This window comes from Thermobia domestica, chromosome 14 (genome assembly GCF_964235325.1).
Source record: "Thermobia domestica chromosome 14, izTheDome1.hap1.1, whole genome shotgun sequence".
Classification (NCBI taxonomy): domain Eukaryota; kingdom Metazoa; phylum Arthropoda; class Insecta; order Zygentoma; family Lepismatidae; genus Thermobia; species Thermobia domestica.
The window spans coordinates 3,478,309-3,547,109 of NC_137467.1; the positions used below are offsets into that span (position 1 = coordinate 3,478,309).

The following is a 68,801-nucleotide window of genomic DNA, read 5'->3' on the forward strand; positions in this document are numbered from 1 at the left end:
TTATTAACATGTTTTGTTTAACGTAATTATATATAATAATTAAATTCAAATTCATCCTAATATGGCCCATGACAAATACTTTGCCATTTTATATCTTTAAATGTTATATCGGTTAGTAATAATTTAACAACTTCGTTCTATTACAAGCGTGAACTATTTAGTCAGTGGAGAGGAGAGCGTGGATCATAGGTCAGAGTTGATGAAGATAAGATTTGGTGAGTGGTTGGTTACAGTGGGTCAGAGTGGGTCACAGTCGGTGGTGCATCATGATGGTCGTGGGACCAGTTTGTCGTAGGTCACAGTGTGTGTTGGATTACTAGGTTCTGAGTCAAGTTTTCATTGACCCACGTTATCTATGGTTTGATGGTTCATTTTCAACTGTGTAATACGTTTGTCAGCACAGATCAATTAGTTACCCTTAGCTTCTCAAAAGATAAAGTCCTCTAATTAACTTCACTGCCTTGAACTCCAAAACTGGGTCTCAAGTATCACTTTTCGTAAAGCAGCGATACCCAGTTTTGGGTGTCTCCACAACAACCGGTTGAGTACGAGATACATCTATGTGGATTTCATTTAAAATTTGTTAACTTGTGAAAGTCAGTTATTTAGGCTCCTGTAGCTGAATGTTTCCCAGTACCTGTAGCCCAGCCTAGCTCATACCTCATAGAAATGGCTTTACATGGTAGTAATTACTTTCCTGGTTTATTTTGCAAGTAACATTATGATATTTATTGCTGCCAAAGTTCGATTAAACTTATTTTATTTAACACCGAAACTTTCTAATAATTAGTCCAAGAAATGAAATTATGTATTTATTCTGTTAAAGCACTGAATTTATTTAATACTTATAATTTATTAACTGTAATTCCAAAACCACATCCTTCTAAGATGGCGTTCTCACTTATTATATCTTGACAGCCTAAAAGTACATGTTAATTTAAACAGAATGAACACGTTTAACAGAATAAATGTTCAGGTCTGTTTATCAATAAAATGGGTAGGATCATTGTCCTATATAGCATCTAGATATTATCGCTAAAGTTTTGTGCACACTATTTATAATTTAGTTTTGGTGTTCTTGAAAAGAACATTAATCGACACATTTTATGAATTTGTTGATTAAATTTAATTATTTGCACGTCTTTACGTACATTACGAGTAGTGACCAAGGGATATAAAAAAAAGTCTATCAAAAAGTTTTAGTGGTCAAAATTGTAACTTTAATATCTTAATGTGTCCAAGATGGATGTACAACATTTTGTTCACTATTCGACCTCATAACTTGGTGTTGTACAGTCAGCGACGAAACTTGTTTCCGTTTGGTGAAATTAGTTTTGTAAATAACTTTCAGAATGGAAGGACATTAAGCACACTTTTCAGTAAATTAAAAAAGAATGTACATTTTTGTACATTTCAGTCATCGTTATTACCAAAATCAACTACTTTTTAAATAATATTTGTATTTATTTTATTTTGTAATAAAGAGTACAAAGTATGTAATTTTAATAAATGGTAGAATTAAAATACAAACATTGTTTAAAAAGTTATTAACAAGGAACGCAGACAGCATGATAAGTCATCAATTGCCGTTGAGTTCATTTTTCTAGTCGCTGTCATAACCTAATTTTTGGGTAATTCAAATTCTGGTCACACTGTAATTTCTATGTATGGCAACACTGAAAGTTCTTCCGATTCGTATTTTCTAGTGTAGAATAACTTTATCTATTACGGAGGTAAGTTACATTTCATTCTCTCTTTTCACTTACGAAAAACGGGCAAAAGAAAAATTGTTAACTTTTGAAAAATATTTAGTAGTCTGTCCCCTTAAGTAAAAAAATTCTATCACCTCACCATCAACCATATCCAACAATATATAGTAACCACTTAACAACATGTGAACATACATTCCCGAACATCATAAATTAAATTAAAATTAGCATTAATTTTCAATGTTGTGCTCTTACATATTAGGTTGTCATAACAATGTCCAAATAATGAAATAATGTCTGTAACTATCGGCTATAAAGTAAATAACAATTCTTTCAAATTTTAACATTTATACAAACATGAAATCTGTAGTTTTACTGACTGTTATGTGTATAAAAGAGCTTTTCTTGTTCTTTTCTTATTACTAAAAGCTGTTAATACTTATTTTAGCTGGAAACCACTTTCGATAATGGGAATAACTTATGTGCTGCACGTCACGCTCAATAAATAACTTATTGCATAGTAAATTATCCACATTTATTTTTCATTGAAAACGTTTAAATAGTGGGAACTTGAACTTTCATAACTTCAGTGTTATTATAATCGCGAACATTTTTAGCTGGTAATTTCAATTTGTTTCTCTGTGTATTTTATAAAAATAAAAAACGTTCAGAACTCAAGCATAATACAAAGTTCCGTGACTGAAAGCAGTTTTAGCATTTTTACGATCACATTTTGCTTAAAAACAACACAAAACAACCAGCTGTTTGAGAAAACAAACTAAACAGAAAAAACGAATTTTTAACTTTGAAGTACAGTTTTCCTTTTTAAAAAAATATGTTTTTTTATGTTCTACGCGAAATGATACAAAAAGAAATAGCCTTTTAATATATTTCAACGTGCTAAACAAGGGAAAAAGATCTATATTGGTGATGATGGTACTGCTTGAGCGTCACTGGTTGATGAAGCGTTATGTAGTTATCGCCTTTCTATTTATCAGCTGCCTACTAATCCATGGAGTGCATTGTGCCGTAAGTTGCCTCTATTTAACTGTGTCACCATTTCTTTTATAGTAAACTCCTGGTGTTAGTTTTTGTGAAGAACATTTCAAAACCATTTTGAGTAATGTGTCTAAGCATGTAACGAAAAAGATCTTGTGTTGGAAAGGTAAATATTATCTAATAATTTAAGAGGTCTAATTACTGCGAAATTAAAATACCGCTAATTTTAAACTAGTTATGTGGTATCTTCAAATAGATAAAAGATAATCAAAATATGGAACAAGAGCACGCTAGACAATATTATTTTCCATGAGCTACACGAGTCACGTAGTAGTTTCCGTTTGCAGCCATTTAGAAACGCGAAAATACATGCCGATTTTCTAAATGGCTGGAAATCGAAAGCAGATAAGTGAGTCGTGATAACGGTATCTCATCTAGAATAATATTGTCTAGCGAGCTCTTGTTCCACTTTTTGGTTATCTTTTATCTATTTGAAGATATCACATAATTACTGTAACATTAGCGGTATTTTAATTTCACCATGATGGGGCCTCTTAACACTTTCCTGATGGGCTACGTTCACTGTGGAACTGATGCCCAGTAGGTCAAACTACAGGTATAGCAAAACTCTTTGCTTTTCATTTTTTATTATGAATAAACTACGAGCTATATTAAAAACATGTTTTTTATATATTGTAACAACTCTGTTCAAATTTTACCAACTAAATAACACGGGTACATTATTTTGGCACAGGGAAATCTGACTTGAGTACATATCGTGTTTACGTTTATGCTGTTCAGAATATAAATGAGCAATTTCAATGGTGATCAGATTTTTGACCTAGTCGCTGACGCTCTCGCCTTCAGTGCGAGCGGTAGAGGGTTCTATTCCCGGTAGGGGCACTATGTCCAAAAAGTCTAAAAAGCTTTTTCAGGCCAGACATCCTAAATAAGGTTTTCCTCATTCACACCAGGCAAATGCCGGGTGATACCTAACGTATAGATCGCTTCCTTCCATCCCCAATCTTTTCTTTCTTCCTTTTCCCAGGATAGTTTGTTTGTCGAGGGACGTCATTCCTCAAAACGTGACGGGCTAACAGATGCCGAAAGCCCAGAAATCTAAAATCCTAAAAAAAAAAAAAAAAAAAAAAAAAAAAAAAAAAAAAAAAAACTTCTTTCCAGATTTTCGAACTGAGGATTCTAATTCTGATAACTTTCTTAAAATCCAGTTATATATTTATACTAGCACGTCCTGCTCAAGCGCAGGACACTATTGTTACCTGAATGATTGAATATGACATAAAATTAAAAATATCTATGGCTAGCGAAGTAGTTTTAATAACACGTTAATAATATCTTGAATTATGAATTTCTCGATAATTACTAGAATTTAAGACGTCCTCGAATCTAAGAAGCACCCAGATTTCGCTCGGTTAAATTAAGGAAAAATTGTAATAGGTTCCGTTTTTACTATTACTAAAGCGCTCTTTGATATTGATTATTTTCGGTGAATTTTATATAACCCTCTCCCCTCCCCATGTTGCAGGGCACGGCATCAGAAGTATCATTATTCATCTCCGCGACCCCACGCTAATATCGGTCATTTTCGATTATTTCCAAATGTCTCTCCCCTCCTTTCAAACGTCTTTCCCCCTCCTTTAAATTACACGTCAAAGTAATATGACAAAAACCATCTCAGATTTGAACTTCATCTAGGTTGATGAAAATTTGATCGAGATCGGTCAGGCGGTTGTCAGGTGTTGATCGAATGTCATGTATGTTGAATTTTCTTTTTTTACATATTTTGTCATGTTTTGCTTTCATATATGTCCCTTTTTTACATATATATCAAAGTAATGTGATGAAAACATCCCAGGTCCGAACCTTATCTATGTTGAACGTTTGATCGATATCGGTCGGGTGGTTCAAGAGTCACTAAGTTTTATTCATTTTTATATATTTACCCTCCTACCCTAGCATCTCCTAAGTACTACCATCAAAATGAAATAATAAAAATTTTCCCAAGTTCGGAACTTCATCTATGTTGAAAATTTGATTGAGATCAATCAAGTAGTTCAAGAGTTATTAACTCATGAACATATTCAATTTAATTTTTACATTTATTGTTTTTTGTATATCTCCCGCTCCTCCCCATCCTCTGCGTTGTTCCGTCAAAGTGAAATGGTAATATCTATCCCAAGCACGTTAACGTCATCTATGTTGAAAATTTGATCAAAATTGGTCGTTAGGTTCAATAGCTATTAAGTTTTATTTATTTTTTATAATTCCCTCTCCTCCCCCTCCACTAAGTTCTACCGTCAACGGAGATATACAAAAATAAAGAGAACTTAACTCTTGAACCACCAAACCGAACTCGATTAAATTTTCAGCATAGATGAGGTTCAGACCTAAGACGGTTTTGTCATATCATTTTGACGATGCAACTTAGGAGAGGAAGGAGGGGGACAAACATTTATAAATATTCAAAAATGACCGATATTAGTGTCGAATCTATAGTTTTCGGGTCACTGAGGTGCAAAGTGACATTTCTGATGCTGATTAAATCCTAATTTAGCACCGTAAGTTGGAGGGAGGAGGGAGGGGAATCATATATATAAATGATTGAAAATGACCAATATCAGTGTTGAATCCATGGTCTTCGGAGTCGCTGAAATAAACAGTGATCTTTTCGATGCCGTTTAAATCGATACCTCTAAAACGAAAACGCCATAGAGATTAACAGACAACACACAAATAATTCATGCAAAATATTATATATATATATTATGAATTATTTGTGTGTTATCTGTTAATATCTATACTATAACTTATAATACAATTCTTGGTTCGAAATTTTGTCTGTAAAAAAAATCAACAAAACAACTTTTTCGGAGTTTGATTCAGTAGCAGGTCCATGAAAGGCAGAAAGGAGAATCCCTTCTTCCAAAAGTTCGATTTTTAACTTAGAGCTTTGAATTCGTTATGATATAGGAATCTCATTCTCAAAATGTTTCCTATAGTGTTAATTTTTAATAATATTATATTTTGTTGCAAATTTCATATATTGTTAATATTTATTCAATTTTTCCTAATTTTCATTTACTTCAATTCGTTAGTCATGTTGTTTGTTATTTAACCAGCTTACATGTGGAATTAATTGTACTAAAGTTCAAGTTTGTTGCCCATCGAAATGCAGATATTTAGAAAAAGTCTTCTAATTCCGTACATTTATATTATTTTAATATTGTTGTGTTCAATATATTCAATTTCGTTAATTGGGATAAATATTTTCAAAATTATTCACTCAGATACTTCCGATTATTATTATTAGAAATAGGCGAATTAAATTCATAATCTTGTATATATTTACTTTGCTATACATTTTAATGTAACGTTGCCATTGAAAGAGGCGTGTGAACCCCTAATTTGCTGTACGTCTGGGGTTGAGACTAGATAGTTTTTTGGTGATTTTAAATGGAAGTAATTCATACATGATTTCTGTTCCTGTAGAAATTTTGAAATTTTACTAATTTATGCAGGAATAAAGTATGTTAGACACCTGAAGTTTAATTAGTAAAATTTAGAGAAAATATTAAACTGAAATTGTGGAAGAAACTCTACTGAATAAAACAATTGGGAAGTGAGCAGATAGGCTATTATTTCATCAGTAACATAATTTGTTTAACGACTTGTTAATCACTAAATTATGCACAGTACCGTAAGCAGAAACATTATTTTGATTGAGGGTTTGTTCAAAATCAAGGTAAAACTAAATATAACACTTCGGAACTTTTAACAGTGCAGTTCAAATTACTTGAATTTTGAAATCATGGAAACGACAACGAACATAATTGGTGGCTAGTTTTCATTTTGTCCCTCCTTTCACTGACTGAAATGGTTGTATTTCCCACTGTTGCACTATTTTGCTAAATATCTAACTAATTTATATTTTGACAGAATGAAAGAGTCTTGGTGAACAAAAATGTAATTTTGTTTTTCTAATTCAATTATTTCAAATTTATAATATTAAAAAAAAAAATTCTTTAAACCAATTTTATTTCGATAGAAGAATACTTAACAGGCCTCATCCCAGCGAAATTAAAATACCGCTAATTTTACGGAAATTATGTGATATCTTCAAATAGATAAAAGATAATGGAAATGTGGAACAAGAGTGTCCTAGACAATATCATTTTACATGAGATACCGTTATCACGACTCACTTATCTGCTTTCGATTTCGAGTCATTTTGAAAATCGACATTTATTTTCGCGTTTCTAAACGGCTGGAAACGGAAAGCCACTAGGTGACTTGTGATAACGGTACCTCACTCAAAATAATATTGTCTAGGGCGCTCTAGTTCCACATTTCAATTATCTTTTATCTATTTGAAGATATCATATAATTAGTGTAAAATTAGCGGTATTTTAATTTCGACGGGATGAGGCCTCTTAATATTGTAAATATAATCACGGCAGAGTATAGTTAAACGAATACTTTTATTTTATTTTAGAATTGTTCTTTGCTGGTGCTTACAAAATCAATTCCCATAAATATTTACACTTGATTAACCGTCCTATTCTGATTTCTGATATGGATGCATGCTTAGTAGACCAGAAAAGATTGTTAGATTGTTTTTTGATAATATCTGTGTTTAATTACAAGTAGTAAAATGTGAATTATAGAATATGAATAGTATACAGTAGCATTACAGTACATTTTCCCTCTCTACTGTCTAATTTCCGACAACTTTTGCCATAAATAGGCAACTTAGGCGCTTTTCATGCTTTTAGAGGGCATTGCTTTGTATTCCTGGTCAAAAGAGTAACCAGATATATTGATTTTCCCATAATGCAACGCATTATAGACTAATATGTATAAAAAGCACAATTCATTCACTCTATACTCTCTTGTAATAGGTATAATGTACATGGAATTTTTATGTAGAAATTAAATGCATGAAAGTTATTTTAACAAAAAAACATTTATTTTTGAAATAAAACATAAAAATGTAATTTAAAATTAAAGAAATTGTGTGAAATATTATCGATTTACATTTGTACTTATTTAGACATGCAACAAAGTGATTATACAATATACATTATTTGAGTATTTACAAAATACTATATACAAAAATTTAATTATAATATTCAATTTAATACTTGCAAAATACTATATACAGGGTGTTTGAAAACAACACCGACAACGTTTGGGAGGTGATTCCTGACACCAAGATGAAAAGTGTAGACCAACCTGGGTACACAAATGATTACTTTCGGAGTTATGGGCTGCCGAAAACATGAAAAATTTAATTTTAAAGGTCCATAGCTCCAATACTATGGGACCTACCGTAGTCGGGTCAAGACTTCACTTAGAAACTAATGTGTGACCTATCCAAATATCCATGTTTCAGAATCCTGAAGTACTTTCGCAACAGCTTTTATAGAGGTAGTTGGTAAATAATTCAAATTATATTCCCGTAGCCAAACACCCTCTATAAAAATTGCTGCGTGAGTACATCGCTACATTCATATAATGCATTAAAGCATTCAGTAGGACCACAGTGAAAACTTTCTTTAGGTGAAATGTGATCGATAACGTCCTTACACTGAGTTTTTATAAACTTTTGTATTTTATTATTATTTCCGTTGCGGTCCAACTCATCCGCATCTCCCACACATCTCATATCTCAACAAAATTGAGAATTAGTCTCTTTAGGAATGCAGTTTTCGTGTATTTTTATATCAATACTGCATTGATGTATCATGACTAGAGGAAGCGTCAGGGGACTGATCCCATAGTGATGTGTAAGATTTCGGAGAACTGTGGAAGTCATCATCATCATCATAGGTATTCTGCCTTTATTGGCGGTCACTTGCCGTAGCTGAGAAGCTTCCATGGTCCACGGTCCTCCGCTAACTTCCTAGTCTTCGCGTATGATCTTTCTGTTTTTTTTATCATCCATTAATTGTAGTCTCCTTCGCCCCTCCCTCTCTTTCCCGCCACCATACCCTCTAGGACGTCCCTCATGATACAATCTCTTCTTAGGCAATGTCCCAACCAGTTCTCTTCCTCTTCCTAATAATATCTAAAAGTGTTCTTTTCTCACCAACCATTTCTAACACTCTCTCATTCGTTTTCCGCTCGACCCAACTAATTCTTTCCATTCTTCTCCACACCCACATTTCAAAGGCTTCCAGTCTATTTTCATCACCTTTACGTAATGTCCACGTTTCCGCCCCATATAGTACAACACTCCACACGAAGCATTTTATGAGTAGATATCGAAAACTATTAATTTGTTCTATTTTCTCCCCTCCTACTTTTATATTTGACACAGACTTCTTAGTTCCAATCACCATGGCTTTTGTCTTTCTAACATTTATTTTCATCCCATATTCTTCAAAGCCCTTTCTCATTTTTTCTAACATTTTATTGATTTTCTTTTCAGATTCTGCAACAAGCGCCATATCGTCTGCAAATCTTATGCATCTAATCATTCTACCACCTACCGAAATGCCATCATCATCATGTAAACTCTTTTTCACTATCTCTTCTAGATAGACGTTAAATAGTGTTGGCGAGAGACAGCATCGTTGTCGAACTCCCCTTCCAATTGCACTCTCTTCCGTCAGTTCTTCCTCTATCCTAACACTTGCTTGTTGGTTCCTATATAAGTTTATTATGAGTCATCTATCTTTTCATTCCAACCCTATCTTCGTTAGAACTCCCAACAACAATTCCCAATTCACGCGGTCATAAGCCTTCTCTAGATCAATAAATATATCATACACCTCTTTCCCTTTTTCTGTAAATCTTTCACCGATCGCCCTTAATAATCCAATTGCATCTCTTGTGTCCTTGCCTCTTCTGACTAATAGTACTCTCATGCAGCTACTGTGGAAGTAATAATAATGTGGAAGTAGTGTACGTTAAACTCATACTGTTTTAGACAAGGTATCAAAATCATCGACCTTATATTTGTTGAAAGGTCGTTCCAGTCCACTCCCGGAATGCTGGATTCTTTTTCTTTGGTATGTTCAAAATAACGCGACAGTACATCGCTTTTAAGCTTTGTCTGTTACAATGATCGAACCGAAAAGAAGGAATAACAGGAATCGTCTCTTGAGGTAAATGTATAGACTGATGAGTTAGTCTAGCAATACTCGCGATGGTGGACGAAGAAATAAAACACTGAATTCCGTGCGTTTTCTCTTCGATCAAATTTGAAAACTTGATAACTGCATCAGCGAGGATTTTAATATTGTTGTGGCAGTACATTACCACATCCTTGTACAGATCATACTTCTGGCCACTCGAAACATGTTCTTGATTCCAAGCAATTAGTTTCTGTCGATCTGATAAATTTATACTATCAGGATCAAAATACTCAACGTCAAGGATCTTACCTGCATAATATGGAAACAATATGAAAACATTCCTTCCGTCGGGGCAATACTACTGTTTTGGGTAGTTTTGACAGCGTAATACCCACATAGAGATAAGTATCTCGAAAAATAATCTTATTATCAAGCAATATTTCAACAACTTTCTGGTCCTGCACAATTAGTGCGGGAGATAGGCAATACTTTTCTATTAAATTCCTACATTTTAATTGAATACCATAGTTAGAACCATTGCGCAAAAGCACAATTATTTTTTCAAACTTCGGACCAGACATTGATGCGAAATTAATACTTATAGATGGTCGAAGAGTCAAATTCACGTTGTCCATGTTCACTTCCGTAAACAATTCATGGTTCACTCAGTTATGTCCTTGCAAGCATGACATATAACCCTGCAAACCACATAATTAACACATTGTTTTTGTTCTGCTTGATCATTGTAAAGAACTAACATCGTCTCCACGTCAAAAACAATATATGGAAATCTATCAACATGTAGATGTCTAGACTTCTGAACATAAAAAAATATGATCACTTTCTACGTTCTTATCATAGGATTTGCAGCGACGTTCATCACATTCATGTTCACATTTCCTAATTAAGACATAAATTATATGTAACTCTATCCATCACGATTCTGGAACTCACTAAATGGAATAATAAACACTTCTGACCACAGTATATACACTTATTTATTAAAAATTAAATACAGTGTTTTACACACTGTACTTAGTTTTTACAGTGCTCTGTACTTAGTTTAAAAACTAAATACAGACTTATTTAATAAATAAATGTATATACTCTGGTCAGAAGTGTTTATTATTCCAAATTATATGTCTTAAAGCATTCAGGACAAAACTTCTTCGCTTCACATTAACTCTTACCTCGTCCAATTACACTCGTATGATTCGTAAAGTCTTCAGCTGAACAAAACAATCTATGGCAATCGATACATTTCTGTTTAATATCATCCGCACTCACCTCATGACAATGTACGCAAGAACTACACTTAGCACTGCAGATGTGGTAATGCGCATTAATATATCCCTTTAAAAATACTTTTAACATTTTTTCTTGCTCGAAAGAGATGTGATGCAAGTCATCAGTTCATAGCGTCCTTCATCATGCATGATGAGGATTACTTTTTCTTCATTTACCCCTGGATAATTACAGTGTACTTTCGGTTCATAGGGTTTCTCTCATATACAACAATTTGTACTCAGGTGCCATGTGTTTTTGAAATTTTTCCACATCAAAAATACAACTACAGTGCTCTTGGATGTACCAAGTACACAACAGTACATAATTTTATTGTCTTCCTTAGTAAGCGTTCAGGCTTCTTAAAAAATTGTCACCTTTTATGCTGTCCTTGAATTCCAAGAATTATACTCTTGAAAAAACAATATATTTCTTTATCCATGGGAATAGTACCCTGTTCAAGAAAAAGGATAGTATAGTTAACCAATTAAAATAAATTTAGTAAAGAAAAAGAAAGAGGCTACAAAAGAGGTAGTATAATTAAGCAATCAAAACTAATTTAGCGAACAAAAAAAGAAAGAGGATGGAGAGGTTGGAAAGGAGAAAGAGGGAGATTAGGAAAGGTATAGTATAGATAAAAATAAGAAAGAAGAAACATAGTAAGAAGATAGTATAATTAAAAGAAAAAGAGTTTAGAAAAAGGATAGTATATTCAAACAAAAGATAAGAAACAAGAAAAAATAATAGTACTAAAATTAATCAGACAACCAACAAGAAACATGTCTGAAAAAGCAAAAAGAATATTTAATGAAAAGAAAGATTAAAATAGTTAAAAGAAAAGAACAAATACATAGAAAGATGATAGTACAATTAAAATGAAAGAAAAGGTTAGTAAAGATAATAGTATAGTTAAACAAAGAAAGATATTAAGAAAAATAGAATTTTAATAAACACGGAGAGGAAACGATAATAAAACAAAGTAGTATAGTTTAAAGAATAAACTTAAAGAAGAAAGTTTATAGGAATAAACAGGGGTTAACGTTAAGTTCCAAAGTTTTTAAAAAGTTTCAAAAATACATATGCTATATAATATTTTAATTTGGCATGTGCGTAGGTTACACAACATAATAATAAATGCGTCAACATAGTAGTGTAAAAGTAAATTTTGCACAATGATATTAATTTATCAAATAAAATAAAATGAATGAAATTCATTAAATAAGAAACTTTTTTGTTTCTTATCGTTGCTTCGTTGTTTCTCTCAATTAAATAATTAATGAAACGTTGCCTGGTAAATTTCTTGGGTCCTTTTATGAAGGAAAATTCACACGATGTGGATGTTTGGATGTCCTGAGAGAAAACAGAAAAAGTTTTCGTTTGATTAATATATTTATGACAAAGTTAACTTTCGTTTGTATTATTTTTATTTATCTCTATATTAATAAATATTAATAAAAATCGTTTAAAGATATTTTAACCACTTCTTATTATTTATTCTCTCGTAATAAATTATATGTAATATTAAAAGTAATTAATGTAAAATTAAATGTAATTTACTAAAAAAGTTGCGAAGCAGTAAAAATTCATTACATCGTCATTAGAAATTTCAATGAACTAACAAGTAAATTAGTTTTAACTTAAAAACAATTACATGATATAAAATAATACTCGAGAGGCATAAATATATTTTAGAATGATATTAGTAAGAAGTTTGTTTTATAAATTGATCGAAATAAAAATATATATTAAACGGATACATTTGAAAGTACTAAAAAATATTTCTCATTGAATTAAAATGTGTTTGATTAAAGTGAAACAGAGCTCTAAAACGTAATTATTAAGAATGTATACTTTACTCATGTGATCATTCTAATAAAATATTTAATGTTTTGTAGATTACTAAAATTATGTATGTGAATATTAGCTTTACAAGTATTAATTGCAAAGTAATGCTGTTGAGGCATTCAATATGAAAAGTTCACAATAGTAAAAGTAATGAAATTAAGTTATTTGCGATAACAAATTACCCAAAATGGTGTAGTGAGTAACGACCTATACTATACAATCAATAGAAAAACCATAATCAAGCCATTACGTATTTCGGTGACCTTATAAATACTAGGTACCTGTTCTGTACCACATGAACATAAAATGAATTTAGAAGAAATATTATATAAAATCCCTTTCCCTCCTTGGAGTTCAAGTGTACCCCTCAATATCAAATTATTCAAGTCCAAATTAGACAGAAAATTAGAATTATTAAATTAATATCATGTTTCTATGACCATATCTTCTCTCTCATGCTACAATTCTAAGTTGCATTAAAATATTATTCAGTGAATTCAATGTAATATTTTAAAAGCAACTTACCATATGATGTAGGTTCACTACAAACATAAAACTATGCTGTAGGTTCACTACAAACAAAAACTAACACTACACAATAAAATAAGCTGAAGTTTTTAAACTTGAAGATTATCATGCCACCGCTATAAAACAAGTTAATTCACTCACTATCGATAAATATGAAAAGAGTGAACTGTAAATGATCCCAGGATTTATGTTCCACACTGACCAATGAAATTTCAGAACATTAGCCAGCCTCTGTGTCGCTCATAAGAAGAATAAGAATACCTTCATCATTATATTTTACGAAAATATATTTTTTCTACACTAATAATAAATCGGTGAAACGAACATGATAATAATCTCTTTCTACATGTTCCAGTAGCAATAATTTCAACAATTCACTTTCTCTGCCTTGCAATCATACAATATAGGATTTAGGGTTTAGAGTTCTTTCCTTTTGGCATCTAAGGCTGTTTAGCCCTTCGCATTTTTGAGAGATGACGTCCGTCGGTGAGCACACAATCCGGGGAAAGGGAAAGAAGAAAGGATTGGAAAAGGAAGGAACTCTGAAGTTCCAATTTTGTAAGATAGTTTCCTTGTTGCATCGAACAATGTGTTCACATATTTCTAAATATATATTTAGCGAGTTAAACAAATGCATAGTTCAATATTTTGTTCACTATACTTGGCGCAGAGAGGGTGCTGAGTTCAACCTCTTTCCATTTTTTCGATACGGCTATATCGGTTCGTGCCTATTAATTTTATCTTTTCACTATGCTCGCGCGTAATAATAAAAAAAAACTTTTCCAACGAGGCCTTGATGGTCGAACCAAGTAATTGTAACATGTACCCATGTGTGTTTTAAACCATAATGTCATTCGGTATTCAGATGAAACGAAACGTCCTTAAGACTTTAGTATTGTTCTCTCAAAGGCAATACTGTTAAATGAGACGAGACAATACTTCTACAAACTTTCTCAAGATAAGACGAAATAGCTCGTTCTTACACTTTAATGTTGATGTGTTTCTATCGGATTCTTTTCAAAATGTTGCAATCGAGATAGGGCACTTTCAACACTTTCCGAGACGAAACTTATTCAAAATTTCAATACGAGACGCTAAATACAATTAAAGTACACACTCGACATACAAAGTACATAATAACAAAACTTACCTTGACGTCATTCTGACAAAGAAAATTAAATGTCCATAAATACGAGACAAAAGGTATCGAAATGTTCGCGCTTTGACCACAAAACGATACATATTCGCCGTAGCTGTCGTTTAAAATTCACATCATTGTCACACGAGACGAAACAAAACGAACATGCTTGTGTTGGCATACGTCCCAGTAAGAGTTTACAACACAATCATTCTCACACAAGACAAAACAATGTTTAATTTCAACAAAAAAAATCGAGACAAGACTTCTTCAAAATTTCAAATCGAGACGTTAAATTCAACTAAAGTACACAGTCGGCGTACGTAATAAAAATTACCTTGACGTCATTCTGACGGAGTCTCATGCACAAGTTCTAACTATACGGGATATCCAAAGTTCTAAGACCCAACAAAATGTTATCATAATGTTAGCACTTTTGTCCACGAGACGAGGCGGGACATATCTATGTTGGTATTACTACCAGTAATAGTTTATAACATGATCTTTACATACAAGACAAAATGAGATTTTACCATGATATAATTCTCATTTCCAATTCCGTAGTGTGTATGAGGGCTCCTGGTTTGACGTCTCAGTTGGGAAAAGGACCCCTCAATTTATAGAAATTCAAAATTAATTTATAGCCAATCCAAAACTTTTGTTTTGTCTTATGAACATTACCGCTTGCTAATATGAAGTAATATAAAGTTTTAAACAAAAATTTAAAATAATACGACAGAAGTAAATAAAGTCCAATTCCGCTTTCAATAAGTTTCAGTTCGATTCCCGGTAGGACAACTTATTCTTTGCATAAAAACTTAACATAATCTGAGCTATGAACATCTTAACAGTTCCCAAATCATTTCACAGTAGATCTCACTTCACATCCCAATCCAAGAACTCCTAAATTCCCACCACTAGAATCCATTCATTTTTTAAAAAAAAAATGTGAAATATATATTTTATTATAGCAAAGAACTGTAGCTGAAGGAGGAAGAAACTATTTCCGTGAGGTTCAATTCCTTGCGGAATGTCTATATTTGTGAGTGTTCCTTCCCTAAAGAACAATTCCTGGTTCATAATGGGTTACCAATGCTAACAATCATACAATTTTTCTGTTTTCGTTCACATGAACAATTTCCAAACCTTGTGTCTTTACCAAATTATTTTCAGAGCAGTTTGCCTAAAGCATTAAGTAAAGCATCTCCTAAAGGCTTGTTTTAAACAGTCAAACAAGTGTAGGCAACTGTTTTATGATTAGCAAGATGATAAGTTCCTTCTCTCATGAACAGGTTGCTGATTCAATCTCCGTCTGCGACGACTCTATTAAAGATTTTAATATTGACATAGAAGATACGGAGGACGCTGGGGTTCTCGGTGGCTCTGTGGTGGAGTACTTAAACCTAGTGCGTTTATTCCTTGTTCGATCCCCGACCAGGTAGGTTTGTGGTGGACAACATTGTGTCCGTTTGTTTTCCCGGAGTATTCCCATTTCCTCCAACATTATTATTCCACTAATCCTTCCATTATCGTTTACTTACGTTTGTCGTCGTCTTCCTTAGCCTAAAGGGAGTTATCATGGGACCTTAAACTAAAAGATGTCATTTTACAGATAATGCCGAATCAGAATGCCTCTTTTGTTGTCGCTTCTCCTTCCAGAACCACAATGAGGAAGAATGGAGATGTCTACACTGCAAGCAGTGGGTACATGACAGCTGCGGTGCTGAAGACACTCCTTCAATCAGTCTAACATGACAGACACTGAAAAATGATTGTCCGAATAGGGTCTCGTGTTAGGTGTCTCTAAGGATCTCGTATTAGGAACTATTTTAAGTACTGTATTCTTTTAAAATTTGTATAAAATAAGGAAAAAATATAAAGACAAATATGGTTTGTATTTTTAGGAATGTAAGGCACATTCAATACTGGACATGTCGGCATTTCTGGGTATGAATTTCATTCCACATATTGGAGATGGAGCTTATAAAGGGGGAAAGATGTTATATCCGGTACACTTTCTCTACATAAATTAATAAATAATCTAATCTACAGAACACAAACTATGAACTTCGTCAGATTAGCAGGGGACGACATACTTTTTAACGCCATACAAATTAGATTTTCCTATTTTCTCGAAAACTACGCATGAGAATTTATTCATTTTGTTGAGCTCTATATGTTCTATCGATTCATACACACACACACACACACACACACATATATATATATATATATATATATATATATATATATATATATATATATATATATATATATATACAGGTGTTTCTAAACAACACCGACAACGTTTGGGAGGTAATTCCTGACACCAAGATACGACAAAAAGTATAGACCAACCTGGGTGCAAAAATGCTTCCTTTCGGAGTTATAGACTGCCGAAAACATGAAAAAACTTAACTTTAGAAGTCCATAGTTCCAATACTATCGGGCCTACCGTAGTCGGGTCAAGACGGGCAAATGCGTGGGCTTGCGTAGTCGGGTCAAGACGGGCAAATGCATGGGCTTGCGTTTTTTAAAAGTTCAAAGTTCAATTTTTAATTGTGTACACTGTGAAAAAGCAACTTCCTTGACGTGGTGTAGCTATTTTGTGACACTTCTTTTTCAGTTAATTAAAGCGCATATTTTGCATATTTTTAGTGGCGGAAATGCCAGTCTCTCCTTATAATAGTAACAGTCTCGCATTCACAGGAAGTTCACCGGCTCCGGATCCCCCAGAACTTCCTAATTTGACATACTTTTGTATACTTTCTCAATAAAACTATCTTGGTTAACAAGGAAATGATTGATGTAACATGAACATTTAATCTTGCACTTCATCTGTACTCTCTCTCTCTCTCTCTGTCTATCTATAAAACAATCTAGTCCTACCATTTTTTTAAAAAAGAAATATAGGTGCAACTATTTTACAACTACTTATGGTCCTTTCGGGTGAAGAATAATACCTGTTCAATACTACATAGACTTAGTGGCTTGTATAAAGGTAAGCAAGAAAGTTCTGTCGCTTTTTCTCCCACCATCATCGAACATCGTTATCTCACCTAAGACATACCTGGAAGATCAAAAATAGACCCATCAACATCGACAACCTTCTGCCAACGTTATGGAAGGCCATTTATTCCATCGTGTTAGAACTTGGTGAACCCTGAAGCGAAGAAGGTATCAAGTGCATTTAGTACCTCTACTAGGGACTTGAACTGGCATCCTCCAAGGTGATTGTCTAAGGAATGGAACAGGTGATAATTTGACAGTGCAATTTCCAAACACACAGGAGGAGGACCTTCTTCTGGTGCAGTGCTGGTTTCGGCTGTTTTGGAACCGGCTCATGGGATGATAACCAATGATGACGGTGCCATGGAGCTTCGTATAGAACCCACTTCTCATCACATGTCAACACTCTGTCCAGAAATGGCTCCTTCTTCAGACGAGACAGCAAGGAAACATATGTGTCTCCTTGCTTTGCCTTCCGGTTCGGAATCAAATCATGTGGGACCCATCTTGTAGTGCTTCCCATTTTGATGGAGTTGCTGCCGAATGTTTTCTCCACTCACACTGAATTGTAGTCCCAGTTCCTCACATGTCTGGCCACTGTTCGCCTCAATTACTAAGCGAAGATATTCATTTCGTGCATGTGTTGGTCTTCCGGCACCTGGTGCGTCTTCGAGGGTTTCGCCACCGTCCTTAAACTTGGTAAACCATGGCTGCACTGTCCGCGTAGACGTGATACCCTCACCAAGGCCTGGAATATCTTCCGCCTCGCTTCAGCGGTATTTTAACCCTACAACGGTCGGGCGAAAAAAAAAGTTTCATGAACGGTCGGGCTGGGTCTGAGAGACCCAAGAAAATATAACTGCCTAATTAATTTGTGAACGATATTTTTTAAATAAAAACATTATTTTATGGAATTACAAGTATTTCTAAAACAGAAAAAAGGATTTGAGCTCGAAACTGGCGTTTTCGCTTATTTTTAAAAAATATTTGTAATATATTTTGTTAGTTAATTATATTGGCTTTTCTTTAAAAATATATATATAAAAGAATATGTGTTTTAAAGTTGTTATACATAAGTAATATTGTAAAGGATATTTATAAGTTTATTTGACATAATCTACGGCACCATCTATGTTGAAAGGTACTGAATGTCAGAGGTATTGTTGTAAAATTTCCGGAAATTTTGAACCTGCTGGTAAAAAAACGTTTTTTTCGGTTTTTTTCCGGAAAAATTGGAAAAAAATTAGAAAAAAAATCTTTCTATTAGGTTAGTTCTAGTAGTAATGGAACAGTTTTTTGTTTTCAAACGCGTGAAAAATGTAAGTTAAGAAATATCAATATTGTGAGTATTAAAAAAAAGAAAGAAAGAGAAAAAAGAAGTATTCGAAAATAAAACAGTTGTAATTATTCTTAAAAATTAATAGTCTTCACTCACTTTCTTTATGTGCCTTTTCGTCGTTTACTCCTGGTTGTGCATTAATTACAGACGTTTACAATTGCATACACATCTACTATCATGAAACGTTTATATTGCAACAAATAGGGCTCTAGAATGAAACGGATTTGTTGATCTTTGATCTTGTGAAATTTTGTTAATTTTAACCAAATTGTTTCTTAAAAGAAACAGCAGCAGGCAAATTTCACTAACCCTCATGCACTAAGACACAACGTCGCCGACATTCCAAAATTTCTGTGGTGCATATCAATGGCGTGACGTGTTAGCCTATATGTTTTTAGGGAAGTCTCGATATTTCATAGATTTGTTTTTAGTTAAAATCTTTTATGAACACTGAAATAAAGGGCTATGCTGTGATAAAGCAAAATATGCCGGTACCATAAGGATAAGTTGGGGCTGCTCTACCTAGCTCAGTCGGTAACATGGCTGACTTAAACGCAAGAGAAAGGGCTTCATACCCGGGTCCAAACTAAAAATCGTGTGAGTGCGCCCCACTCACAAGATTATGTGTGTGGGTGCCGGAGCCCCGGAGCACCCGCTAAGACATATAATTACTATTATTTAATGTTCAAATACAGATTTTAATATAAACTTTACGTACAAAATTTTGTATGTAAGCAAATACGTGTTTTCTAGTGCGACAAATTATCTATATGTATAAAAATGAAAGTGACTATATTTGTAACTTAACAACTCTTGAACCACCGGACTGATCTCGATAAAAATTTACAACATACATATTTTCTAGATGAGGTTCGGGTCTGAGATGGTTTTCACCATTTCACTTTGAAGTTGCAACTTGGAGGAAGGAAGTGCGGATATATATTGAAAATTACCGATCCTAGTGTCGAACTCATAGTTTTCTGGGTTGCTAAGGTGAACAGTGACATTTCCGATGAAGCTTAAATTCAAATTCAGCACTGTAACTTGGAGGAAAGATAGCGTAGATACATAAAATGATCAAAAAGACCAATATTAGTGACGAATCCATAGTTTTCGTGGTTGTTGAGATGAACAGTGACATTTTCGATGCCGTTTAAATCCAATGTTATTCCTTCAAATTGGGGGAACCGGGAGATATATAAAAAGTATTCAAAATGATCGATGCTAGTGTGAATCTCTAGTTCCCAGGGCCGCTGAAATGAACAGTGATTCTGACGCAGTTTAAATCCAAATTCAACGCCGAAATTTTAAGTTGAGGGAAGGTAGTGATATATAAAAAATGATCGAAAATGACTGATAGACTATTATTGTCGAATCCATAATTTACGCGGTCGATGAGATGAACAGTGACACTTCTAATGGCATTTAAATCCAAATTCAGCGCCGTGAAATGGGGGCAGAGAAGATATATATACAAATGATCGAAAGTAATCGATATTAGTGTTGAATCCATAGTTTTTTGGGTTGCTGTGATGAACAGTAACACTTCCGATGCCATTTAAATCCAAATTCAGGCCCGCAACTTGGGTAGGAAGAGATACCGGTATATAAAAATTACTGAAAATGTCCTATATTAGTGTCAAATCCATAGTTTTCGGGGTCGCTAAGATGAGCAGTGATATTCCGATGAAGTTTAAATCAAAATTCATCCCCGCAACTTGGGGGCGGGAAGATATATAAATATGATCGAAAATGACCGATATTAGTGTGGAATCCATAGTTTTGGGGGTCTCTGAAATGAACAGTAACACTTTCGATGCCGTTTAAATCAAAATTTATCCTCGTAAATTGGGGGCGGGGGAGAGGGGAGAAATATATATAAAAGTGATCGAAAATGACCGATATTAGTGTCGAATCCAAGGTTTGAGGGTTGTGAGATGAACATTAACAATTCCAATGCTGTTTAAATCCAAATTCAGCGCCGAAGCTTTGATGAAGGAGAAGGGGTGGATATATAAAAATGACCGAAAATGGCCGATATTAATGTCGAAACCATAGTTTTCGGGGTGGCTAAGATGAACAATGACACTTCTGATGCCGTTTAAATCCAAATTCAGCCCCTATTATCGTAAAGGGAGAGGGTGACATGTAAAAGTAATTGAAAATGACTAATACTAGTGTCGAATTCATAGTTTTTGAGGTCCCTAAGTTTATTGGAGACAGTTTTATTGTCCTTTATACCCAAAATGAAACGTATTCTCTCCGTGCGAAGAGCAGGTATTCTGCTAGTCTTTAATAATAACGAACGGAAGTTTCACATGTTAAATTCTTTAATATATTTGTGGCTGCTCATATTTACAGATTTCTGCGGTGTATGTTTGTATATGTAAATAAGATCTTGTCTCGTGTAGAGTTGTTCGAAAAATATACAAATAATAAAGAGGGATTTTTTATCAGGAATCAAACAACTAAAAAGAAAAATTAAAAGTTGTTGCTTTAAATATTTTTCCTGCTAGCGAAATACGCTGGATATATGCTGTAGATAAATTGCAGCAAATAAGATTAGCATCAGGGGAAGGAATAGTTTTTAAATTATATTCTCCGGGTTTTGTCAATATTTCCGAACAAAAGATTTCAAATGGGTTCAAAATTTTCCAGAAATTTTACACAGCATAAGGAAGATACGTATCTCCATAAAAATATGTATTTGATTTTAACATACTGGTATTAACTAAAATGATTCTGGTTCTGTTATTTTAACACTTCCCTGCCATAAAACGGTAACTTTATAAGATTACTTAAGATAATTTAAATGCGTCTATATTATTTAATCTAACTTTGATTATATTTCAGTATTTTTTGTAGCCATAACTCCATTCTATCACGATGCTAACTTTAAAGGAATGGTGTAAATATATTAATTGCCATAAAATGTCCCTATTCTAATACAAGAAACATAAGTACTCAATGATCTCAGCTGTAAAATAGTAAATATAAAATAGTTTTCATGTTAAAAGCTTAATGTAGTAAAATATTCGGAAATTTCAATTTTCCCAATTTTTCCGGTTTTTTCCAAGCTCGGGAAAGAACTGTTTTTTTACCCAAAATTTCCAGTTTTTTTTCAGGCCTTTACAACACTAGTCAGGGGTAAAGTTTTTTAGTTATCATTGTTGGCAAGATTGTTATCTAATGGCGGAGTGGGTGGAGTTTTCTCAGCAGCGGCAGTAGATAACAATTCTTTATCATCTTCTTCACCATACTCACTGTTACTATCATGATTACTAAATAATTCAAAATCAGGACCCGCATCGTAATCATCCAGTTCACTTTCGTCATCATATAAAATTCTATGAATTTTACTCACAGAAACTATTTCACGTTCCATTATGTTCAAAAGTTACTCAAAATATCATGTGAAATGTTCTTCGTATATACACACAAAAAATATCGAATAGGTAATCACAATTTAAAAAGTAAACTTCTTACAAGATTCTTGACACAAGCAAAAAAAAAGTTACGTGAACGGTCGGGCTGGGTCTGACAGACCCACGCGAGGTTCTGAGCTCTATTAAAAGCAAAGTAAGAATAAATCTATCTGGTTTGCGACACAAACGTTTCTTATAAGGTGTTTCAGGAAGGTATAAGAAGTTACAATTCAAACCGCTAATTTTAAGTTGGAGAAATTATTTAAAATATAAGTAGATGGGTCTCACAGACCCGGCCCGACCGTTCTAGGGTTAATCCAGTTTAAACTCGTACAGCATACACGTCTTTATGATGCTCTGCGGAAGTCCCATGTTAATTCTGTCCTTACGCAAGTTCATGGTGTGACTGAACCGACACAATCAGGTAGTATGTTTGATTTATCCACACCAACTGACCGTCGCGTTATCTCCATTCGCATTAAACTCATGGTGTGAGGGCCAGTTGAACACGGACCTCCAGAAAAGCGACAGAACTTTCTTGGTTCCCTTTATAGTATTGGACTCCCCATCCCCCCGTCGGAAGCTTGGACCCTTCGTAATAAAATTTCCAGGGTGCACGCCTGGACTGTAACAAAGGTGATTAGCTTTTTTCTTAGATAAGCATGTAATTCTGCAAAAGTTAAGATTGGATCTGTAGAATCGGTTGCGAAATTAATTGTACGTTTTACCTAAATAGAAAAAGAACTGAATACAATTGTGTAAAGGAATTATCTACAATTTGCCTGACATAACTCAGGTTAATTATAAAGAGAAAAATGGAATTCACGATCGGGATTGTGTGGCTAGAACTAAATTCAGTTTTGCATGCAGTTCAAATTTGGTTCTCTTTCCTTGATTAAAAACATCGTAAGAAGCATCTGATCATTTCAGAATTAAGAGTGTGTTAGACTGTGTTTATCAAGAACCTATTGTGTATCCGGTAACGCTCACTGTATTACAGCGAACTGCGCCTACAGCTATGGTCGCGGAAGACTCCTAATTTAGCCATGAAAACATCTGCAATAGTCATATCGGGAAATCCCCGTTGAACGAAAAAACGGGAAAGTGTACTCTTAAACGAAATATGTGTTTTCTTTATTATTAAAAGTTTGCAGAATTACCCGTTCTTCCTGCTGTTAGGTTAACGTTTATGCAATATACAGTATCATATTTGAAGGCCAGTGAAATAAATAAATAAAATCCCCTGCAGTGTTCGAATGGGAGAAAAGCAGAGACTGTATGTTTTATTAGGATTTTAACTCAACATACCGAAAATCTAAATACAGTGAGGGCATGTTGCCTATAAGATTGTGTTTCTGTTTACATAATGACTGAAAATCACTGGAGAGTTTCTCTTTAGTTACCGAGGGGGGGCATGGAGAGACTTTGATCCCTAGTCAACCTTTCTAAATACATAAATAAAAAATATCACCTTATGTTGTATTATAGAGAATTATACACGAAAATGACCAAAAATCGAGTTTTTATATTAGTAATTTCCTGCAGGAAAGCTCCCAGACCCCCTCTCGACTGAGGGGTATTCCAAATCTCCGGAAGAATTGCTCCCACAGCAGACAACCCCTAAATCCGCCCATGCTCAAAACACCACATTTATATGAATTAAGGCAAGAAGACACACACCCACACACATAAGAAAGAAACTATTCAACATGGCACATCAAAATATATAGTAAACTAAATTAATTTCTTTAAAGACATCTCATTTTGAAAAAGAAAAAAAGGTACGAAATGGGTGTTTATGTTGCCAGCTTAGAAATTACAAACAAATTTGAAATAAAAAATAATGTATTTTTACGTGAAAAGCTATTCGTCATTACTGTGCATAAAATAGATTTATTAAAGGTATTCAGCATCTATTCTCCCGTGACGGGATGTCTTGATCACTGAAAAAACAGTGGCGATATGCCTTCATTAATGAGAAATCAGAGGCAGTATGCCTTCATTAATGAAAAACCAGAGGTGGTATGCCTTCATTAATGAAAAACCAGAGGCGGTATACCTTCATTAATGAAAAATCAAAAACAGTATGACATAGCACCCTACCTTCTCAATTCGACCACTGAATTATTAACCTGTTAATATCAGTGAAACGAATATATAGAAATATATATATATATATATATATATATATATGCTTCTGTCAATATGTGTGTAATAAATTTAATAACAATGCAAGGCCTTCGGCGTTGTCCTTCTCAATATGAGTAAAGTCATACTGAATGGCAACACCTTTGTTGTATTTCCTTGTCACTTTCCAGCCCTGCTGCCATGTTCCTTCTTGTCTAAACGCAAGAAGTAAATGGGCTCAAAATATAATTGGGACTGTTAACAACCAGCTTAGCGATTCCGGAAACTAGTAATCGGATGTTAATATCGGTCATTTTCAACATGTTATTCTTCACGCCCCAATCTCTTAATGTTTATGACGTTGGTAGCTAAAGTTGGACTTGCACAACATCGAGACTGTCACTATCCATCTCAACGACCCAGAAAATTATAAATTTGACTATAATATTGGCCATTTGGGGCATGTTATATTGAAACATATTATAGACCATAGTTTTTAAAACATGATACATTTTAGAACGGAAACGTTATTTGAATTTCAGTATTTAAAAACTTTCGGCATATCCCTCGTACATATACCAAAAATTAATCCTAAATTAGTGCTGACTTTAGTGTTGTTACCAGCAAGCCAGTGTTCCACATTCTTTGTGAGTGGCTTTTGCATTGGGAATTTATGAATGGCTTATTATACTGTAGTATTGCTGTCAAAATTGCGGCATTTTGGACATTTGTGGCTTAATGAACTGTCACATGTTACTAAAATTGTGGTGATTATTTCTTTCTTCCTGTATTAATGAAAACAGTCTCTGTCGTTTTGATTTTGTTTAGGCCTAATTTAATAAATCTGTTTTCCCACATATGGCCAAATTTGATTTAAGATAGTCGAATTGCATCGAGAAGCCTAAATCTGCTGTTACTTTTTTTGTGTGTGTGTGTGCGTGTGTATGCGACACTTTGTCACGTAAAGAAAGTCTTTTTTCTACTTTACATACACCTACTTTTCATAACGGAGAAGTTCATTTTGGAAAATGTGGCAATAGTTGGTGTCACATCAGTGCTGACGATACAGCACAGAGAAAAAATTAGTTTTGTTTATCTTATCGTGATAATGAGGGAACAACTGTTTTATTTGAAGACCATTAGAGATTTTCATATATCTTTTGGCTTTCTGCTAAAAGCACTAATTATCTTTTCATGTGGTATTTTCAGCACTAATTTTTGAAATAGCCATGTGTGACAATTAGTGCTCATGTGGGCTGCGCTGTTTTAACGAAGATATCAAATTCAGTCACGTAATACAAAGTTCTCTATTTAGAAATCAACTGAAATAAATGCAGCTCTGTCAGTTAAACTTAGATAGCGATTTATGTTATTTTGAAAATAAATAAGTAACTTACTCTAATTTGTATTTTCTTCCTGTAGCAGTGATATTAGTTTTTTATTTCTTTTTTTCCGACAGGGCAAAAAATCTTGTGCGTCTAAGTCGTCGTCATTTTCAAGATCGTCTGGAGATCTAAAAGTGATTCCTTCTAGATCGAAGCACTTCAATTGGACTCAGTGTGGATCAGGTAAAGATCCCGTGAAAGTATATGAGTTCTCCTTGCTTCCTGAGGTTCCAAGTGTTCCTGGAGTTATTTACTTCAATGCTACAGTCAAGGTAGATCAGGACATCACTCCTCCAGTGCAGGTAAGTAGACTGCAATTATTATTATTATTTAAGTTCTTTTTATAGTTTTGATTCATTGAATTATGTTGAACATTTTTAAGAGCCTTTTTCATACGCTAATGAACACCAGGGGTAAAAGTGACGGGGAACGACGGGGTACGTCGTCCTCCACTTCGAAAAATATCTGCTTACTAAAAAATACAATGGACAAAGTTAGGCACGGAGGATGGGGTGGGGTCATGCGTCCCTCTACCTTTTCAGATCAACTTTTATCCCTGAGGAACACATGAAATCCTATGATGAATCGTCTCTGTGATCAAGAGGGATTTATGGTCCTGTGCAATAACTAGATTGTATAAGATGTTTAGATTGTTCATTAATCTCATGTGGTTTTTAAAGCTAATAAAGCCCATAAGCCCGATTTTTTAGCAGCTAGAATTTTTTTTAAATATACAAAATTATATGCTTTTCAGGCTCGCAACCAGAGGGGGGCTAGTGGGGCCTGGCCTTCCCTAAACTTTTCGTGGCCCCACCAGACCTCGACACAAAAAACACAATTTAGATATGTGTAAGAGAATTTTTAATGACTTGGCTCCCCCTAACATATCCATGGCCTCTCAAACCTATGTGGCTGGTTGCGGGTCTGATGCTTTTAATAATATAATTTTGAATAACAGGAAGTTCGTACGTATTTCTGACTTTAGCATGGCGAAGCCCTGAGAACCAACTTTGATCATTGGTTATTTTTTATATCGAAAGGAAGCCTAACCAATTCTAACCAACATGAACATTCTAACCAATCGCAACAAATCACGCTTCGTCGTGGCTTTGGGCCCAAGCATAAGGAATTAAGTTGTCCTTCAACTTCAAAACCCTAAACTTCGTTTAAATTGTTCGAGTTTGGTGCGGAGGTCGTTCGAGTTTGGTGCGTTTTAAGGCATAATTCCTTACTTAATTACAAAAGTCCCAATAGCCGGTGACAATGCTATGGATAAGTATCACAACTCTTAAAGAACGATGGGGCCGCGGTGGCTCAGCGGTAGAGCGTTCACCTCTGGTGCTTGGGGTCCCGGGTTCAATCCCAGCCCCCGCCAAGTGAACTTTGTGGTGGACAAACACCGTGTGCGTAGGTTTTCTCGGGGTTCTCCCACTTCCTTCATTCCACCATTTCATTCATTATTCATCATCACCGTCTCCTTTAGCCTAACCGGCAAAACCGTGGGACGTGGGATTTACTCAAAGATTTTCTTATAGAACGACTGTGTCAGTCTATGTGTCAGTCTGTGTCGACAGGTATAAGAGCGAAAATGATTAAAGATATGGAGAGGCATTTTTCCTTTCTTCAATCGATTCAGCGTCCCAAGAACACATTTCTCAACTCTCTATTCAAACTGGTATCGTTAAACATTAACGATTTCTGATTTTATCGTTGATCACTATAGAACAAGAATGGCAATAGATAGCGAGGCATTCGAATGGAATCTACTCAGAGTCTCAGAAATATGTTCTGTCTTCTCCTTTGTACATTTATTCAAACTCATAGCGCCTTATGCAGAGTCGTTGTGACGTGTGATTAGTACGATACTAAAGAGTTCGATTAACATTTGTTTCCTGCAGTAGTCCAACCTTTAGTGTGACGCTAATTATACATCAAAACGACTCTGCATAAGGTGGATACAGTCTATTTGATACAACTTGTCCCTTCTGACAGTTGCTTTCCTTTTAGTTTTCCTTCCTGCACGTGGTCACAACAATCAAGCAAGAAGAGCTGTTTCTATGGCAACAGCACGTTCAGCCAATTATATGGCTTATTCCTCTCGCTATGAAATGGTAAACATTCCACCCTCTCCGCACGTTGCCAATTTGAATAAAAACAAATGCACATTGTTTTAGTCACAGGTCAACTTGAGTAGTGGGCCTGCTGGTTATTGAGATCATTCTTTTTAGTTCTCTTTTGTGTCGTTCAATTTTATAAAACTGAGATTTACTTCCAGTGAATAATTTAGTGTATCAATACCAGACGCAAAAGCTGGCAACACAGCATTGAGCACCACCTACGCGCAGCGATCTTTCAGAAAGGACAAGTAGAATTAACTGCAGTATAGTGTGTCAATGAAACAATCAGGTCTGGCCCTAGGCAATTTGCCGCCCTCTCTTTCTGCAGAAAGAACAATTCTTAGAAGCCAAGATTTTAAGTATGCATGAACTGAACAACGTAGGGGAGGGACGCACTTAGAAAGGCCTAAAGATTACAAATACAATGTCGTTGTCAATGTGTGGCTTCCCTGTAAATAAATTTTTATGTCTCCTAGATAGAGATAAACGAAGTTATTTGTGTATGTGTGTCTGAAAATTGCAGTTTTTTAAAAAAAAAATCCTATTTTGCTGTAAACTATGCTTATTTTTTATAGTAGAAAGTAAATTGGACCTGTAGTCATTTAAAATTTTATAAAAACCTTAAATTTAAAATGTGGAACGATGAACGTAGTGGTGAGCAACATACAGTTGGTCTTGCCATTGATCAAACGTACCTTATTACACATTAAATAATTTTCATAACATGTTTGCGGCATACCATAAAATTAAATATAGATAGCACAGTACAATCCGTTATTACTAAATACCACTTTGTCATAGACAAATCTGTCAACAATCCCCGTTTTTGATAAATTTTTAATCTGTATCTTCCACTTCTTCACAATTCCATTCCCCGTTTTTGATAATTTTTCCACGTTTTCCCCGTTTTTGATATATTTTTTGATAAATCCCCGTTTTGACAATTTTTTCCCCACTTTTGATAATTTTCCCCCGTTTTTGATAAATTTTCACCTGAATCTTCCTCTTTTTCACAATTCCTTTCCAAGAGCAAATCTCATAAAACAGAGTTTAAAAATGCTTGAAAAGATCAAACTTTAAAAAAACTTTCTGAATTTTTCGTTACTTCTTCTGATGAGAGAAGCAGGCTCGTAGCCAGCCCAAAAATGTAGGGGGGCGGTAGACGTTAGAGGGGCCGATCCACACCATATTATAGTTCATTTGCAAACCTACCGTGAAAATTTTACTGGTCCGGGAAGGATACGAGCCTGGAGAGAATTCTAGTGAAGGATGGATTTTCTTTTATGACTTTGCAGCACTGGAAAACCAATTGTTCCAAATCAAACAAGAAATACATCGATTTATAGAACTATTGTGGTAATGAGTTGAAACACACACAGATTTGAAATTGTGAAATGTGGATGATTGTAGTTGGCCTCATGAGATTCTCTTCGTCATTTCAACAAAAAGACAGGATTTTAAAAGAACAAACACTCACCAGTAATAGAACATATACAAGGTGTTTCAAAACAACACCATTCCTGATATCATCAGGTCATTCCTGACATTAAGATAAGAAAAAAAAGTATAGACCAACCTGGGTGCAGAAGTCCGTTATTTTGAAGTTATATGCTGCCGAAAACATGAAAAAAAAAACTTTAAAGATCCATACCTCCAATACTATTTGACGTACCAAATGTCGGGTTAAGACTTCACTTACAGAGTAGTAGTACCCTATATCTAAATATCCATGTTTCAGAATCCTACGGTACTTTCGCAACTAATTTTTTGGAGGTGGTTGGTGAGTACTTCAAATTATATCCTATGCCCATAGTCAAACACTCTGCATAAAAATTGCTGCGTGAGTACTGCTGGATTATGAAACATCTATTTTTTGATACCGCACATACTAGAAAATGAAAAAATGAAATGGAATTTTTGAGTTTTACGTCCCACGGTTATGCCGGTTAGGCTAAAGGAGACGGTGATTATGAGAAATGAATGAAATCGTGGAATGAAGAAAGTGGGAGGAAACGGGAGAACCCCGAGAAAACCCACGAGCACGGTGTTTGTCCACCACAAAGTCCACACGGCGCGAGCTGGGATCGAACCAGGGACCCCAAGCACCGGAGGTGAACGCTCTACCTCTGAGGCAGGCCCCCTTCCCCCCCCGCACATATTAGTTCCTAGGTGAAGTTTTGACTAGAGTACGACAGGTCCAATAGTATTATAGCTATTAGGGATGCGCACGAGACAAGATTTGAGGCTGTCTCGTCTCGAAAATGTGCTGTAAAAGCGATGTCTCGACTCGAAAAATGTATATTTCTCTATTGCAAGAGCTGTGTCTTTACTCGAATTTTGTTAGGAAAATTCTGTCTCGACTCGTCTCGTGCGCATCCCTAATAGCTATGGACCTTTAAAATTCATTTCTTCATGTTTTCGTTAGCCTATAGATAACTCCGAAATTATGGATTTCTGCATCAAGGTTGGTCTACACTTTTTTTGTCTTATCTTGGTGTCAGTGCTGTTTAGAAACATCCTATAAGTATTGTTGCATTTGAGAAATTAACAAATAATACAATGTTATGTAAGTAAATAATATTATGAGTAAGGATTTTATAGAATAACAAAATCTGCTTTTTCATATTCTTTAATTATAGCATGTTCATTTAATCATAATTCACCAATCCAATGGCCAACTTGAAAAAACGTTTAATGAAATGTTTCAGATAGGCAACTTATCACCAATGTACGTTGAGTTGAAATCATAACTCAGGAATATGCCTTTGTCGAAAGTGTAATAAATTTGTTAATGTCTTGTAGTGGAAAATAATAAAATTTATATTCTGTGCATAACAACACAGTCGTTTATGCAGTGCTATTCTGTGATGTAATTATTCGGACGGTTGATCTAAAGTTAAACATATTTCATTCCATGTGATTTAATTACTTTTTTCTTTCTTGATGTTAATTCAGGGAAGCTGACACATTGCATTCTTTTAATTCATGTAACTTTCCAATCTAAATACCATATCTTTAATCAGTAAAATATTCTAGTAAAAATACTTGTATGTTTGGTTATCGTAGTGATGTCCCAAATATTTACTGTTAGTAGATTTCAAACACCTAAGTTCATTAACATGTTACGACAAGTATTACATGATACATCGATACATCGAATTTAACTTTCGATTTCCAGGCCTCAAACATTCATATACGATGTGTGTTCGAAAAGTATCGAACCTTATTTTTTTCCCCCGCGAAAACCAATAAAGCGCGGGAGACTTTTCTCACTATAGGCATAGAGGGCACACTCATGCACAGTCGTGAATTTTTCCCGCCCGCAGGAAGTGTCAGCAGTGATGCTAGATTGAGGGAAATTTCCAACGGCGTAGGGAGATTTAGCAAAGAAATTTTTACGGAGAGAAAAAGGGAGATTTTATGAATATGAGATAAAATGTAGGGAAATTTAGCTTTTCAACAAATGTTATGTTACTAAGCACTGCCGCAATATGACGAAAAACAGTGGCGTTCTTTCCACAATCCCACATACTTTATTTTCCCACAAGCCTTCTGTGGTTTGGCTTGGGGATGTTATTATACAACATAACATTGAAGTAATAACAGATCAAGAGTACAAAAGTATGTTGTGTAGATATAAGCACAGTATAAGAATCCATAGATACGCAATAATGCTCTCGTTAAAATATTATATATATTATGGTGAACTAAAATGAGGGAAATTTTATCTTAAAAAGGGAATTTTTGAGCATTCCCGAGGGAAATTTTAACTTGAGGACCTAGCATCACTGATCGCTAGCAGTCAACCAACGACTTAAGACGTGTGGCGAGCTGTCGTCGGATTTCAGTTTTTTTGTAAAATGACAGAAAATGGCAACGATGTTGCATCAAATTGTATTTATTTATTTCGGAAAAACAGTCAAATACCTAATTGCAGTTTCCTATCATTGTACGATAATACACTTTAAAACACATATAATAACATGATAATATGATCTTAATTGTATCGTAATAAACTCTGAAATACATATATAATAAAATAATATAAAAGCAAAATATATGTTAAAATACAGATAGGACGATGTACAGGATACAGCAAATTTACATAGAATGAAAATTTTGTTCATAACTAAAAATATCTATATCTGGGTGTCCTTGTGACACATTATTTTACAATATACATATTTTTCTGACAGGCGATGCATCCAATGCATTAGTCCTTTGCGCTGAGAAATGGAATATGTCATTATGGGGTCTCGTTACTCTATGTGAGACGTGAATCTTGATTTCTGATAAATATTCTGAATCTATTGCGCCATGAATTATTTTATGTAAGAAAGATAATATGAAATGACTTCTTCTGCTTTCAAGAGATTGTAATGAATATTTGTTTCGAAGACCTTCGTAGTTCTCAAATTTTGGATATATACCTGTTTCTTTATATGTCAAAAAGCGCACAAATTTGTTTTGAATGTTTTCGATTTTATTTATATATTTCTTACTATTAGATCCCCATATTATCGCTGTATATTCCACCATAGACCGTACATAGGCAGTGTATAATGTTTTGAGGACATTAATGTTAGAAAAATAACTTCCTAATCTCATCACAAAGCCATGGTTCTTAAAGGCCTCATCAACTATTCTGTTGGCATGAATATCGAATGATAGGTTTGACTGCAGAGTGACTCCAAGATCAGTAGTATAATCCACTCTCTCAATTGGCGTTTGATTAATAGTATACACATTGAGTACATAGTTTATTTTTCTGGTGTATGATACTACTTTGCATTTTCTAATATTTACCAGCAACTTGTTTGATTCACAGCATTGGGAAATAGCATTAATGTCACTTTAGAAAGAAATAGCATCTAATTCTGTGGAGATGCTGCGATAGATTTTTTTAGATCATCAGCAAACAGTAGTTTGTGGGAAGATGTTATGACAGGTGATAAATCGTTAACAAATAGTATAAATAGTAGAGGTCCTAAGTTCGATCCCTAAGGCACGCCAGAGTCTACAAGATATTCCTTAGTTAAAATATTATTGTATCGAACGCGAAGTTTACGTTGGCAAAGATAGAACGCTATAAGATGTTGAAGATTTTGTGAAAAATTAAATGTCACAAGTTTGCTGAGAAGTACCTAGGTATATCATGATTAATAACGTCGAACGCCTTGTAGAAATCTGTATAAATTACATCTACTTGTTACTTTTTATCCATTTCATTAGCTATAAAATGTGTGAGTTCTAACAGTTATAGGGTTGCTTTTACAAGTTTTTACAAGGTTTTACAACTGACTTGAACATTTCTATTGTTTTATGCATTATAAACATATGGTGAATGAATATTTTACTTGTAGTTATAAATTGCTACTTTATTGGTTAAAGCAAAAAAAACAAAGAAAAAAACAAATGACCCGAGCGGAAACCGAATCCGGGACACTGCACGTGAGCCGTAGATGCTCCTTACTCTCCCACGTTGTCAGTTTGTAGCTTTACGCGTCGTATCATATATGCGGCAAGGCGGAAACTTTAAGACGATATTTCTCCGTTATTTCTGGCTATTGCGCTCTCCCAGTTTGTAATATTAACACTTCAAGTGCGCACTATTACCTCGCGAAATATAGTCCTGAAGTACATTTACCAAAATTTGATTTTCCCTTGTAAGAGAATGAAATTATTTTTAAAAAAATCATTTCTTTCTTTCTTTCTTTCTTTCTTTTTTTCTTTCTTTTTTCGTAACAGTGTTCTCACAATCTAAGTGTATATCAACTAAAATTGACGTCATGTGGATTGAGATTGCATAATTTGCATTACGATATGTCTAAGGTCACTTCCGGTTTATAGGTCTTAAATGATAAAGGAGCTGAACCTAAAAGTATATTTTTTTTCAGTGGTTTAGTGGTAGAGCATTTACCTCTGATGTATGAGATCCTTGGCTCGATCCAGCCCGTGCCAAGAGAACTTTATGGTGCACAAAAATCGTGTGAGTGTTTTTTTCGGGATTCTCCCGTTTCCTCCCACTTTCTTCATTCTACCATTTCATTCATTTCTCATCATCATTATCCCTTTTAGCCTAGTCGGCATAACTAAGAGACGTAGAACTTCAAGAACCGAAACTAGTTTGTAGAAATGCCAGAAGGCCAACATTTTGGTTTTCTACAAAACTGGTTCGGTTTATCACTGAAAATGTCTCTTGATAGAAAGCAAAACTGGTTGTCAGAAATCGGTATTTTAAAATTTAAAAAAAAAAAAAACGGTTTAGGTTTTTCTAAAAGCTGAAAAACAGGGTTTTGTGTCTACTTCTGGTCATAACCTAACATCTTTAAGAGAACGTATTTACTGATATGACTTTCGATTTCCGAAAGGTTCACGAAATAAATTGACCAACTAAAGGAAAAATATTTCAACTTCTAACAATCTGGTTATTCACCTCAGTGAAGGATAAATTATCTTTTTTTTTTCTGTTAACACGGATTAATAATTTTATCACTAGTCGATATTTGTGTAACGAATTTATCATGACCTTGTAAATATACTGTATGTAAACTAAATACAAAATTGAACTCTACAAAACTGATTTTGTTCCTTCACGAAAGATATTTTCACTTTTCTTGATTAGATAAGTGTAAACCGCGGGAAAATTTTTATCTTCTGTAAGAGCTACGTAACGTTGTTGACATTTTTTCTCAGTATCCATGAGTTCCAGCACCTCGGCTACCTGCGATGTCATCGATGACTTAGTTCAATTCAACTGATAATATGGCTCACAAATCAATTGAGTTGTTGATGGATTTTATTGTAATTTAAAGTCATGTAAGTTGCTTGTTACTCTTCTGGGAATAAAATTCAACATTCAACATAACTTACTTATAGTATAATTCTACTATACTTACTATAATTCTACACACAAAAAAGGAGTTTAAAATGTACAATCTGAGTTATAGGTTAGCCAGTTCAAAATCTAGCCATTTTTTGCGTAAAAAGGTTATTTCTGAAGGCCATCTACCCTATTTTTTCAGAGATTGTTGGCAACACTGGTAACAACTGCACCCAACAATGTTAAAACAGAATGTTTAAAGATTTGTTGGCATTGTACTTCGCATGACTACCTACTCTTAACTACCTGATACAATAGATTTTTTAAAAAAGAAAAAGAAAGAAAAAGATAAAATTCCACAATAGAATGAGAAATATTTTTTAAACGATCTGTTTGTCTTGTAAAGCCTGACGTGACTTGGCTAATGAAAAACAGTCATCTACCAAAGGCTTTTTTAAAACCTGAAAACTGTAAATTTTAACTCTTTTAGAACTTCCATTTCACATTTGTATAATCTAATATAATGTAATATAAATAAAATAAATAATTTGTTTGTGTGTTTGTCTGTCTGTTTGTCTGTGTGCGGCCTGAGAACCAGACGAGTGGACCGAGAGTTACTAAATTTTGGTCACGAGTATCTTGGTCCAGACCCAGGCCGGTAGCCAGCCCAAAAATGTAGGGAGGGGCCGGCTGAAGTTAGGGGGGGCCCGACCCAAAAATATTATAGTTCATCACCATATTATAGTTCATTGGAAAGCCTACCGTGAAAATTTTAGGGGGCCCGCAAAAATTTAGGGGGGCCCGCCCCCCCCCCCCTAGACCCCCCTGGATACGGGCCTGTCCAGACCCCAGACCAAGACGAAGTTTTCTTCAGCATTCGAAGCAGGGGAGTCTCAGGGAAGGGAGCGTTTACCGGGACATGTAAAACTAGCAGAAAATGACCGATATTAGTGTCGAATTAATAGTTTTCGCGATCACTAAGATGAATGGTGATACTCCCACAGGCATTGACTTCCAAATACAGCCCCCATCGGCTAGGGGCCAGGTGTTTTTTTTTCTCTCAAAATTGTTTACATAGGTGTTTAGTTTGTTTACATAGATATTTTATCTGGCCCATACGAAGAATAGATATTTCAGCTAATTCTTTATAAATAAATAGTAGAACAACTTTAAAACATTTATTTAAGAATTTAGCCTACTTCTCACGTTACCTAATATTTTGTTTATTTTAAAATTATACGTGTGTATACAGTCATTATAACGTGCATAATTTTTCTTGCAATTAAGCTAGAAATTATATAATTTATCTTAAAATGTATACAATAGTTATATTCTTACACCTCCTACTCCGGTAATATTCTTTTAAAACAGACATCAGAGAGCATACTAAACATTTATAAAGTACTAGCCTGCACTAGGAAGAAGTAAAATATGAAAAAGAGTGGATTTTGATATAGTATGGATAAGGTATGAAGTCTAATTATAGACCTATGCAGCATTAATGTTATTTGGCCGAGTGTAACCACCTAGCAAAAATATTTCGTACTAGCCTATGCAGAAAAAAATGTACTAGATTTGGGGGAAAAGCACTAAAATTTTATCTGCTCCCGTTTCACCCTATTTATGACATTCTACGATATTGATATATTATTAGAAGGTTTCTGGCAGCTCTCCCTCCGTATGGGTAGGGGAGTGACCCCACATTCTTGAAAGAACCCCCAACTTTAATTTTTTTACAGTCAAAATTCAATACAAAACGTGCAAACCACTTACACCCTCCCAATAGTGACTTGACACCCCCAAACTAAAAATTCTGGCGAAATCCCTGCTTAATTGTCGTATTAGAACTCACTGTAAAAGCATTAAAGTAACACAAGTATGACAGATATAAAGGATGTCGGGAGAAAACAAGAAATATCATAAAATCGATTTATTGAGAAAATCAAGTTTTAAATCCTTACTAGTGTATTGTGATCATTTATTAGTTGGAGGAGGCGACCGTTCGGTACCTATGTCCCACTTCCTCTGGTCTAAATACTAGGGATGGCCAGAACCGGTTCTTGCTGGAACCGGTTTTCGGGTCTGAACGGGTCCGGTTCTAGAAGATCCGGTTCCGAAACCGGTTTTTCGGATCCAGGTCTAGAACCGGTTCTTCGGATCCAGGTCTGGAATCGGTTCTTCGGATCCAGGTCTAGAACCGGTTCTTCGGATCCAGGTCTGGAACCGGTTCTTCGGATCCAGGTCTGGAACCGGTTCTGAAAACAGAACCGGTTCCTCGCGGAACCGGTTCCGCTGGAACCGAAACTTTGTTACCATCCCTACCTAAACGCGAGCTGCTGGCAAGCTGTGAACAGTATGCTAGATGAAATGGTGGAAGCGACAGGCAGGCTCCCAGACGGCGGCAGCTTGTCTCATTTGGCTAAATAAACTGGGTAACTGGCAAACTCATTGGCTAAACAGGCAAACTGGCCAACTCATTTGGCTAAACACCCACTGGTAGACCAAATTTTTTTTCTGGGGGCACAAGCGGGTCTGGGCGGGGAAGGCACAAGCGCATGGTCCTCTTTGCATTATTTTTGAAGGTGAACTTTGTGCCTCCTTTACAGGTCTTTTGAGGCTTTCGGATCCAGGTCTGGAACCGGTCCCTAAGATCCGGTTCTGGAACCGGGTTTTCAGATCCAGATCTGGAACCGGTTCCTAAGATCCGGTTCTGGAACCGGGTTTTCAGATCCAGATCTGGAACCGGTTCTTAAGATCCGGTTCTGGAACCGGGTTTTCGGATCCAGGTCTGGAACCAGTTCCTAAGATCCGGTTCTGGAACCGGGTTTTCGGATCCAGGTCCGGAACCGGTTCGAGAACCGGTTCTGAAAACCGGATCTCCGAGAACCGGTTCCTCGCGGAACCGGTTCCGCCGGAACCGGAACTTTGTGGCCATCCCTACTAAATACCACTGTTAATAAAAAGGCAGAAGAAAAAATAAATGAAATTTTTGAGTTTTACGTCCCACGGTTATGCCGGCCCAGGGTTAGGCTAAAGGAGACGGTGATGATGATTAATGAATGAAATGGTGGAATGAAGAAAGTGGGAGGAAATGGAAGAACCCCGAGGAAACCCACGCACACGGTGTTTGTCCATCACAAAGTTCACTTGGCGGGCGGAGGGTTTGAAACCAGCACCCGAAGCACCAGAGGTGAACGGTCTACCACTGAGCCACCGCGGCTCGCTAAAGGCAGACGAAAGTTGCAGGAATAGTGAAATTTTTGTACATTGCCAAATTTTCATGAGATTCCTGTTTCTCTCCCAAATGTAGACCCATATTTATGACAAAAAAAAATAGGGGGAGAAAAGTATTGGATTTGTTGGTGAACGTACTAGAACACTAGAATATTACAAAAGGTATTAGGTCTATTACAAAAGGTATTAGATCTAGTACCCACAAGGGTGAGGAGCTGCCAGAAACCTTCTAATAAGATATTAATATCGTAAAATGTCATAAATTGGGTGAAACGGGAGCAGATCAAATTTTAGTACTTTTTCCCCCAGATCTAGTACCGTACTTTTTTTCTGAATAGGTTAGTACGAAATATTTTTAGTGGGTAATCACACTGCTTTTTACACTCCTTTCAAGTCGGATACTCCTGAGTATAATGCATATAATAATACGATGCGGGCGCGGTGGTTCACTGGTAAAGCGTTCATCTCCGGTGCTTGGGGTCCCTGGTTCGATCCCAGATCGCGCCGTGTGGACTTTGTGGTGGACAAACACCGTGCTCGTGGGTTTTCTCGGGGTTCTCCCGTTTCCTCCCACTTTCTTCATTCCACCATTTCACTCATCTCTCATGATCACCGTCTCCTTTAGCCTAACCGGCATAACCGTGGGACGTAAAACTTAAAGATTTCATTTCATTTCATTTTTGCATATAATAATGTAGTTGTTATTCTATAGGGGTAAGTCATAAGTCTTACAATGTTCTGGTACGCAATGTCCTCCACAGCCACCTCGTTGCCAATTCCTCGATCCATGTCGATAACACGTCCTGTCCTTGGAAGCAAACAAGTTAGCCAGTGCTGCTTCCATTTCCTACTGGTTAGTGAAGTATCGTGATTTCAGGGACTGAATTATAGATTGAAACAGGTAGTAATCCGAAAGAGTAAGATCAGCACTATTTACCAGGTGTGGCATTAGATCGATGCCATTGAACTTCTAAATTATTTTCTTCTGTTGTTTCAAGCCGAGTGTGGTTTTATGTTATCTTTCTGCAGCTGGATGCGTTTTCAGTTCACCAATGCTCGATAGTTTTAACAGAGTACAACATACATCCGCTCCGATTGTTTCGGATAAAGGTCGACATTGATAATACGACCGTTAGGAACAAACTTAAAGTAAATTACGGCCTTGAAGTTCCACCACATAGAAAATATGACTTTATGCTCGAAACGACCCTGTTTAAAGACCAATTCTGGAAGTTGTCCGTTGCTCAACCACTGTTTTTGCTCATTCAAATTTCAGAAAAAAACTCCAAATTTTTGTTGCATGTGACACTCCTCTTCAGGAAACGCACATCAGGTGGATTTTGCACTTTAACCAGGGGTAAAAGTTGATCTGAAAATTTGGGGGGACGGCAGGTAGCGGCATGACCGTTCCCCCTGCCTAACTTTGTCCATTGTAATTTTTTAGAAAGTGGGGAGACTCTGTACATATTTTCTCGAGGTTGGGGCGACGGCTTCCCCCTGCGTTCTCCCTCACTTTTACCCCTGACTTCAACTACACACAACTACTCTATTCTGTGTCTGAGTTGGGGTTAACCAGTGGCGGATCTAGCCCTCCCCCTCAGTGTTTTAAGTAACAAAAATAATTTAAGGTATTATTTATATATTTTTCAAAGTTTATAGTAAACTCATGATATACCTATCATAATCTGGGATCTGGATGCCCCCCCCCCCCTCAGTTTCTACATTCTAGATCCGCCCGGTCAACTCATGTGGCACATTGCTGCAGCTTCTAATGGTTGTGCCGAGTTCGTGAAGTTACCACACTAGAGTGGACTGACACATGGCGAGTTGGTTTAAGTATCTTGTGTGCTGTTGATTTTTTTTTTTCTCAATAGCTTGTTACCCTAGGACCGGATCTTCGACATTTTTAGAATCTATGCGAAACTTCTGGAACCATCGAGTTGCAGTGCTTTGGTTCATTGCACATTCACCTTTTGCATGTCAAGTATTTTGGGTTGCTGCCGCAGTGTTATTGTCCGAATTCGAAATCATACTGTAAGAGTTCACGTACGAGATGTGGTTGAGCACTCATCGCCACTTCATTGTACTAAAGATATACCCCTAGCCTTCCGTTGCAAGCGCTGCTATCGGCTGAAGGAAATCCACTCGCTTTCTCTCGCTTAGCAACAGCTGAACCCTTATTGGCTCAACGCGTGGGTGTGTGAGGGTGTGAGCTTTAGTTCGCATTTTTGCCACGGCTCAAGACATTTTGGCAGCACAATAGCTGAACATTAAAAACTGATTGAAGATCCTGGTAGAGAAATGGCCTGTGTGTTAAATAGTTTGCTTCATACAGTATTAGTCTCAGTTTGATCTTGTACTTACGATTTGACCTTGTACTTACGATCTGACCTTGTACTTAAGTACGGCCTATACACACGCCTACTCTTTGGACTGTGCAAATACTAAAATAATTCTGATTTATTCTTGCATAAGAAATAATAAATTGAAATTCAGATTAAACTGATATATTTGTTATTTTCAGGTAGCATTAAGCATTAAAAAGAAGCTGATGAAGATGTGGACGGGAGTTCCTTGCATCCAAAATCTCGGATCCTGCGTCTATTCTGATGCGTGTCCATTGATCCCTTTCAAGGATAAGTGCCCAAAGGAGTTTGTGGAAGCGAAAGTGCCCTGCAAATGTCCTGTTAAAAAGGTATGAACGAAATGAACCATACAGTGAGTTTAGCAAAATTTGTTGATTAGGATGAACAATATCGGAGTCTCTGCTTACAATAAGCAAAGAAAAACATATATCAATTATAATAGGAAAATTATGTATAAACATGAACATATAGGGTTAGACATGCACTGAATCTCACGAAAAGACTAAAATAAAAGTTTAATTCAATTATTTAGTATTTAATTGACGCTCAAACAGAGAACACAGGTTTAGCCTAAATGTTTCATCGTGGTTTCAAAGCACTGTCTAATGACAAGTATATGACTTACAAAGACGGGTAATACATGAAAAGATAGATGTATTCCCAGTTTAAAAAGTTCTACTCATGACTCGCGTGCACGCTAGATGGCAGGGTTGTGATAGCACTCTACAAGATGCGGCAAAGCAGGGGAAGATTTTTGGTGTCTTAAATATGTGAAGTGTGTTTTGTCGGTTATGAGTAGAGACCGGATGTTAGGCAAAATGCCTATTCTTTAATATTAAAGATATGATCAAAAATAACGTTTTAAAGTTTATGTGGGGGGTTAGCTATAGTTTCGATTTAAGCCAATTTTATTTTGCCTATTTTGGCTATTTCGACCTTTACTGCCTAAATAATTGCTTTAGTGCCTAATTTATTTATTTATTTATTTATAATAGTCCTCTACAGAGCCAAAATCCATTTACAGAGGAACATATGTATACACACATAATTACATATGAAATACATATATATTTATCTATATATTGAAAGAAATAAAAAATACATGTAAACAAGGAAAAATACAAGTTAAATAATAAAAACAAATTAAAATATTAATAGTATAAATTTAAAAGAAAATTAAAAATATGAAAAAAAAATGAAAAAAATTGAAAAATAAAAAAAAGTCTCCAGCATAGGTTCAACTCATAGAGATAAGTCATAGGAATAACACTTCTTAATTATTTAATTAATCCATACATAATGTCTTTTCAAAATATTATTTTTGAGTGTACGCAAATATATAGAGATAGGATAACAGAAGTCAAGATCCAAATCTGATGAAACCAGCTGATTGAAATTCTTACAAGCTCTAACTATGAATGAGTCCTGGTGAATTGTAATATGAGATCTCGTTATGTTAAATATTAAATTCTTACTCAATGGTCGTTTTGGTATATTGAAATTAATATATTGGAGCAAATTACAATTATCTGTTACTGAGTTTACTGTCTTGTACAAATATGTTTGCTGAATAAGGAAACGTCTACTGTAGAGAGAATGCATATCAAATTTAAGTAAAAGAGAAGAATAAGAGATCTTATTTTTAGTTGCTGATATATAATAGAATTTGAAATAAAGATGTTTCAAAAATTTAAATTGGACTCGTTCTATGTTATTTGCTTGTAATTTGTGAATAGGATCCCAAAGAGCACAACAGTATTCCAACTTACTTCTAATCATTGCTATAAAGAGGTGTTTTAAAGCTTGGATATTATATAGGTCTCTTGTACTCCTTATTAAAAACCCTAGTGCCCTGTACGACTCTGCAATAATTTTATTTGTGTGACATTTAAGTGTAAACTTATGATCTAGTAATACACCTAAGTCATTAACAGAATATACTCTTTTTAACTTTTCACTATTAATCTTATACTCAAAAGATGGACAATTAATTTTATTTGAAAACGTTATAACATTACATTTTTTTATGTTAAAATATAATTTGTTTCTGATACACCATTGCAGACAACTATTAATATCTCTTTCTAGTTCATGTCGATCATTATTCACTTTTATAGCTTTAAATATTTTCATGTCGTCGGCATATAATAAACAATTACTATATTTTACAACATTTGGTAAATCATTAATGATTAAGGAAAATAGCAATGGGCCCAAATTTGAACCTTGTGGTATACCTGAATTAGCTACGTAAATAAAAGATTTTACAAAATTATAATTGACAAAATATGTTCTACCTCGCAAATAAGAGATCATAATATTTATCAAAGAGGTTGAAAATCCCATAGCCAGAAGCTTATTTATTAAAACCGTGTGATTTAATTTATCAAATGTTTTTTGAAAATCCGTATAAATTACATCAACGTAATATCCATTATTTATAGAACTTGCAATAAATTGAGAAAAAGAAGTTAAGTTGGTCAAAGTTGAGCGTCCTGGGTAAAAACCATGCTGAAAAGGTGAAATATAGTATTTGACATGCGAGAAAATTCTGTTAAATAAAATTTGTTCGAAAATTTTTGAAGGAACTGAAATTAGGGCAATAGGTCTATAATTTTCAATATTCTTAGAGTTTCCTGTTTTTAATATCGGTGTTATTTTACTCAGCTTCCATTTATCCGGAAAGGATTGAGTTTTCAAAATTAAATTGAATATCAAACATAGTGGAACTAATAAAGGTTCAGCACAACCTTTAAATAAATATGTGGGAAGTTCATCTGGGCCACTACTTCTGCTAGATTTTAATTGCTTTATTGATTGGTGAATTTCATTTTTAGAAATATGTGTTACTGCTAAACTATAGCTTATAACTGATTCATAATTTTCGTTCAGAGTATATGTAGGTGGACTAGGATCATAAACACTGCCAAAATACTTAGCGAACCCATTTGCAATTTCTTGAGGTGAATTCAATGAACCATCCCTGTATTGCATTACAGAAATATTAGATTTTCTTTTTCTTTTACTATTCAATAAATTTCAAATTTTTTAGGGACGTGTTTGATTATTTCTTCATAAGATTTAATGTAGTTATTATACGCAGTTTTTATCAATTTTTTCGAATGTCTACGAAATTCATTATATTGTTCGTCATGATAATTTGAAGTTTTTCTGCGTCTCCTATGATACTCTTTTCTTTTTAGAACATTAATTATTTCATTATCGAACCAAGGTGGAAATTTTCTTCTATTTCTATTGTTAAACTTGGGTACGTGTGCTTCAATAATTTTATATACTGTATCATAGAAAATATCTAAAGCGTCATTTATATTCCGAACGTTTCTTAAGTCTTTCCATGTTTCATTCTTTAAGTCTCTATAGATACCACAAAAATCTGCCTTACGATAATTATAATAAGAAGAGACGTCACATCTCTTTCGGGTATCCTTATAATTACATGGAATATTAAATACCAACGGAGGGTGATATACATCAACTGATACCAGAGGTGAGGTACATAACTCGACTTTAATTACATCATCACGGCCGCATAAAACCAAATCAAGTGTTCTGTGATTAACATTTAAGACATTATTCACATTCGTTAACCCTAACAATGATATAAAATTATTAATTTCTGTGATGAAAATATCATTTGCATTCCAATTTGTTGCAGTACCGATAAGTGATGGTATGTTAAAGTCACCTATAATTAATAATTTATCATTATATTTGACAAATAAATACTCTATTTTTGAACAACTCTCGATAAGTATCAATACTTATACCAGGAGGTATATAAAGCACAATAACCATTATCCTAACAGCTCGTATTACAATTCGTGTACAAACAATTTGAATGCCATCGATACTAGTATCAAAAGAATAACTATTATATTTGTCTTTAATGGCTAAGATTACACCTCCTCTTCTAGTCCCCAACCTATCCTGTCTATAGATTATATATCTGTTATCTAATATTTCATTGTCATAAACATTACTGGTAAGCCAAGTTTCTGTAATAGCTATTAAATCATAATTATCCGCCAAGACTCCCAAATACAAGTCACATGATTTGTTATTAATACTACGCATATTTTGATAATAAACAGATAAATCATACTCACTAAACATGTCTAATTATGCGAGAGAGCTTGTATATCTGCCATCGAATTCAATGTATTAAATATATACGCGTCTGTCATTGGCTGATTTTCTAAGCTTAATCTTACAAGCCCAGTCTATCCACACAAACTCATAATTATTTTCAAGCTTCACCTTCCTTGCTTCCTTGAACAAGTTTCGCCTGTTACTAGTAAGGTTCGGATTGACATAGATAGGGTTATCAACCTTCAATCCAATATCACGACAGGAAAGATTACGTTTTACCTTTCGTTTTTGAAGGAATGCGTCCCTATCTTGTCTCCGCACAAACTTTACAATTATGCCAGGAATGGAGTTACCTGCTGTAGAACTTAATCTACTAATGATGACTATTCTCTGCATTTTCTTTTAAATTAGCCTTCATTGGGAAAATATATAGTTTATACAATATAAATAATATACACGTATATACGTATAATAAGTGTTTGTAAGTGTAAGCACATGCTACGTTACAATGTACATACAGGGTGAACTTCAAAGATGTGCACATACTTCGGGAAGTGATTAATGACATCAAAAGAAGACAGAAAGTCATCTTGTATTTTGTCGAATTCTGTGTCGTGTACGAGTGACAGTGGTGCCAACTTGGAATCGAAAATCGAATCTTGACAATTGGAACGGAACAGATAGATGTGCACATGCGTTGGGAGGTGATTCATGACATGAAAAGAAGACAAAAAGTACTGTTGCATGTTGTCAAGTTTCTCGTCGTGTACGAGTGACAGGGGTGCCAACTTGGAATCGAAAATCATGCACATACTTCGAAAGACGATTCGTGACATGTAAAGAAGACAAAAAGTTCTCTTGAATGTCAGGAAACACCTCCCGAAGTATGTGCACACTTTTATGTCTCATTCCAATTGTCAGGATTCAATTTTCAATTCCAAGATGGCACCCCTGTTACTCGTACACGACGCGGAATTCCACAACATGCAGCAGGACTTTTTGTCTTGTTTTGATATGCATCATGCAACAGGTCTTTTTTTGATATCACGAATCATCTCCCGAAGTATGTGCAGATATTTTAGGTCCACCCACCATGTATGGAATGCATAACAATAAAAGAACATATTAACAAAAAAGTATGTTTCTATATTCTTTGAACATTATCTATGACCTAAATTTATTTTTTAATGGTATTGAGTGTTTAGCTTCATTATTTCGACTTACATTTTAGTGCCTATTTTACTGCCTATTTTTTTAAAATTTTAGTGCCTATTTGCCTTCCTATTTTACAGGTTTTTAGTGCCTAAACATCCGGTCTCTAGTTATGAGTCTTCAGCGTACATTCCTACGCAAATATGGAAACGTTGCACCTTGTCACCAGAGCAATTTGCCTTGGTTTCGCCAGTTTCTTGTTACTGGTTGTCTGTGTAAAGGGAAAAGCGCGGGGTGACCGCACGTCTCATGGAGCACGTGAAACAAAGCTTTGTGCGCAGCCCACAAAAAAGTCAGCCGTTCTTGAACTTCGCATTCCCTTTCCAACTCCATACAGACATGCAGCAATTCAGTACCCCATACTCCGACATTATGATGATTCACTTTTCCCAACAGGTGGAAAATCGCCTCGTCCCTGAATATCTACATCCCTGTCAAGTCATCATCATCTTCTATAAGTTGTGACACTCGGGTTCAAGATTTGAATTGGAGGGCATATTCATCTGAAGTCAAGTGTTGACACAATTGCCAACGGTAGGAGTTTCAAATGCAAAACCTGCCGCAGAACATCCGACCTTTTCTGTGTAATGTCCAGTTCACGGCTTAGGAACACTTCACATGCTCTAACTCATAAGAACTCTTCTCCTGTATTGCCGCCATCTTGTAGAACGCCGTCACAGACCTGCTATGTACCGTGCACGCGAGCCACGAGGAAGGCTTTTTAAACTTGTTGAGTGTATCTATCTATTCATGTAACACCCATCTTTGCACTTCGTATACTTGTAAATAAACAGTGCTTTGAAACCCGATGAATCATTTAGGCGAACCCTGTATTTAGATTAGAAGAATTAATACTTTGTGTTTTAGCATTTAGATCAGTCATTTCCAACTGGAGCTCTATGACGTCACAGATTTTTGTTTGGATTCTCAGTAAGATTCTCAGACAGTGCAAAAACAAGGCAGACATTCTATCGTTGATAGAAGACAGTGGTGATAAGGAAAGCATAGGCGATGGTTTTGAATGCTCCTGAATTCAAGAGTAATGCAGTGCTGCCAACCTTGTTCTATTCCTCCATCTGTATCGTTAACTTTGGTATAATATTGGTATATAACACTATCTATAAGACATGAATAAATGGAGCTAGAATCAAAAGACAGCAAAAATAAAGAACATGGGCGCCCGAAGGGGAGGGCAAGGTTGAGCCCCCCCTTTAGCTCACGAAAATGTATAATAATATAGCAAACCATGTATGTTAAATACCAGACGTAGTATAGCAATCATGGATATGGGCTCCACTCTAGAAAATTTTCTTCGGGCGCCCCTGATAAAGAATAATCAAAAATTATAAATAATCACCATGATAAAAACGATATTAATAAACATTAATCTTAAATTTAAAGTTTCTAATTAAAGATCCATTTAAAAATGTTTCAAACATTTCCATGTAATAAGCAATAAATTTAAAATGATAGCTACACCAATCTTTAAAATAAACTATTCTATCTTTTTTTCACGATAGAATTTAATTTAATAATCTTAAGTTTTAACAATACTATCCAATTATATCTGTAACAAAATATTCATGAAATTCAAGCAAAGGAATAAAAAATAAAACACTTTCCTAACAATAAACTCTACCGTTTAAAGTACAGGATTTTACTTTACAGGTTTATGCCCAGTACCGTGTTGTGGGGGAGGAGCGAGCGGGGCGACGGCCCCGGGTGCCGAAGTAAAGAGGGCGCAAAATTGGAGCGAAAAAAGGGAAAAAGATAGGAAAAATTACTTGGAATATATGAGGAGCGATTTTTTTCAAAACTCGGTAGACCAAAAAACATTATTTTTTACAGGAATTGCAATTTTGTTATTATTGTACATAACCTCTATCCAGTTATGAAAAAACGCTTATGATTTCTTATGATATACGCATGACACATATCGATATTTGCCAATTTGATTTCACACAAAGGTAGGATACAAATGCCTATGCAATATATAACTGCGTTTCTCAAAATTTCTGCTCTATCGAGTTTTGAAAAACCGTTCCTCATATACTCTCGCCCCGGGCGCTGATTTTCCACCGTATGGCACTGTATATGCCACACTGTTAGGAGTACGTACATGTGTGACATACTACTATATATGCGTCACATTTTCACAGTAAACATTTTTTTTTAAATACATATCCAGTAAGCCTATATAGATAAACAAACAATCTGTTCAACAGATCAGAATGTGCAAAGACAATGAATGAAGCCTTTTCATTAGCAAAAGAATAAAATAAATTAATTAATTTTCTTAATTTTCCTAAACATTATACATGAGTTTCAAGTATGTCATTTCGTTGAGTTTAATGTGATTGATATCTGTCTTATGTTTGAGCAGTACTAGAGCTATATAGAAAAATAAAATGTAAAAGTTAATCATAGTGTTTGGGTATATATACCTAGGTATATCATTAACCATATTATGTACTGTCATATCGCTAGTTTCTTAATAAAACGCTTGGTGAGGATATATACTTCAGTTTCAGTTTTATCTCCACAGATGGCGTGGTTGTACAGCATGAAGTTTTTAGATCCCCAGCATCAAATCACAATTATCTCAAAAACTACGCATGAAAATGTATCTTACCTATATCATTTTGTTAAGCTGAATAACCTCTATTGATTTGCATGTAACTTATCCCACGTCTTTTATAGTTTGGCGTTAATAGCAGAGTAGGATTTAAAATTTTATAAAATATGAAGTGTGTAAGTGTCAATTTCGCATAAGAAAATGTCCGCATTGGCAATAGGCCTATCGCCTGGTTATCGGCTCCATCAAAGTTCCATGACAGATTACAAGTCCTCTAACGTCATGTCTTGCTCCTTGCCTACCCACTTCTAGAGAAAGCCACAAAGTTCCGCGAGAAACTGGTTCTTGGAAAATCCGGTTTTCAGAACCGGTTCCAGACCTGGATCAGAAAAAAACAGTTCCGGAACCGGTTCCAGACCTAGCTCCGAAAACCCGGTTCCCGAACCAAATCCGTTCAGAGCCAAAAACCGGTTCCAGCAGGAACCGATTCCGGTCATCCTTAACTCATATAAGAGATATGGCAGAATGTAACAAAGCAATCAGCAGAAGGTGATTTTTGTGTCAGAAAGGTTTTACATTTTTTATATACATATTTGTGTACAAAAATATTTGTTGGTTGTACAAATACTGAAATTTAGTGCAGTGTGAACACAAAACATGGCTAGTTTTTTTTTCTTTCTGTAGCTGTAATTTTGCCTTTGCATAGCAATGTATTTTGAATTTGTAGGGAATTGAAATTGTCCGTAGATGCATTATTCTGGTAATTTTTAATCGGAAATACTTAAATTCATAGGAAAAGTAAAAGTTACTTGGGTAGTGAAAGCTGGAATTAGTCCAATCTCTTTAATTCAGTAGTGATTTTGTATTACACCATTTGTTTCAGAACTCGTATGAAAAAAATACAATCAGTTGTAGCTTGCACACAAATAAATAACTGTTCGATTACGTTCACACGTTTCTCCTTACTACACGACATCGTACATAAATTCAGAACCGGTTCCGGAACCGGGTCTCAGGAACCATTCTAGACCTGGATTCGAAAACCCGGTTCCGGAACTTGATCTTCTAGCATCGGATCCGTTCAGAGCCGGAAACTGGTTCTACCAGGAACCGGTTCCGGACATGCCTACTCACTACCTGCACGAACTCCAACACAGGAAGTCTATATCCGTACAACTATCCCTACTCTCTTACAGAAAGCATCTATACCGTCTCCGCTGTCGCTACGTTGAACACCGCATTAACGCCGCACACCCGATCCTTCATGAGTTATGAGATCAGATTCCAGCTGTGACACGTTACGCATATTCACCAGTTAGTAACCTTTTTGCACTCCATGAAAATGATCAGGACATTCTTCTCTACAACCCACATAGATGCATTTACAATTACCATCCGCAAATATTCACATAGCTTCATTATTGTACTCCTTTGTTCTCACTAACAGGGCGCAAATTGTCTCAATCCATTCTCATGTATCCCCAGAGCAGCAGATTAACATCCTCGTCTCAGCTAACATCAGTGACCTTATGTTATGTGGACAGCACTTCATTGCTACCACCATATCATATCTCACCGCATTCTTATGTATTAATGACAATAAATTTTTAAAAAATCCTAATACCCACTTCTAATAGCTTCTTACCACACTTAAATTGATATCATTGGCCGAAGAGAAGACGTTACCCTCTCTGGCACGCCCATCTATTGGTGGGAATAAAACTGCTTTATATAGGGGAAACCGGGTATTCACGAACACTTAAGCTTTGATTATAAATAACTCTTTCGTTTTTGAAGATAAAATTAATATTTTTTGTGTATACAAAGCTTGGAGTTTTTCCTCTTTTCTAAAGTGCAGAGGAAAGTCAAAATTAACATTTTTCAACAAATCACTGAGATGTTTTAAGAATGTACCTATGTTCGGGATTGTCCCAATAGTCGAGGTAATCCCGTACATACTGTTTACTTTAAACTTTCCTTTACGAAAGAAGCGAAATGTATTAAAATACATTAAAAATATGCCGTAATTTAATATTTAAATCTTTAATAAGAACTATAATTACAGACATAATTAACAAATATAGCAAATAATAAACATAGCACATTATTCTAATTTAAAAAGCTAATAAGACTTATTACCAAGATATGATCTATTTCCCAAACCAATTTCATTAATTTATTACTTACTTTTCAATAAATATATACATTTTTTTATAATTTATTTCACACCACGGAGCAATCCCGAACCTCTGGGGTAATGGCAAACATTCTGTCTGGCATTTCCCCATGAGACACCATTTTATTGTTAAAGTTGAAACTAGTTGTGACTTCATATAGGCTAGTAAGATTACAAAGGACTAATGCTCAAATATAGGGGAATATATAGCCTCATGTGTAAGAATATAGATAAGATAGGAGCCAACTTAACTTTGCCCACATGGTTGAATCAACGTTATAAGTGAATGGACAAAAACAACAAAATGTTTTCTTCCTGGCAATCCACTCAACTGACTGTCACCAGATTTATGCTACACTTTTCCAGGTCTCTCCGCGTGCAGCAAAATCGTCTGTTTTCTAACAAGCTTATCTGGGCGTAAACTTGAGTGTTCCATGGGCGTCTCTGGCGGGGGGACGAGGGGGACTCGTCCCCCCAATATTTTGAAGTACAAAACATTCAATATTTTATTTTAATTCATTTACTAACGACAGAATAACATAAAAATAATAATATTTATATTTATTTGGAATATAATATTCAGGGTGTGATTATAACAAGAGTTTTTGATGTACCTTAGGGGGTACAAGAAGGTAAGCAGAAAGGTAACAAATGGAATCGAAGATAATAAACAGGTTGGGTTAGGTAGTACCATTTAAATCACTTTCTTTGATGCCCCCCAAATTTTACATGCCAGAGACGCCAGTGGAGTGTTCGGCATTACCTCAGTGTTCGCGAATACCCCGGTTACTCCTCTAAATAATAAAAAAGAACAATTCAAATTATTTGTAAATACATCCTAATATCGGCCAAAATATTACCTCAATTTTTAGTTGTTGGAACATGTGAGTTTTTTCGTTCTAGGTCCTTCCAAAATAGTGGGTTGCTGTTTTAAGTAATACGAATGACTCTGTATGAGGTAGATTTATATTTGCGACAGAGAACGAAATAAGTATTTAACGATATTGGAACTTTATTAAAATCATAATGTAAATTTAATAGGTGATGATAATAGAACAATAGAAAGAAATGCAGAGATCTTATTAAACGCTTGAAGGGACATGGGTTTAGAAGTAAATGCAGAGAAAACTAAATACAGTGAAACCTCTACTAACGGACACCTCTATAAAGCGGACACCTCCCATAACGGACATATTTTGTAATCCCCAAACACTGTAATAGGAAAAAGCATATTGGCAAACCTCTCTAAAGCGGACACTCTCTAGTACGGACACGGGCAGTCTTTCTTGTCTTTTATAGGTATTATTTACCTTCGTATTACGGACACTTTCTCTAGAAACAAGTTGGAATGTGCAGTAAAAATGCACTTTAAGTAATTCATACGTATGTCACCAAGGAAGAACATCTGGGTGTGACAACATTTTGCCTCCTCAACTGTCTGTTCAGCAACCCAGAGGAAGGGTCTCTGTTTCATAACACCCTTATATCCTTTGCTTGCAATCCACTCCCACCCAAAATGCTTCAGAAACAAAAGTGATTGACAGTTGACCACTGTTTGGAATTACACATCATTCTACTGTCCCGCTGGGTGGAATCTCTAACCAAAAGAAGACAAGTTTGGTATTTTTGACCACGGGTACGCATATTGTCTTTAAAAAAATTATTGGACTGCAATTAACTCACGAATTAAAGCAACACACCGAAAACGTAGTAAGTAGCGATAACTGTAAAGTGCAGAGAACTATAACATCTTATTCCCATGTTGTGCCTCGAATTGGATGGCGCAAGATAATGCAGGTACAGTAACATTTTGGTAATATTTATAAATACGTGATTCATGCAAAAATATTTTCTTCTAATTGCATATTACCTTGTTTATTAATTTACGTAAGAAAATACTGAAACCTCTCTAAGGCGGACACCTCTCTATAGCGAACAATTTTTGATTCCCCACGGCTGTCCGCTTTAGAGAGGTTTCACTGTACATGAAAGTGCGTCGAGACCGTATAATACGGCAAATTGTGGATGCGTTAAAATATTAAATAATACTTTTGATAAAGTGGATACTTTCAAATATTTAGGATCAATATTAACAAACGAAAATCATATTCACAAAGAAAATAAATGTCGACTAAAAGCAGGGAATTCGTGTTACTATTCGGTTCAAAATCTCTTGTCGCGAATTCTGTCGAGGAATCTGAAGCTTGAAATATACAAAACGATAATCATGCCTGTTGTTCTGTATGGTTGCGAAACATGGTCGCTTATTCTGAGGGAATAACATAGACTGGAAGTATTTGAGAACAAGATCCTGAGACGAATATTCGGACCCAAGAGGAACGAAAATGGGGAATGGCGGAAACTTCATAACGAGGAAATACATAATTTATATGGTTTACCCAACATTGTTAGGGTCGTCAAGTCTAGGAGGCTTAGGTGGGCGGGTCATGTAGCTAGAATGGAAGAAAGTAGAAACGCTTTCAAAGTCTTGAGTGGAAGACCAATCGAAAAACGACCATTAGGAAGACCTAGGCGCAGATGGGAGGATAGTATTAAGATGGATCTCGCAGAGATAGGAATACAAAGTAGAAAATGGATTCAATTGGCTAAGGATAGAAGTCAGTGGAGAGCTTATTGTGGATATGGCATTAAACTTCCGGGTTCCATACGCCATAGAGTTAGTTAGTTATTAAAATCAGCGTTTCACAGGGGAAAATATTGCGCAAAAAAGGGACTTAGATAAATTGATAGATGACAATATGTTGAAGAAAATAATATGCTGTAGCTGACTGTAAATTGTCATGCGTAGTTTTTGAGAAAATGCAAAAAAATCAGTGTTTTTGTAAACATAAAAAAATGTTGGTGTACGATAACTACGCCACTGAGATGAAAGTGATCCTGAAATAAAAACTAATGAAGCTTGTCATTATGACTCTAAGGGAGCACGGTTGCTCAGTTGTGGAGCACTTACCTCTGATACTTAAGGATCCCAGATTTGATTCCCGGTCAAGTAAATTTCTGATGGACAATATCGTGTGCGATGGGTTTCCTCGGAGTATTCCCGTTTCCTCCCACTTTCTCATTTCACCAAGTCTTCCATTATCATTCATTTGCCTTAATCACCCTTCTCCTTTAGCCTAATGGGCACGTTAAGAGTCTTCATCCCTTCGAAATTAAAATCCCGCTAATTTTATAGTAATTATCTGATATCTTCAAATAGATAAAAAAAAAAGATAATCGAAATGTGGAACAAGAGCGCCCTAGACAATATTATTTTACATGAGAAACCGTTATCACGACCCACTTATCTGCTTTCGATTTCGAGTCATTTTGAAAATCGGCATTTATTTTCGCGTTTATAAACAGCTGAAAACGGAAAACCACTAGGTGACTTGTGATAACGGTACCTCACGCAAAATAATATTGTCTAGGGCGCTCTTGTTCCATATTTCAATTATCTTTTATCTATTTGAAGATATCACATAATTACTGTAAAATTGGCGGTATTTTAATTTCGAAGGGACGAAGACTCTTAAAATAGAAGGTTTTATAATGGCCCTATGGTTATTGAGATATAGCTGAAGATTATAATTATTTCTTAAACTTTAATGATTATTTCAGTGTAATGTTGTCCAAAGTTAACATGTACGAGGGCAACTCAAAAATTATCGTTGCTTAAAGAGAGCATTATTCCGTATCTATGGATTATTTATACTGTGCTCATTTCTCCGCAACATACATTTGTGCTTTCGATCTTCTGTTATTACTTCAGTGTTATCTTCTACAATGACATTCTCAAGCCAGGGCACGGAAAGGCTCGTGAAAAAAAAAAAAGTTTGCCACTTTGTGTGTGGGATTCTGGAAAGAATGCTACCATCTTTCGTCATACTGCCCCAGTGCTTAGTAACAACATAACATTTGTTGAAATGCTAAGTTTCCCTACATTTTATCTCATATTTGTATAATCTCCCTTTTTTTCCGTCCTTAAAAATCCTTTGTTAAATCTGCCTACGCCGCGGGAAATTTCCCTCAAGCTAGTATCACAGTTAGGCAGACGACTGACTATTGACGAAGTGACACATTGTGAGAAAATTAGTTATTTTTTCTGCGTACGAAATCATCCACAACAGACTTGGGTCTCATAAAGTCATTCGTCTTGCTCCTTCCTCGTGCGTAACACTTGTGCGACCATTTTTGAATTTTTGAATCCATTCGTAGACACTCCGTTGCGGCAAGACACAGTTCCCGTATTGTGCCGAAAGCCCTTGACGGATTGCTGCCCTTGGTACACCTTCTAACCACAAAAAACAGATTATTATTCGTTATTCCTCTTTGGAGCAAACTTCTAATGGGGCGGCCATGATCTATCTGCAACAAAAGGAATAATGGAGGAATTAGAATCAAACTTTCGTATAATAGCATGTCCACAACAGCATAATAATAAAATAAACGAGGACAGAGATTAGTATGAATAATGCAAAAAAGTTGTAGCTACATTGGGAATAATTTCTGATTTGCCCTCATATATCAATCGATAAATCACATGGAGCTCAACAAAGGGACATTCTTCAGAGAAAATTCTGATGCATAGTTTTTGAGAAATTCAAAACAAACTTATTTTTATAACGCTAAAATATATGTTCTTGTTGCCAATCTGATGCAATTAATAGTTTCCATTCTACTAAACTAAATTATTTATTTATTTACTGTATAAGAAAAATATGCACTATTTAATATTAGATTATATGTATTGTTCAATTTACCCTAACAGTGACACACACAATATTAACAGTGGCGTAGAATTTTATTTCTAACCTCTACATTACATACAACGTAAAAAAAAAGCATTAATTAATTTCAATTTGTTTCGTTCTCACAGGGTTTGTACAAGATAAAAAATGTGCCAATACCCTTTAATATCCAGTTCCTAAAGAAGATACCAAAAGGCTTAATCAAAGGACCCTACGAAATCCATGGCGAGGGCTATATGGGTCAAAAGCAACTTTTATGTATGAAAGCCTACATAGAAATAGACACTGGCAAGAAATAGCTTCCCGCTGTTTAAGCATTTAAACTTTACAACTTGTTTGACATTTTGTTTTTAGTTCGAATAAAATTTGTTTTACCTTCAATTTACTAATTTATTTATTCTGTTAATAAAATATTCAAACATCCACGTGTAATGTGTACTCCCTCTCCAAGTCGAATTCGAATATTGTGTAATTACCGTTTCAATACGCGTAATAAAGGTATTCCAACCAACTTTGAACAGAAATGCTTCCGATCTGTACGAAACATGACTGACTTAAGAGTATCTCATTTTGGTTAGTACTAATGATATTACAGCGCTATATATCGGCCAGTGGTCACTAGGCCAGTTTGCTTCTGCTGAAAAACTGTTTCCTTGACGTAACCAAATTCTATCGAGCCTGTTTCCTAGAATTTTATTGTTGAAGTTCATTGTGAGTAATCGCAGGAAAATTGTTGTCATTTGAGAGTAGGAAATGTTAAAATATATCGGCACACTCTTCAGCAGTATGTCTTCCTCACTCGGACCTACTATGAAACAAACTTGATTAAGGCATATCAACAGATGTTTCTTGATAAGTTTCAAGGTAGACATGTACTAATTAAGTTCATCACTTCGAAACTAGCAAAGGAATGTGTAAATAAAATTATTCAACAGCAGATGTTCTAAGGTCTTTTTCCGAAATATAGAGCCTTGAGGATAATTTTGCTTAGACGCAAATGGTAGCGTGGCTCAGTGGTAGAGCGTTCACCTCCGGTGCTTGGGGTCCCTGGTTCGATCTCAGCTCGCGCCGTGTGAACTTTGTGATGGACAAACACCTTGCTCGTGGGTTCTCCCGTTTCCTCCCACTTTCTTCATTCCACCATTTCACTCATTTCTCATTATCACCGTCTCGTTTAGCCTAACCGGCATAAGCGTTGGACGTAAAACTTAAAGATTTCATTTCATTTCATTTTGCAAATGGTAGGGACTTCATCACATTTCTCACTAAACAAGCTTAGTGTGTTGAAAATTTTGTTGCAATTTCTTCATAAGTAAATTTAACTCATTAACGAAAAGCAGGTTGGACTTGCAATGTGTCATGTATATATATACCCGGTATAAGGCATACAGTATGCATAGGAAACAGATATATTGACGCATTAACTATGTTCAGACTGCTCCGTGTCTGAGTACTGTTGTAAATATACCATCAGTGAGTAGTTGCATTCATTAATAAAGATAAGCGTACTCTGTGAGGTAAGACAATATGATTGCTACCAACTAGTAGTGACCATCGAGGTCTCTTAATTCTACATGTCAGTACACAGGAATAAGTGTGAAAATAAAACTAGTTGCAATAATATTTTATTTTAATTACCTGTGGAGATGACTCATCAGGCTCTTCATCACTGCTGTATTCATCTAGGTTGCTTTTGCTTACACGTGTTTCTTCCTAATCCGATAAAAATTAAAGTTAATTGTAATATCACAGGGGTGTACCCATGGGGAGGAGGGCGTCGGGGCCAGTCCCCCCAAATGATTTCCTGGACCCCCTAAACGACCAGTTTTTAAAACATCATCGTAAAATTATATTGCTCCAGTCATTTAAATATAACAAAGTTTACATATAATTAATAATTTACGTTAAATTATTTACCGATTGAAAAATAATATGGTGTATCTTCTGTGTAAGGAATGACCAAATGCACAGGTTGCTACCACATCTACTACAATCGATTGATCTAGTGCTCCTGTGCGGATCACTTCCAAATTGGTTGTGTTGATTTTGAGTTTAACGTCCCGTTCAGCAGCGAGGCTATATGAGACGTGGACCTACTGATTAACGTGGAATCCGAACCACATTAGTTCCCACTGGGAATCGAACCCGGGTCTCCCACGCCAACATGTCCAAATTGGATGGAAATGGTTTAGATAATGGAAATAAATTATTCCACACAAATTATAATATTTTCTGTAATTTTTCTTTAGATTTGTGTCAATATAAACTCATAACAAACAAATGGACTTCAAAATATATATATATACACTTATTTGTAACAGCAGATTACACGATTTACTGTGATTTTATATAAGAGGCTGATCCAGAGGGGCGATAATCCCCAGAAGATGAAGATTTCTTATTTTATATATAAATAAAACCCATCCCAGAGTTTGAAGCTCTTAAAGGTAGCTCTAAGTAGCAGTATTATAACCCACCGACCCACCGAAGTCCGTCCTGGATCCGCCCCTGTTTTATATTTGACAGTTTGAAGACAAACGTTTCAACAAGGTACTATAAATACTGCTACAAAACTATCACCGTAAACTGAGTGTTTTAAAAAACACATTTTTTTATCAGTTGGAAAATATGGTGAAAAACAACGTTTTAATTCAGTTTTTCAGTTTGAATTTTATTCGCTTTTTTTTCCACTTGGTGTAAAACAGGAAGTGATATATAGCTGTTAATAAAATAATTATAATGTTTTTTAGTCACGAATAATAAATAAATATTTTTGTCAGGAAATTTTAAAGAAATTTAAAAAAAATCTGTCTTATGTAGATAGGTTCTGTGTACAAGGACTTGGATTGAAATAGTTTTACACAAAGGTATAACGTTTGCTTCGGGGCAGTAGTTCTTGGTTAAGTATAATGAAAACTACCTGGTACATAATATTTTTGAAGAAAAAAACTTTAAAAAAACAGTGTGTTTAGATTTTCGGACGGAAACAAAAAAATCCGTTTTTTCAGCCCTCAAAATCTCTAGCTGTAACACATTTTTGGGGGTTTTGTACATTGTAGCTGTCTCTCCTCAAAAACGACCCAATAGATAAGCCTGCTGGCTACACCCCTGTAGTACCATAACTTTGGCATGTAAATTTCATGAGCGGCAGAACCACTTAATTTCCTTTTTCTCACTTTGATGTGCTCTCTTCTGTAGTTGGAGCGCAACGTATTTATCCTCCTTTTAACAACTATCAAGTGTGGAGTGAGGTTGAAATTCTCTCAGCTTTTCTAGATTTTCAAATGTAGAATTCTTTACGTCATTCCCCACACAGTAGTTTATATTTTTAATTTTTATTTTACCTTCCAAAAACATGGTACTTCTTTGTATACCTGAATAAATGCATGCACAGAATCCTCTCTCTCTATGTTTTGATGCTCCAGGAATAACGATCACCCATCTTGAACGACCTTGGCATGCGACGGAGGAGAGAGTCAAGTGATTTCTTCCGCTGTCGTGATTGGCGGACCTAAATATAAAACAGCCACCTTGCATGAACGAGCCCATACACGGTAAACATGCATGCAGAACGGCAGAAACATCAAACATGTTTTCAGAAGATTTTGAAAACTTTCAACATGAATGAACGAGGCCATACACGATCAACTTGCCTGTGGTTTTATCATTTTTCATACAAGTCGGGCTGTTTCTTCAGGCATGTGTTTACGTGTATGGGCCGCTTATGTAACTTTATATTTCACTCACTAAATTCAATTTCAGACACTAATCCGGCACTATTAGGGATGCGCACGAGACGAGTCGAGACAGGATTTTCGTGACAAAATTCGAGTCGAGACACTGCTCTTCCAATAGAGAAATATACATTTTTCGAGTCGAGACATCATTTTGAGACGAGACGGTCACAAATCTTGTCTCGTGCGCATCCCTAGGCACTATCGATAATCCAGCACCCTTCTTTGTAAAAAAAAAAAAAAAAAAAAAAAAAGGAAAGGAAAGAAAGAAAGAAAAAACGGCCGGATTAGCGAGAGTCTATTGTATATTAATTTAAATAAACAATTCAAAGCTTTCAGAACGGGTTGAAGGTATTTAATGGGGATTTGAGCTCCCTTGGCTACCTGCTAGCTATGGTCTGATTAGACACATAATTAGTTTCAGTGCTGAAAAACAAAACAAAAAAATCAAGTCCCAAAACAACTAATGAATGCACTGTATCTGATGGTATGTTGTGAAATAAATTAATATACAACGTGTACCAACATGTACTCATTCTATATCTAGGAAAAGACAATATAGGAACTTCTACAGTAATTAGCTTATCCTAGGTTTTGAGATACGTTTCCAGAAGTTCTAAAGAAAACACTAGGTTATTAAGTAATGAAAGAAAATGATAAAAGAAAATCTCGTTTTTAAGTTTTAAGAGGTTGTATCAGGTTATATGTTTACATACAGTATATCATCTTTTAATTGATTATAGAGTAGATATTACTCAAACATTTTTAACTGTTCTATTTAAATAAGATATTACCTAATAGTGGCGTGACCAACAAGAGACTGACATGGCTTTACTCCCTCCCTTCTTAATACAGTGATTTAAAGTATCCCTGCTTACTTCCTCTTACGTAAACAAATGTAATGACTATCGTTAAAGAACTGGTTGCTATGGCCACAACCACTTTATTACTCGGTACACAAATATCTGTTATTTCTACAGACCAAAAAAGACAACATATAATCTTGTCTTCCTCATTTTTTTTAACTTAATTACTTGATAAGAGCCCACATAGTTTACAATACTTCCGACAACTGGAAATAGATAAGATCCACCGATCTAAAATACTACAAACCCATTAGATTTCTTCTAATTCAACCTAGTTACTATAAACAATAAAAAAAACAATCCTTTTTAGCACTATTACTAACCCTACATTACAATAGATTGTATCAAAGTATACTATATTCTTAGCGTTTTTGAGCTTTTTTCGGTAGCATGTCCATTAAAATTTACTATCTGTGGGTGCGAATCAATAGCGTTATTTCGGATTTTGCTTGTGACAAATGCAAGACTTCTCCTCCCCTGTAATGAGTAGATTTTTGCGTTTTTCATTAATATACTAGCTGAATCTGCGCTGTCTACTCAGTACGTCATTCTGATATAATCATAGTTCTCCTTTACACTTAGTCACTATATATGTTTATTTCCCTTTACACATACAAGTAAAAGACAAGACGACTTACGAAGGGAGAAATAAATATAAACGTAACTTTTAATATTATAGATGGTGGGTTAGGTTTGTGGCAAACTTAGAAAATAATCAAATGAAATTTTCCCCTCTATACCCGTCTGAGTATGCCTTATTGCCTCTCTTGAGACCTTTGAAGTTAGCATGCAATAGGTTTTGCCATTCAGATGTAAGCCGAGCGCCTGCAATATCCGTCAACCCGCCATACGTAACTCCTCTACTGGTTGTCTAACACAAGGATATGAACCTTCGGTCTAGCGACAATGTTAATCTTATAAGCTCAAAACGGTTCCTAAAATGTTGAATAGAATAATAACGACACGGTTTTTGAAAACTTCAATGAGAACTGGCAAGTGTACACAAAATTTGAAATAGGCTAGTGAAAACAGCACGTTTCAAGAGCTTGTGGCTTCCGAGATCTCAATGTCAAAAAAAATTGGCCACAAACATATAAAAGGAATTGACCATAAATATGTAAACTTTTCTTGACCACAAACATATAAACCTAGCATTTTAATATATAGATTATTGATTAAATGTACATATCTCGAGCTCAAGGAGAGGGATTGGCCCCTCCTAATAGCCCAGGTGATGTCACTGGTCCAAGTAGAAACTACTATAAAAGAAGCGGATGTTAAAATACTCTTTTTAAATGTTACTTGGGTTCCTGTTTAGTCGAATTTTTATTGCACAACTTCGAGTGTATATGGTCAGTGATTCTAATCCAGGTGGAAGCATTAAAAGCTACCCAGCGAGGTTGTTGAAGTGGTAGAGCGTTGGCTTCACATTCGGGAGGTCGCGGGATCGATGCCGACCATCCTGACTGGGGTTTTTCAGGGTTTTCCTCAGTCCTACCAGGCAAATGCCGGGATGGTACCTACTAAACAGGCCCTGCCCGACACCTTCCCAAAATGCTTTCCATTGTTGTTGTTAGATATCCAGTATAAAATGGCCTCTGAGCTGTATCTGTTAAATAAAATAAAAAATAAAATAAAAAATAAAATAAAAAAATTGATCGCGTTGACCCAGGTTCATGAAAGAATTGGAGAGCTACCTCAGTTAAGAGATATCGAACCCCGGTTTAGAAAGCCAGAAATAATAGCCCCTGGGAGCTATCCAATGCGCTTCCTCAAATCATCCAATTGAAAGAATTCCACTTCACTTTCCATAGCCCTTCATGTGTTGTAGCGAAATGGAGATTAGTACTTCTTTCTATTGGGTTAATGTCATTAGCTTCAATGTTGTGTAACTAAAGAAAACAGAAAATAATGTGCCTCTTCCCAGAAAATATGGTCCACATTTCACACAACGATACATGGTCACCAAGTCAGCTTCTAACGCCATGTGGGCTCGCTCTTGGCTAAGTGGTTAGCGTACGTGCCTTTGTCGTAAATTCCCCTGTTCGATTCCCGGCAGGAGCTGACATGGTTCGGATCCCACGTTAAACTGTAACTCCACGACTCATATAGCCTCGCTACTGAAAGGGACTCAAATCTGAATATCAAAATCTAATCTAATCTAACGAAATGTAATGTCACATAATGGTCGGTGTATTCCTTCGGTACGCATACATGGGACGCTGATAAAAGCTCACCCAACAGAAGCCCGCTGTAAATTTCTAAAGATAGGACAAGAACCCACCGAAATTTTTCCTGACTAGAACTAAAACTCACCGGATATTTCACGAGAAATGAAAAACGAACACTGTATATAAGAAAACAGAAAAAGTGAAATGAAATATTTCAGTTTCAAGTCCAATGGTCATGCCGGGAAGGCTTAAAGAGACGATGATGATGAGAATGATTGAAATGGTGCAGTGAAGAAAATGAAAACGGGGAAACCCCGAGAAAGCCCCCAACCATGGTGTTTGCCGCTATAAAGCGAGCTAGGATCGAACCAGGGACGCTATGCACCAGAGTAAAAGCTAGAGTGAGCATGAAACACCTAGGTGATACTCGAAAGAAGAGTGGTCGGAATTGAGCTGTTATTTGCTCTGTAAAACACGGGCGTCTCTGGCGGGGGGACGAGGGGGACGCGTACACCCCAATATTTTGAAGTATAAAATATTCAATGTTTTATTCTAATTTAATTTATTTACTAACGACAGAATACAATATAAATAATAATAATTATATTTATTAGAATATAATGTTCAGGATGTGAAACGATTGTAATCGAGTTCTTGATATACCTTAGGGGGTCCGTAAAGGTAAGAAGAAAGGTAACAAATGGAATCGAAGTTCATAAACAGGTTGGGAAGTAGTACCATTTAAATCACTTTCTTTGATTCCCCCCCCCCCCCCAATTTTACTTGCCAGAGACGCCAGTGCTGTAAAACGACAGTGAAGTTAAGTGGAGAGGTTTATGCAAGTGATAAGTCAAAGTAAATCTATATCAATCTTTGTGTCTATGAACTATGAAGAAGTAAGCAATATTAAGTTTCATTTGGACATTATAAAGATGCTAAAATGAGTAGTTCTGTTTTTACTCACAAGTAAACCTTACGTTTGGGTGAATCGAGTTGCTGACTGAGACACATATGAGAAAGTAGTACTAAATGTGGTCAGTATTTCAGTGAAGTTGTAGGTGCGAAGCTCCAGGGGTTTAGGAGATACAGCTACCAGAACACCACATGGAAGTACAGAATAGTCTTCATACAGTTGGAGGTAAAAGCTCTGTAAGACCTCTTGTAACGACAAAAGGTGAATAACAAATATATGGGTACATATTAGGACTAGGGGGAAGTCATATAGTAAGGGTATACTTGACGGCGGCCATCTTGAAATCCGCCATTTTGAATTAAGGTTAAGTTTTTAAAATAGGAATAGGGTCATGTGATACATGATTTAAGGCGCAAATTTAATCAGAAGAACAATGCTGACGTTAATTTTGATTTACGCGCAATTGGTAAAAAGTTACAGAGAAATTAAATATTATTGTAGCATATGTATTAGTCCTTTACCCCACCTTGTAAATTTTGTGTTAATGATAATAATTAAATAAAAAGCAGGTGGATAAATATTAGGTCTATGGTAAAAGTTGCCTTGATGGGGCTATGTTCAAGTCCGCCATTTTGAATCAGACAAAAGTTTTAAACAAAAGGGATAACTGACACCTTATTAATAGCAAATATTACCATAACTCCAACAGTATAACCATTTTTGCTTTATCATTAACCAGCACAAAATTAAATGGATCGCTCCTTACGACTACTGCTTTGACGGAATTGTTAACTACAAATGTGTCAAGTGTAACTCGATTGCCTTTGTCAGGTGTGCTCACTTTGAGCAGAGCATTTGTGCAAGTCATGCACTCTTTTCTGAACTATATATTGATTGTACTAATTGAGGACTTTTCTGGAAGAAAGACCCAAGTTCAATTATGACTCAATTCCACTTTGGTCATTTTTCCTTAAATTAGCAACTTGTTTATGCGATAACAAGTGCTGGTTAATGATAAAGCAAAAATGGTTATACTGTTGGAGTTATGGTAAAATTTGCTATTAATAAGGTGTCAATGTTATGCGTTTTGTTTAAATCTATTGTCTGATTCAAAATGGCGGATTTGAACATGGCCGCCATCAAGGCAACTCTTACCATAGACCTAATATTTATCCACCTGCTTTTTATTTAATTATTATCATTAACACAAAATTTACAAGGTGGGGTAAAGGACTAATACATATGCTACAATAATATTTAATTTCTCTGTAACTTTTTACCAATTGCGCGTAAATCAAAATTAACGTCAGCATTGTTCTTCTGATTAAATTTGCGCCTTAAATCATGTATCACATGACCCTATTCCTATTTTAAAAACTTAACCTTAATTCAAAATGGCGGATTTCAAGATGGCCGCCGTCAAGTATACCCTTACTATATGACTTCCCCCTAGTCCTAATATGTACCCATATATTTGTTATTCACCTTTTGTCGTTACAAGAGGTCTTACAGAGCTTTTACCTCCAACTGTATGAAGACTATTCTGTACTTCCATGTGGTGTTCTGGTAGCTGTATCTCCTAAACCCCTGGAGCTTCGCACCTACAATTTCACTGAAATACTGACCACATATAGTACTACTTTCTCATATGTGTCTCAGTCAGCAACTCGATTCACCCAAACGTAAGGTTTACTTGTCAGGCAATACAACAACGAGACTTCATATTTCTCCATGCTTGCCAACCGTTTTTAATTTATCGTGATATACGATAATTTAACCCTTAATGGTATATACGATAATACTCTTAGTATAATAAATTAATATACGATCATTTTAGAACACACTTTTGTTTTGCCGTTTTAGAATCTGCAAATAAATTGTAGATGTGCATTAAATGATCATAAAACATACACTCTGCTTCTTGACGGTCATTCCCTAGGATGTTCGTAAATAGAGGATCTGCCCATATGCGTTTTCATCCTATTAACACATTGACTGCCACTGTGTTACTGAAAATATACCTCTTCTGGGCCAATACGATTTTCTTCTTTCAGACCAAATATAAAGTAATTATATATACATAACATTTCAAAACAATGAACGGTAAGCTCATTGCTGACGTTTTTGTATGTGTATGCATCATATAGTTTTTCTTGAACTGTGTATACATTTTAATACACAAGGCCTAGAATGAAGATATTCCTTGCGTATGGAATAGCATACACGCGGCGCAGAAGCAAGACGCCATGTGTATGAAATAGCATACACATGGCAGTTCGATGAAGCCAAAAAAAAAAAAAAAAACGAGCATCGGCACGTCTGATTGACTACTCTCGTTTCTGCCATCGTCTGATTGGCTACTTTCGTTTCTGCCATGGATTGTTGGCTCAAAACATTGCGATCCTGTTGGGCGGAGTGGGCACAGTAGGAGTGGCGAAACTGTGACGTATGGCTTCAAGATTTTGTTGTAAGGGCAGATCCTCTATTTTATAAGATCCTTGGTCACTCCTACTAAAATAAATGAATAACAATTTGAGAATTGGCAAATGGCAGGCCTGCATCTATTCTTTAAATTCAATTACGTTTACGAGGGGGAAAGGAGTGTTCTTGTTCAGAGCAATGTTAATAAGGATAAAAAGGACATGGTGAGGACAGTGACAGCAATTTGGAGTTCGAAACTAAAGATTACTAGATACCTTTATTATTAATTATTGCTATTATTAGTAGTATTAGTATTATTAGTAGGATACAGCGGGGTAATTCGAATAGGCGGGAAATTTGAATAATGTTAAGCATTTTGCCAGCTGGAGTGAAAACGCGGCTTGCCATGTTGGTGAACCTGGGGTGGATTTGTAGGTGGTGGTTTGCAGAAGTTGCTCTCAGAAATACAAACAATTCCTTCGGTTCTGAAGGTTTATACGATTTTTTGTTTGCTGCAAGGTAAGTACGAATGTGTGTATTTTTAGGTCGTTATAATTTTCAACGTTGTTTCCTTAAGCTTTCCTTCCTATTAACTAGATAAAATGAAACCGCTCTGGATTATAATCGTATCAGTAGCATGTGGGGCATTGATATACTGTACACTGGCGTCAACTAATCAGCAGTTTTCATACCACGTTCTGAATGGAATATTCGTCGACTGCGGGGCAATTTGGATAATTCAAAACGGGGCAATTTGAATAGCAGTGAAATTAGAACTATAGGCCTACTATTTTATATTTGTTAGTCAAAAGCAAAAGCTTCTAGTGTTAACAAGAAAACTGGGAATTCTTATTTTGACTTACTGGGAAAATTAATGAACGAGTATGATCTCCATAAACCATCGTAACCGTATTTATAATATGGACGAAAGTAATCTTCCTCTAAATAACAGACCCCTAAAATTTTTGCAGAAAAGGGTAGAAAAGAGGTGGTAAGTTGAACATCTGTTGAGCGAGGGGAAATGTAACGGTGATAGCATGCTGCAATGCCAGAAGGTCTTTTATACCTCCTGTAGTAATATTCAAAGGCGTACGCCTAAATCCGGACTTTAAAACCCAAAATCTCACTCACAACTTTTGTCCTTAGAGTTCTACCAAAGTCATGACATCGAAATGCTTTACCTACCTCCAGACACAACACACGTATAACCACTCGATCGCTCTGTTTTTAAGGCCTTTAAAGCCTTTAGAGGCAACTATCTGGATTCACTAAAACCCGAGGTCAGTGATTAGTAAATCTCAGTTCTGCATTTTGTTCACTGAAGCCTAGAAGTGGACAGCTTCTGTTGGACTGGCAGTTCATGGGTTTTCATGTACTGGTATCTACCCGTTTAGTCCACAAATTATTGAAGAATTTCGATTCGCCCCTTCGGAAACGTATGGCCTTATTATACATTTTGAGGAGCAGTCTTCTCGGGAAGAAGATCTTAACAACGCGCCTTCTTCTTCCGGTCATGGCTTTCAAAACTTTGTCCCAACGAAGCCTATAGATGAACCCATACAACAAGTGCTTCCCAACCCAGAAAAAGTTTGTGTGCAGAAGAGACGTCGTGTCGCAGGAAAATCATGCCACTCAACTTCTGAATATATTCGGGCAATGAGAATAAAACACCTCCGCGGAAAGACGCAAGCATCGGGTGCAACAAAATCCAATGACACTAAAAGAAAGAAGAGTGTTAATACAGAACCTGCCAAGAAAAAAACAAATGAATGCTCGAAAGAAACTGATATCCTCTACCCCTTCCAGTGACGAAAATATAGGCCTAAGTCTAAAGATGGCTGCAGGCAATGAAAGTCAAACAAGGAATTACTGTTTTTTGCCTTCTTAATTACTATTCAGAACGTTCTGCTAGAAAGGGAGACTGGATTCGTTGCCAGCGTTGTAAGACATAGTTCTACGAAGTCTGTGTCGGTGCAGAAGGTCGAAAACAGTTTATCTGTTGTCTTTGTCGTTAAATACGAACGATGGAAGATAAATTAACCAATTACAGCTCTTTGCCTTAGACAGTATTCTGAACAATTTTTTTTTAGTGTAGGCCTACATTCAAAAAGATAGCAATAGACGACGCATATTTACAATTTATGTAGGCCTACTTCTTTTCATTCAAAACTAGCATATTTCAACTACCGTAGAAATTGCAATCTAACTATTAAATAGTTTATACATTATTTCTATAAGACTTGTTTATTTTGTTGGTTATTAATATTACCCCACTCGTTATTCAAATTACCCCTCACTTTTCCAAATTTCGACGGGGAAATTGAATACCCAAATTTCACAATGATGTGTCTCAGATACTATCTTAGGAAGAATTGTTAAGTAATAGTAAGGTTCAAAGTTTTTGTTCACAATTTTATATTTGAATACCAATTACAGTTTCCGAGATATATGAGAAAATGTCTGAAATTATTCAAATTACCCCGCTGTACCCTATTATTATACTTATTCCTACAATTATGACGTGCATAACGAATTTTTTTTTTTTTTTTTTTTTTGCTTTTTATTTTGTAATATACGACAATTTTAAAGAAGAAAATCGATAATATTGTTTTCTGAGGTTGGCAATTCTGTATTGTTCTGCGGTTCAGTTAAGAATCCAGAATGGGATTACTGTGCACCGTGTGGAAGTGTGGAAAAGCAATTACATATTACAGTTACCAGTCGCTAAAAGTACTAGGATTGGTAATAACAGAACAAAAAGGGGAGTGAAGGACGCTGAAAGCGAACCAGGTACACTGACAAGGAACCATTCGTTTTTTGACAATTCGATTTCTAAAAATGCTTGCTATCACTGGATGCAGCACGCAAATAAACCGAGAAAAACAAGTTTTTAGCGGTAGACCGTAAACAGGGCTGGAGATAAAGGGGTCCAAAGTTCGAATACGGGACGCAGAACGTGCATATAAACATGAGGTAATTATGAAACGAGTGGAGGAAATGAGATCAAATTTGAGATGTGAGTATCGAGTGTGCATCTCTTTGGAATAGGTATATTGCGCATCATGTCGGACGTCTTAAAAGTCGACATATTGGAGTTATCGAAAATAAAGAAACGGGAAGGAAATCATGTGGCATATCAATTTAGGATAGCTTGTTCCCAGAAACTCAAATATGAAGTTAGTCTTTACCAACTCTGCATGGGACGGGAGTCGTGTTTTGTAAGGTACTACGCCAATATTTTCAGGTGGGACTACTCAAAATTAGATTACGGGTTCAAAATGCTATTCCCTATTAACACTAATTACTGTTGGAATTTAAACATCTGCAGTTTCCGCCTCATGAGCAACTTTCTTATATAGCTGTTTCGAGGATCCTTAAGGTCCTATATTGATAGGATTGTATGCACCTTCAAGCTTGATTTAACAACATAATACTCCCTTATTA

General features: G+C 35.5%; 1 protein-coding gene across 1 annotated transcript; it reads left to right on the plus strand.

Annotated features, from left to right (window-relative positions):
* The first annotated feature begins 2,495 nt into the window (after window positions 1–2,495).
* Window positions 2,496–55,626, plus strand: LOC145670557 (ganglioside GM2 activator-like). Its single transcript, XM_081739362.1, has 4 exons — window positions 2,496–2,738; window positions 25,963–26,190; window positions 40,587–40,757; window positions 55,381–55,626. Exons 1-4 carry the CDS (start codon window positions 2,640–2,642, stop codon window positions 55,549–55,551), a joined length of 669 nt encoding a protein of 222 aa, XP_081595488.1. The 5' UTR covers window positions 2,496–2,639; the 3' UTR covers window positions 55,552–55,626.
* The last annotated feature ends 13,175 nt before the right edge of the window (window positions 55,627–68,801 follow it).

Coding starts and splice junctions, on each gene's coding strand:
- LOC145670557 (XM_081739362.1), top strand. CDS start 2,640: ATGATGGTACTGCTTGAGCGTCACTGGTTGATGAAGCGTTATGTAGTT. Junction 26,191..40,586: donor ACATCACTCCTCCAGTGCAG/GTAAGTAGACTG, acceptor TGTTATTTTCAG/GTAGCATTAAGCATTAAAAA. Junction 40,758..55,380: donor GCAAATGTCCTGTTAAAAAG/GTATGAACGAAA, acceptor TCGTTCTCACAG/GGTTTGTACAAGATAAAAAA.